The following is a 62,098-nucleotide window of genomic DNA, read 5'->3' as shown; positions in this document are numbered from 1 at the left end:
CATCACAAATCAGAGCACTCGTTCGAACCAAATTATTCAGAAAACCACAGAAAATCAACTGAATGTTCAAAGTTCATGTTTTTTGGGTGCAATTGAGCTCAGACAAACAATAAAAGAATGTCACCAGACCTTTAAGTAATCTTTCATGTTTAGTTCATGTAAAACATTACATTTTGTACAAAGTGTAAGCAACGTGGGTCTCCTACACTGTAAAAAATAACGTCCATGTCATGTAAAAATAAATACAGCCAATTTATAACTATATATTATCTATTTATAAATAAACAATTTGATGAAATACCGTATACATTATTGCAGAAGGCCTAATAATGTCTAGAATTCGATTCAGTGTAGCCAAAGTGGAATATAGTACAGTATAGCTACATACATTACATTCATTACGTAATCCTGCAAAGTACCACATCTAGGGCAAAATACACTAGCTTTTTAAGTACATACTGCGTGTGTGTGTTATTTATTTGGTACATAAAGTCTAGAAACAACCAGGAGCTGCTGTGTGTAATCGATAATGCACGACAAGGTGTCCTGATATTGCAGTGGTTTTCAATCAGTGGTCCGGGGACCATGCACCAGTGGGCCTTGAGGGGGTTGAAGGTGGTCCCCATGCAGCTAAATGATGGAGAGTTGGTAACCAAATGGACCCTTATTAGATCTCTAACTCTTGAGTGTGAAATGAAACCAAATAGACTTTTACGGCTCATTTGGTAAATTTAAAGCTACAATTCCCTGCTTTCATATGGCATGAAAAAAACGGAAATTCAAAAAAATCCAATGGCAGTCCCTCAGTCACATTTTGTCACAAATGGTGGTCCGTGGTTTAAATGTAGCATAATGAATGGACCTTGACATGAAAAGTATTGAAAACCACTGGTGTAGGTTTTTTTATTTGGTACACAAAGTCTAGAAACAACCAGGCGCTGCTGTGTGTAAGCGATAATGCACAACAAGGTGTCCTCTGATATAGGAATGTAAAGCACGAGGCAGAGGTGAAGATCTCCTCGATAGAGTCTAGTTCCGTCGCGCATTATTATTAGTATTATTTTCATACATTGGATTCAGAACGCTTATACAGTAGAGTGGCCCCGTTACGAATGGGGGAAAGTTTGTGTTTACACAAAAGCATGTATACATTATTTGGTAGACATTTTACGACGCATAAATAAACCATTGTTAGTGCCAGAGTTGATGTGGGGGATGTTAAGGATAAGGATTACCATATTATTGCAAACAGCAGCAATAGCTTTAAAAGTTAAATGAAATAAATTACAATAATTAAAAAGCTACAAAGTGCCTTTAAAACTGGGGGGAAAAAGTGGAACTCGAGGTCTAAGGATGATGCTATAGGTGAAAGGCCATGGGTCACCAAAATCAATAGTACTGCCTTTTAGATTATAAGATGTGGTTGTAGATGGATGGATGGATAATTGAGGATATACGATTGAGGGTGGCTTTGGGTAGGCTAAAGGTCACGAGGTCCCATGAGGCTGCATGCATTTTGACTGTAATATTTGATAAGCGTTGATTTAATGATTAAACAGTTGACCGGTCTGGAACCATGTCTGAGGTGTCGCGACTTCCGCTACATGATTTAGCGGACAGTGTATTTTGCCTTGGTATAATAACGATGAATAGATAGATGTGTGTGTATTCCTGCAGAATGTTAAGCGCCAAAGTCAAGCGCCAAGAAGTGATTGTCAAAAACACATAAAGAAACAGATTCACACTATGGTCCCGGATGATGCGCACTCTGGACCACTTGGTCACACCATTAGTGTGAATGCTGCGTATACCGTTCCCTGGGAGCGCATCACCCAACCGTTCCAGGGACTTACTATTATTTTTTCTTGCTCTTACTGTAAAGCACTTTGAACTGCACTCGCTGCCTGAAAAATGTGCTATATAAATAAAGATTGATTGATTGATTGATTGATACGGATCGATTGCAGTGTGAAAGCATTGAATACAGTTGTAATGAAGTGTACTCGGATACGGATCGATTGCAGTGTGAAAGCATTGAATACAGTTGTAATGAAGTGTACTCGGATACGGATCGATTGCAGTGTGAAAGCATTGAATACAGTTACTCGGATAGGGATCGCTGCAATGTGAAAGCATTGAATACAATTGAGTGAAGTGTACTCGGGAGCAGTAGAATCGATGCCAATGTGAATCATGCCCAGCGTGGGACCAGGCAATCGTATTCGGGAACCGTTTTGAATCAAACGGACTCAGTGCGAATCTGTCCTAAAAGATAGCTCCACTATTACCAGATGGTAGGTCCAGTTACATGAAGGTCTTTCAGATGGTGTTACTACTGTCAGAGGGTGCTCTCATAGGTTATGGGAGTCTCATTGTCGCCTTCTGCTCCTGCCGCGCTGCCTGCGTTTCAGGAAAGGTGGGAGAGAAAGACAAAACATTGCGTCAGTAACATAACGTCAGCTCCAGCCCCCATTAGGCCTAACTAACTCATCTAAAGCACAGTAAGCACTCTATTCTATAAGGGGCTGTCGCAATCACCACTAAACTGCAGTCAGGTGTGTCATGAAAAATGCAGGGAAATGGATGGAAAACATGTGGGAAACTGTTTTGTCAATATTATTTTGTTATATAGGCCAGTTAACAGTTTATACATGGTCCACGTAATTGTGAAAAGAAATATAAATGTGGCCCAGGCCGTAGCGTAACGGTCTGGGCACCGGACTGGTGATCCAGTCGCGGTGTGCCGCAGGTTCGACTCCCGGACCCGACACGGCCTTTACCGCATGTCATCCCCCCATCTCTCTCCCGTTTCCTGTCAGCCTACTTTCTATCCCTTAAAAAATCAATAAAGGCGTAAGCCGCAAAAAAAATATCTTAAAAAAGAAATATAAATGTCTCAAAATATAGGAATTTAAAAAATCCAAAAAGGTAGCACATTCAAAAATTAAATAAAGGCTGCATAGCCGAAACGCATAAGCGTACTTTGTCCGCCATTTATTACATTTTTGGATGTGCTACCTTTTTGGAATTGTTTTTAAATTCCTTTACCTTTTTTTTTATGTATACTGGATTTGGGTTTGGCACCTCTTTTTCTCATTTAAATATAAATGTCTGTATGTAGGCCTTGTATTCCTTGTAACCAATTGTGTGTTGTAATAAAAGCAATTGAGTAGGCTTACTATCACACATGTAAAATCAGTGTAACAACCTTTCTGCTAAGGACAGAGATGGATGGTCTACTCTACAGACAGACAACATCTCAGTTATTCCTTATTAAATGGAACATCAGTTAATATTATGTTCCGATTCACTCCATGTTTCCTTCAAAACTGAAATGAAAACAACCTCGCCAGAGCAGGGAGTGCAGACGTGATGACTATTAATATTATGTTATACTTTAGCTATTGAAAAATAGCATATCTACAAACTTGTAGATCTTCTATTTATTGAAAAATTGTCAATATGTGGTGCAAATTTTTAACTAAAATCTTTGAATATATATTCTTTCAGTGCTAACATGTTTAACTCAAATGCTATGCTTCTGGGAGGGTCCCTGGAAGAACATATTTTCAGATGGGGGTCGGCGGCCAATTAAATACATTTTTGGGGGTCCTTGACATGAAATTGTTTGAGAACGACTGACATAGAAACATGAGGTTTTTCAGAAAACTGATTTAGAAGGCATTTGTAGAATCGTCCTCAGGTTTAAATGGGTTAATTCAACGTGTTTTTAAAGGAAGGTAGTAAGGTCAAAACAAAAGGCATTTAAAACATGAGGTTCTACCACAAGCCGCGGTCATGAATGATCCACGTACACTTTTGCAAGTGAAAAAGAGTGGTGATCTGACAGCTCATATATATCTGAACAATGAACAATAGCACAGGTGTGTACAGGCACACGCAGTACCGCAAACTAAACAACGGCAATGCAAATTGTCATAGTGCTATCCCTGCAATGCAGAGCAACACTGCTTTTCATAATAGGATATTGCTCTATCGCTGATAGAGACAAATCTGAGGCTTCGTACACACATAAAGAACAACTGTGCTGTGCTCTGCCTGTGTTTCATGGCCGCCCCAATGCTTTTCCAATGGAAGTCATTTGGTTTGACCAAGCACTTGTGTTTGATTGCTCCCCTCCCCCCATCACACACAACTGTTTGGTCGAAACACGGACAGCACAGAGCATGTTCGTCTGATATGTGTGTGTGTACAAAGACTAAGGGTGGGCAAGATAATTACTAATTAATTATTAATTTACAATGTAGGCATTTATCAGACGCTCTTAATCCAGAGTGATTTACAGTAAGCAAGAACAAAAAACATGGTAATACATACAAATGCATAATAAATAGTCATCATGAATCATACATAAGCTAAGAACAGAGGGATATAATGAAACTATGTCTATATACTATAGAGTGCTATGTCTACATAAAACGCTATTTAAGTTACATAAGTTGAGGCTAGGGCAAGTGCTACGGGCTAAGATGGAGCCTGAAGGGGTGGGTTTTCACTTCAGACTACGGCGGAAGATTGGGAGAGAGTCTGAAGTTCTGGTAGCAAAGGGGGAGCGCATCCCATAGTTTTGGAATGCACTTCAGGAGAAAGGGTAGAGTGAGTGGGTGGGGTGGGGGGGTCATCATATGTATGGGGCTGTGTTGTATACCTTACCTAAGAAAAAGGCTGATAAATTGTGTTTGACTGTGACTGGCTCACCCCAGGAGGACGGGCCCTTTGGTTTCTGCAGGAGGTACGGCCCAGAGAGGCCGATGAGGAGGGCTCCTACGGGGGCCGTGAGGAGGATGGACAGGACGGCAACGGTCAGGACGTCCATGCCGTACTTCTGGGCTATCTCGTCGTTGTTCGACCTGGCCATGTCCAGCGCTGTGGAGCCGATAGCCGCCTGAGAGGGTGGGAAAAAAGCAGTGTTGATTTGGTCGACTAAAACTAAAGACGAAAAATGTTCGTCGACTACCTTTTTTTCACTGACGGAAACTAAATGAAAACTAAGCTATGGTGACTAAAACCTAAATATATTAACACTTTCGTCAACAAATGAAAACTAGACTAAAATGTTAGGAAGGGACTAGTGGACAAGAGATCCAGTACAAGTTAGTGGACAAGAGATCCAGTACAAGTTAGTGGACAAGAGATCCAGTACAAGTTACACTCACTCAAGTTACACTCACAAGTTACGCGTTGTGAGCTTGTAGTGTAAAAACACTCATTTCGACGGCATCAAGGCCCACCAAAATGCATTTTAGTCGAGTAAATTAACCGTAGATTTAGTCGACTAAAATCCTATGACATTTAGTCGACTAAAACTAAACTAACACTAAGACATTCCAGGTGACTAAAATGTGACTAAAACTAAATGAAAACTATTCTACTAAACTATGACTAAAACTAAAATCTAAATGTGCTGCCAAAAATAACACTGGCCGGCAAGCCGGCAAACATCCAAACCAACCTGCACGGTGGCCTTGGGCAACCATGCCAGGGAGATGAATATCTTCTCCTTGAAGTTGAAGCCCGCACACATCACACAGAGGAAGGTGAAGAGAACTCGAACCGTCAGCGCAATGAGCAGAGAAGCTATGCCCAGACCTAACCCATGGGGAGAAGACCAGTGCAGTTAGAGGAGCAGAGAAGCTATGCCCAGACCTAACCCATGGGGAGAAGACCAGTGCAGTTAGAGGAGCAGAGAAGCTATGCCCAGACCTACCCCATGGGGAGAAGACCAGTGCAGTTAGGAGTCCAGTTATATATTTCCCCAAACAGATGGACAGTACAGTGAATGAATCGATAACACTCATGTGCCAACAACAACAACAACACATAATAATCCTCAATGCAAGAATATAATGCAAAAAACAGTAATAGAGGTATTTGTATTGTTTGTGAAAACTGTGTTTGCATTACATATTCCTTTTTTCATGTGAGAATAAGGTTGTACGGTAGCCCAGTGCTTCCCAAAGTGGGGTCCGGGGACCCACAGGGGTCCTTGAGGGAGTTCCAGGGGGTACCCAGCTAAATGATAGTTTGGAGCCAAATGGAGCCTTATGGGTCTGTCATTTGAGCGAGAAATAGACGAAGCAGTACCCGGAAATGGATTCTATTTGATCAACTCACTTCCTTGTTTTCCGACAGTGCTCCATCCCTGCAGCTGGCCAGACGCAGGCACTAAACTCACCCCACACAGCTACTGCTATTGTCCTGGAACGTCCCCTTATCATTCAATAAACTCACCCCGCACAGCTACTGCTGTTGCCCTGCATGTCCCCTTAGCATTCACTAAACTCACCGCACACAGGCATAGCTACTGCTGTTGCCCTGCAACGTCCCCTTAGCATTCACTAAACTCACCCCACACAGCTACTGCTGTTGCCCTGCAACGCCCCCGTATCATTCACTAAACTCACCCCACACAGCTACTGCTGTTGCCCTGCAACGTCCCCTTAGCATTCACTAAACTCACCCCACACAGCTACTGCTGTTGCCCTGCAACGCCCCCGTATCATTCACTAAACTCACCCCACACAGCTACTGCTGTTGCCCTGCAACGCCCCGTATCATTCACTAAACTCACCCCACACAGCTACTGCTGTTGCCCTGCAACGCCCCGTATCATTCACTAAACTCACCCCACACAGCTACTGCTGTTGCCCTGCAACGCCCCCTTAGCATTCACTAAACTCACCCCACACAGCTACTGCTGTTGCCCTGCAACGCCCCCTTAGCATTCACTAAACTCACCCCACACAGCTACTGCTGTTGCCCTGCAACGCCCCCGTATCATTCACTAAACTCACCCCACACAGCTACTGCTGTTGCCCTGCAACGCCCCGTATCATTCACTAAACTCACCCCACACAGCTACTGCTGTTGCCCTGCAACGCCACCGTATCATTCACTAAACTCACCGCACACAGAGCCGGTTGACAGTGCACTACTGAATAATTCACATCGTAGGTTTTTACTCTCGAGTCTCGAACTGGCGCCATTTCTTTTCAACAGTGAGATTAGAAGCATGGACAGAGTGGCGCTGATGACTTATCAGCAACAACGTGGCTACGTTAACAGTTGACGTTATGAAATAAGAGTCTGCTGCCTGCTGGCCAGACTAGCCAGAGTAGCCTAGTGACAAAACAAATCCACAGAACACTAGCGAATCAGGCTGGAACCCTGCAGGAGTAAAAGAGATTTGCATACATACATACACAAATGTGCGTATCTCTCACAACAATGGTAACACACAGACATGATAAGATAACTAGTAACGTATTTGTTTGCCTAAGCTGTGTGATCTTACCAACTGTGTTTCCCTCCAGCTGTGAGATTGTGATCTCGGCTCCGATCAGACCAAACAGGAGAGGCTGGAACACCTCCCAGGCCATCCCCACAACCTCCTCCACCGGTTCCTACACACAGCACAGCATGATACAAACATACACACAGTTGGATCTTTGCAAAATAACAAATAAAGACATGAACCCCTGCAGTTAAAGTAGGATCAGCAGCACAAGCTGACAAAACAACATTTATTTTTGCACCACCATCCATGCCTGTCAGGGATTACAAAGTAAGTAATAGACCAGTGGTTTTCAACCCTTTTCACATCAAGGCTCATCATTTATTCAGCATCTGAGCCACGGAACCACCACTAAACTCTCTGACCCAAAACTAAATCATATTTTGTTGTCGTTGGACAATATTTTGTCCACAATGAGAGACAACAAACGCTGACCAAAAAGATTATAATAAATCAACATTCTCTAATTGTGTAGACTTCTTGTAAATTAAGTAATGCAGTTGTTTAACAATAAGTTAACTCTTGAGAGCGTAAAATGAAACCAAATGGACCCATAAGGGTCCATTTGGTTTAATTTGAAGGGTCCATTTAGTTACCAAGTCTGCATAATTTAGCTTGGGAGCAGCTGGAACCACCTCAAGGACCGCTGGTTGAAAACCACTGGAATAGACCAATTCAATCCCAGCTGGACTCAATAGACATGGTCATGCACGAGTAGGAAGAGGGTTGTTTGAGGTGAAATGTACATCCTTTAATCGCTACATGTGGATGTCGTAACACAAACAGCAGTTTAAATTAATCGCACAAATTAAATGTGGGTAAGGACCGTCCTTTAGCATATCTAATTTGGTACGGTTGTCGTTTCTCAGGAGAAAATACAGCAGCATGCCATTTGCCGGAGATAATAAAATATGCACAACTGCTAATGAAATGTTCCTTTCATGAAATTCGCACAACCTGTTCTTGCAGAATTTCAATAGATTTCCGAAGAAAGTTTAAGAAGAACTGACAACGTATACAGTATGAACTAGGAACGAGACAGGAAGCTATAAGAGGAAGAAGGGAAATTCTGTGCTGGTGTCATGATTCATGTGGCTTTTCCTTTTCAACCCATTTAGGACGGAACGCATCTGTGACGCTATAGCGTTTAACCACTTTATTAAATGCGTCATGCATGGTGAAGTGTGTTGTTGTTGTTGCTGATCTTTGTCTTTGTCCCAGCTCAGGCCAGCCAGGAAGGCCAACACTAAGGTACAGACAGGGCCGGCCGCTATATATAGGCCACATAGGCAATGGCCTAGGGTGGCAGATTCCCTAGGGCGGCAGATTACCTAGGGCAATAATCTATATGGTATGGACATCATTCCTGGTTCGTTTTGTGAAAAGAAGGGCTGCCGCTGGGTACAGACACCTCCAGAACACTGACCTTGTCTTTGTCCCAGCCCAGGCCAGCCAGGAAGGCTAACACTAAGGTACACAGGCCTCCAGAACCAGGAAACCCTGCTTGGTTACTTCCAAACACTGCAAACACAGACAGGCCCAGCACCAGGAAGGAGCGCTTCATCACCAGGTGTTTCTATAGCAAGAAGTAAAAACAGGGAAAAACATTACAAATAAATACAACAATCATTCCACTATAGAGGGTATGTGCGTGACATCATCATACCTGGAAGTTATGCGGGAATGTAAGTGACAAAACAACAACTTTCCCGACCATTCTGGTCGGGAACCCCTTTTGGTGTGTTAAGCATTATCTTATACTTTAGCTATTGGAAAATAACAGATCTACAAGCTCACTCTATGAGCTTGTAGGTCTGCTATTTTTTTTTTAATCATGAAAATGTGTCGCAAATCTTTGAGCTTCTGGGGGGGTTCCTGGAATGACATATCTTCAGATGGGGGTCGACGGCATATTACATATCATTTTTGGGGTCCTTGACATGAAATATGGAGCACCACTGATCATAGGTATTTCACTAAACTGTCAGGATTTAGAAGATGTTTTTTTTTCTTTTCTACAATTTACAATTTACAATTTAGGCATTTAGCAGACGCTCTTAATCCAGAGCGACTTACAATAATCAAGAACAAAAGCATGGGAATACATCACAAAAGCATTTATCATAAAACATGCGTAAGCTAAGAAAGTAACAGTGGAATATCTATATTATGTACTATGGCGTGCTATGACTATATACAATGCAATTAAAGTGCCGTCTACATAACATGCTATAAGTCTGTATCAGATGCTATCTAAGTCTACAGAAATGCTATCTAAGGGGGTAGGGTAAGTGCTATGGGCCATGATGGAGTCTAAAAAGGTGGGTTTTCAGACTACGGCGGAAGATTGGGAGTGATGCTGCAGTTCTGACTGCAATGGGAGGTGCATTCCACAGTTTTGGAGCCAGAAGGGAGAAGAGTTTGGGACGTGTGGAGCGTTGTCCCGGCGTTTTTAGTGAGGGTACTTCCAGCTTCCCTGCGTTGACTGATCTGAGTGCGTGGGAGGGTTTGTAGGGTTCAATCATACTTGCAAGATATGGGGGAGCCATACCTTTGGTTGCCTTGAATGCCAGCATCAGAGTTTTGTATTCTGTGCGGGCAGCGACCGGGAGCCAGTGGAGGGAGCGGAGCAGGGGGGAGACATGTGAGAATTTTGGCTGGTTGAAGACCAAAATTCTCACATGTCTCCCCCCTGCTCCGCTCCCTCCCTCGACGTCAGGCATGGGTTAACTGTCTTGAGTTGCTCCAGTGCCTTCCTTCCTCCTGCAACCTGTCCTAACCTCTGAGATGCACCAGATTAGCCTGCCATAGGCTTGAGGCACGGTTGGAACTCCTTTCTGACTACAGTTCAACTGAATTTTGTATTAATATCTTCTTTTTCTAAATAAAATCGGAAAGGTGTTTTTAAACTAAATTTAAAACAGAATATAGATACAAAACAGCTATGGATAGACTTGGTCTTTGGACACGGTCTGGACAAATATATAACACTCAAAGTGGCTAATGTAGTCGGATAATACAGCTGACACATTACCTGGTCCCGACTAGGGAAGTACTGGATGAGAAAGCCCAGGAGAAGCCCAGCGACCAGACCCCCCGCCACCTCCAGGACGCCCCGCAGAAGGTTGTACCATGTGCTTCCTGGAGGGGTCAAAGGGAACAGCGTGAATGATGCATCATTACAACCGAAGCTCAGTTTCTGTCTGGTGTGTGCAAGCCAAAGGGATACCGGAGAACTCGCCCAGTTTACCAACTCGCCGCGGCGAAAATTCTTCATCAATGTCTTCATCGTTATGCTAACATGCTGTCTTCATCAGTGTAGTATGTCAAACTCAGATGTTATACTTCATAAAGTAGGCCTAACATTTCAGGATATTGTTTGCTAATGAATTACATTGTTGTTTACTTTGGTGTTTAAACTTTTAGCATTCCTACTTTCTCTAGTGTCAACTGTAAACAACTATGAAGGTGAAGTAAAACTAAAATGCACTAAAATGTGGCAAGTTGGAAAGCTGGCGAGTTCTCTGGATACCTGTGCAAGGCCGTGGGAATTAACTCATTTTGAAGTGAACGTTTTTAACTAAAATCTTTGCTTCTGGTGGGGGTCCCTGGAACAACATATTTTCAGATGGGGGTCGGTGGCGAAATAAAGATAATTTGGGGGTCCTTGACATTAAATAGTTTGAGCACCACTGATATAGAAACATAGATATTTCAGAAAACTGTCAGGATTTTGAAGGCATTTGCAGAATCGAGCTCAGGTCTAAATGGCTTAAGGCTTAAGCAGTTGTTTCACCCTGTGTTAAAATGTTACGTGCCTATCCTAAGTTTATCGTCTGTAGCTCGGTTCTGATGCCTTTACTTTTTAGAAACGATACTGCGAAAAAGGGCTTTTCCGCCACCGTTTGTGGACGACACAACCCCCGTTCTACCAATGAAACCACGGAACCTCTTCTTGTCGGAGCTAAAGCACAGATATGAGGTTCCAAACGGAGCTATAACAGGCCACTTCATGTTTGGCATGTAACTCCTGAACTCCTGAACCATAGCAGGTCACACAGTCCAATTCTCCTCCTGGATTCCTTTCACTTTGTGCTACGTACTCCAAAACTCACACACATAATTGGTACACATTATCTCGTGAGTCAAGATGTATCAGTCACAAAATGTGCAGACCCTGCCCTGAAGGATTAACAAAGGCCTCCCGTACTGTGTGTGTGAGTGTGTGTGTGTGTGTGTGTGTGTGTGTGTGTGTGTGTGTGTGTGTGTGTGTGTGCGTGCGTGCGTCGTGCCGGAGAGCAATGCACAGAGGCAAAGCATCCCTTGTATGTGGTTGATTACACTCGGCCAATAAACTGATTCTGAACTCTTCTTTCTTTCTGTGTGCACTGCAGCCCTCATGAAAAAATAAACCTGGTAAAGTCCACCGTGCGTCAAGCTGCTTCAGGCCAATGACACCATTTAGCTCACAGTAGTGGTCTGAGCCACTGACTCCCCCTGCTGTGCTCCTGACAAAGTTCAAACCAGTGTTTTTGGCAGTGTGTCAACAAAAAGTTGATTTTGTCGACTAAAACTGAGACGAAAAATGTTCGACTACCTTTTATCACTGACGAAAACTAAACGGAAACCATTTTCAGCATGCAACCAAGTGTAAAATGACTTACGGTACACTGGATCTCTCGTCCACTAGTCCCTTCTTAACATTTTTGTCTAGTTTATAAAAGTGTCAATATATTTAGTCTTAGTTTTAGTCATCATAGCTTAGTTTTCAATTAATTTTTGGTAGTCGACGGACATTTTCCATCATAGTTTTAAGTGGACAAAATGAACACGGGTTCTCAGATTGTGAGAAACGCTGACTCTGCATTGCTGAGGCCTGCTCTGCAGGATGCCGCTCCGCCAAAGAGATAAACCGATGTTGGATTTTCAGCCTAGAACCAAACAAACACAACTCCTGCTGCTGCTCACCAGTGGTGGAAAAAGTACTCAATTGTTTTGCTTAAGTAAAAGTACCAATGCTGCAATTTAGAAATACTCTGTTACAAGTAAAAGTACGGAATTGAAAATGTACTTGAGTAAAAGTACAAAAGTATTGGCATCAAAATGTACTTATAGTACTAAAAGTACTATTGCAGAATGTCCCATTTCACAAGTTCAAAATGTGTACGTCTATTCAAAGGCTATTTTCAAATAGCCAAAAAAGGATAGGGTTGAAGTGGTTAATGTATGTCTTCTAATCACAAAATCGCCAAACTAACTAGTAACTAAAGTTTTCAATTGATTGCAGTGAAGTAAAAGTAATGGAAAATTGGAAATACTCAAGTAAAGTACAAATACCTCAAAATTGTACTTAAGTACAGTACTTAAGTAAAAGTACTGGGGTGCATACTTAGTTTAGACTAGTCATTGGACATGGGTTAAGATTAGCGATTAGGTTTAGGTGTGCTGCCCCGTGGGAGGTTAGGTTTAGGGTGAGGTTTTGAGATAGGTTGTAGTTGTAGGACTAATGACTGGTCTAACCAATGACTAGTCTAAACCAAAAACTGTCTAAACTAAGTACTACTTTCCACCACCGCTGCTGCTCACCTGTGGCGAAGGCCATGCCCATGCACGTGGTGAAGCCGGTGATGGCCAGGATGTCGTCGAAGCTTCCCGCCGCCATCAGGAGCGTGGGGATGCCTTGCTCCAGACCGTAGCCGTCCTTCTGAAGCATCAGCATGGATGGAACCACCACGGCCGGAGACACGGCGCCCAGCACGAAACTATACAACAACACAACTTCATTAGTTCATTTAAAGGACCTATAATATAAAATTCAACTTTTTTTCAAATTTTGAACAATCAGGCTTTCATATCATATAGGTGCTTTAATGGAAATTGCTCTCAGGAACAGCTCAACTGATTTTGGTCTCATCGTGATGTCATCAATGTCACCCTACTTTGTATATTTCCTCCTTCTTCAGTCTTCAGTTTCAAATTTGCATTTCCACTTTGTTTACAATGTCCGCCATTGTTGATTTTCCAAGCTGGCATGGAATGGAAACGAGCCTGGTTTTATCTAGCATCAGTATTATAATGACTCAAATATTAAATAATCTGCATATCAGCACCCCCACCACCTCAGGACATTGTGGTACTGCAGCTAAAACTGCTTTCAGTCCAGAAAGAAATGACAAGGCCTGGTTATATCAGAGTGGTGATTGAGGCTCAAACCACTAGAAAGAACTGCATGTTATTTGCGCTTTAAACACTTTAAACACCCATTAAGACCTGAGGACGATTCTACAAAATGTCTTCTAAATCCTGAGAGTTTTCTGAAAAACCTCATGTTTCTATGTCAGTCGTTCAGGACGGGATGTTATACTTTAGCTATTGAAAAATAGCAGATCTACAAGCACAAGAGTGCCACGCTACGAGCTTGTAGATCTGCTATTTATTTTTAATCGTGAAAATGTGGAGCAAATCTTTGTATATATTCTTTCAGAGGGAACGTTTTTAACTTGTATCTTTGCTTCTGGGGGGGGGGGGGTCCCTGGAACAACATATTTTCAGATGGAGGTCAGCTGCCAATTACATATCATTTTTGGGGTCCTTGACATGAAGCACTTTGACACTGACATTTTCAGAAAACTGTCATGATTTAAAAGCCTTTTGTAGAATCTGTTCTCAGGTCAAAATGGGCTAAACACTTTAATAAGCACTACCGGTATATAGTTATTTGTATGATGATTATTTTGATTTTGAAAAAATAGTTCTATAATAGTGAATGTCAGTTCTATAAATACTTATATAAACTATAAGGACACAGGCCCAAAATAGGGACACCAGGATTAATGTGCTTAACTGAATATTTACCCTACTAGTACCCACTACCCAGTAGTGGGAATAGAAGTCTACTAGTCTTGCGTTGCCAGACTGTTGCCTCTCGCAAGCTCCAAATGCTTCCGTCATACAGTCTGGAGCAGCTGAAGCTCTGATCATGAGTAAAATATAAATGCTTCCGTTATACAGTCTGGAGCAGCGAAACTCTGATCATGAGTAAAATATAAATGCTTCCGTCATACGGTCTGGAGCAATGGAAGCTCTGATCATGAGTAAAATATAAATGCTTCCGTCATGCTTCCGTTTTGTCTTTCCAGTCGCGCAAATTTATCCTAATATAAATAGAAATCATCTGAGCATATATATTAGCAGAACATGAAATAACAAAAGACAGGTAAAGGTACATTTCCGTGAACGGAAATGACAGCTTCTTTACTCAGATTTCAGGGGAGGACTGAAAGCTGAGGACTCTGAAGCTGCTGTGCAGAGTAAGTTACAAAGCTGAGGACTCTGAACCTAACCTGACGTTGCCAGATCCAAGAAGCTTGCTACACAAATTTGTTTCACAGCTTATTGGGATCTGGGATCTCGGAAGCAAATTCGATGACGGGGCTGTTCCTTTTTTTCAAGATACTTGGTAGATGATTGGATGGGACCGTCTGTCTATCACCGTGTGGGCGTGCAAACACAACCAATCATATTGACGTGTCTATATAGCTTCACATCCGGTTTCGCACATATCCCGCCATTAGCTCACGCTGATTGGTTAGACCACGGAGCGGTTCGGTGTTAGCTGAACTCCCTGAGAGATCCCAGATGGTTGCTGTGTTGGGGAACATGGTTACCCAATACCGCCCCCATCTGGCAAAGTCGGGTTACTCTGAACCTGCTGTGCAGAGTAAGTTACAAAAGCACATCATGGCAACACCAGAGTGTGTCATGCACTAGAAAGGAGAAGGCAGAAAGGAGTGTCAGTGTAGTGTTAGTTTTTAACAGTAATATTGCATTTACCCCAGGGGGCAGAAATGTGGTATTTAACCCAGGGGGCAGTAATATTGTATTTACCCCAGGGGGCAGTGATATTGTATTTACCCCAGGGGGCAGTAATGTTATATTTACCCCAGGGGGCAGTAATGTGGCATTTAACACAGGGGGCAGTAATATTGTATTTACCCCAGGGGGCAGTGATATTGTATTTACCCCAGGGGGCAGTAATGTTGTATTTACCCCAGGGGGCAGTAATGTGGCATTTAACACAGGGGGCAGTAATATTGTATTTACCCCAGGGGGCAGTAATGTGATATTTAACCCAGGGGGCAGTAATGTGGCATTTACCCCAGGGCAGGGCAGTAGTGTGGTATTTACCCTCGGATGAAGCCCCACAGGGGGCAGTAATGTGGTATTTACCCTCGGATGAAGCCCCACAGGGGGCAGTAATGTGGTATTTACCCTCGGATGAAGCCCCACAGGGGGCAGTAGTGTGGTATTTACCCTCGGATGAAGCCCCACAGGGGGCAGTAATGTGGTATTTACCCTCGGATGAAGCCCCACAGGGGGCAGTAATGTGGTATTTACCCCAGGATGAACCCCCACACCCAGGGGGCAGTAATGTGGTATTTACCCCAGGATAAAGCCCCACACCCAGGGGGCAGTAATGTGGTATTTACCCCAGGATGAAGCCCCACACCCAGGGGGCAGTAATGTGGTATTTACCCCAGGATGAAGCCCCACACCCAGGGGGCAGTAATGTGGTATTTACCCCAGGATGAAGCCCCACACCCAGGGGGCAGTAATGTGGTATTTACCCCAGGATGAACCCCCACACCCAGGGGGCAATAATGTGGTATTTACCCCAGGATGAAGCCCCACACCCAGGGGAGGCCCATGAGGAAGTGTGAGACCACCGCTACAGTGGATGCCTCCACCAGGCAGGGACCCATCGCCACACGCACGCACACACCCTTCAGTTTCTTCAGAGCCTGAGAGAGAAGAGAGAGCACACACAAATTACCATTTGATTGATTGAATAGCTGCATTAGACAGAATGTATAAACTGTCAAACACTGATTGATTGATTGATTGATTGATTGATTGAAATATGTATTACATTGCAGAATTACAGTACATTTCAAGCACACCTCAATACAAAGACTGTTAACTGTGAGTGGACAACCCAATAATGCATTACACTTGTTTACAAGAGGGTCCACCTTGTTCAATTCATCAAAACATTTAGAGACGTACAAATAGACACTTCTATATATAGCCAAAGAACAGAACAGGAATTCATCATAAAGGAGGATAAAAAGGGAAAATAAACATATACAGTGAGTCACATATACACTCAGTTCCAAAGGGACAGCTTAAAAGAAATCCTTGTTTCAGCAGCACACAAGATTCAAGATCTAAATTTCTGTCTCATCTCATGTACTAAATAGCACATAAGAGTAGTATACTTTCGTTTTTTTGTGTTGGTTCCTCAACACAGATTTGTAGCAGCAACACAGAAAATCTTCATTTTAGTCATCACAGCTTAGTTTTCATTTCGTTTCCATGTAGTTTTCGTCAGTGAAAAAAGGTAGTCGACGAACATCTTTCATCTTAGTTTTAGTCGACAAAATCAACACTGGCTGGAACTCAAGGCTAATGAAAGCAAACATTTCCACTGCTATAAATGTTGAGTGACATCATACCGAGGGATCCAATCCCAGGCCGGCTCTGGCCAGAATGACGGCCAGGGCGATGTTTCTCAAGGAGGCGGACCATCGGAAGTCGATGTACACGGCCTCCGTTACCACGGGGATGTTTCTCAGCAGGAACCCCATCAGCAGCATTCCTGTGGCGAGTCAAGGAGAGTGAGAGGACAGGTGATACCTTAGCAACAACACAGGCCTTTGTTCTTCAGGCTCTCTATCTCTCTATCTCTCTCACACGCACACAGCCGGAGAGCTGGTGTGACTTTCATTACAGTTGTCTGGTTGCTGCTCAAAATGAACAGCCATGTTGAGGAGGACAACATACTCAATCAAGACTCCAGTGCCTGTTAAAAGTGTTAAAAACCCTTGGGTTCAGTATTTAGATATTTGATGTTTATTTTAGTTTGACCAGATGAAGAGCCTTGGCTCTATACGGAAACGTCGTAAATAAATTATATTGGAGCAGATGAGTGTGCGAGTTTACAGTTGGTACAGAGGATAAAATAAGACATTACTGTAGCGTAGTTAGGCCCGCAGTCACCTGGCAATGGTTGTGACGGTTGGCATTATCTACAAACGTTTGGCTAAACCAACAATCGAACGAGGAGCACTTCTTGTATTTATTTTCCGATATCATTCATATTCGTTACTCTGCATATTGAGTAAACATAACTCTTAGCAGCATACAGACTCATGTTATTATATTGTGCGTGACGTTTTAGAGGCCCACTGTCTCATTGAAAACAGCTGCAGTCTAGGCAGTCTTTGCCAAAAAACTACAGCAGAGAGAAGTTCAAGTTTGTAAGGGTCTAGGTAGCACACCTTTGAGTCGTTCTTATTATTTATTATTATTTAACTTGGGCATGGCTAGGGCATGAATTCTTTGTATGTATAATTTGTATTTTGTCATCCACGTGTCGTTTCCACGTTTGGTGATAAGTTATTCAAAAAATAAAAATGTTGGTCTAAAAAAGAACTTACTTGACCAATTTAGAGGGACAACATTATCTTTTAGGCTAATAAAATAACATCAATCTATACATTGGGTTAATAAAATATTGAAGGTGTGACTAATCAGCGAGTACTTTTCTCCCACCTTTGTTAGCATACTAACATATCACACCCTTTTGATATCAGGGCTTTCTTCTGTAGTATGATGAGTCAGTAGACAGTTAGCGGCCTGTAAAAAGAGTTCTCAATGCTAACTTTGACCATATTGTGAAGATATGCTGTTTTGAGTTTAACTAGAGGTCCGGGCGGCCCTCCTCACACCTATGTCTTAACCCATTTAGACCTGAGGACGATTCTAAATCCTGACAGTTTTCATGGAAACATGGGTTTTTCAAAAATAATTCAAAAATAGCAGACCTACAAAGTTCGAACTTGTAGGTCCATAGAGTTTTGTGCCCATACAGTATGTACTGATACTAATTTGTTTGCACCTGATGCCATGAGGACACTCTGCACATATCTTGCTTTGGGAACTCCTTATATGGATATGGCTGAGTCCAGGGCTTAAAGCCCCAAAAAATCCCAAGACTGAAAAAGATTTTTTGCAAATCTGCATGCAGTGATCTCATTAAATGACCCCTATGAAATCCTCAGGACTGAAATCAGTCCCCAGGACTGAGAACTTTAAGCCCTGTGAGTCATAGTGACATGAGTGCGATGACGTGTTCCGCCTGCCCCGGCCGCCAGACCTCCCATTAGCCAATTTGAATACAGGAAGGATAGGAAGGATGCTTATCTTACAAATTACATTTCTGCTTTACTGCTGGGCAGGCTGGACTGATACAGTAAACTATCTCTTCTGACAGCTGTCATTCCTCTCACTGCTGTTGTGAAACGTACAGTGGAATCTGTGGAGAAATAGCTCAGACTTCCATTCCAAGTAGTTGTGGGAGTTGGAGAGCTAGTCTATTCCCAGGCGTGGTTAACTTTGACGATGGAGAGGGCCACTATAGTTCCACACTCACTCCAGAGGACCACATTGCATATTACTGTCGTAGAAAAGATTTGCTGAGCTACAAGCTCTAAACGTGTCGCACTGTGACACTATATTTAAATTGAAATCCTGAATATTCTTTTGCTATTTTTGAAATGGAATCGTGAAAAGTATATATTTTTTGAAATGTTCAAATGCCTTTCAAATTCCTTTAATTGTAGTTATGGTAATTGTATGAACTACGGTAAATACAAATACATTCTGATATTAACCTGAGGGCCACATTATAAGTGAAGGTGGGGGCCGCATGTTGCTCATGCAGCCTGTTGTCTATATATTGTCTATTCTGCCTTAATGATCATGTGTACAGGTATACCAGGCACTAAACAATGACCAGTGTTATAACCCACATTAAAATTCAATAAAGATAAGCAGACAATAATGTCATCTTCACATAAACACCGTTTGCCAGTCATCTCAAGCTTACCGAGAAGAGGGGGGAAGGGTGGAAGTTTAGGCAGACGTATGAGGCCCACCAGTTTGCCTCCGGTGACCGCACAGATGAAAACCGTCGTGACGCCAAACAGGTTGCCTCCTGGGAGACACTCCTTCCCTGTGATAGACCACACCACTCCAAACAGCGTAGCGGCCACGAGAACTGCAGAGTGAAAGATACGGGAGAGTGTTAATGCATTTGGCAGTGTAACACAGCAGGGTTCCACACATTATTTTACAAATTAATTTCCTAAACTTTTCCAAAACTTAATCCGGGCGGCAGTGGCTCAGGGGTAGAGAGACCAGTTCGAACCCAGGCTCCCCCAAAGTTAGTTTTAATCTCTCCCGTTGTGCAGGTTGGTGCCTTGCATGGTTTCCTCCGCCACCGGTGTGTGAATGTGTGTGTGAAGGTAACAGCTACGCTCGCCCCTTTTCCATCTCGCCCCACTACTCTACCTAGCTGTAAACTAGAACTGCACTCTGTCGAGTGCATACTTGCTTGTTGCACACTAGTAGGCCATAAATGGCCAACTAGTGCGCAAGCAGAGCGCGCATGTAATGTTTTCGCCCGCTGTAAACTGTCAAATCTCAATATCTCTGTGAATATCTCCGGTAATTTTCTTAACTCTGGTTTTTCATTTTCATCCGGTAAACTACAGCTTATGATTTCATCTATAAATCTCTTCACTTTTTCCTCGTCATCTACGTCTAGTTTCGGAGCATCTTTACTATATACGTATATCTATATACTCTATACTCTATACTGTATAAAGTGTGTAGTTGTAAGTTGATTAGCGGTATTCTGTGGTTACTTTGGTCCAAAAACCGTGACAGCTGTTCCGCCATTTCAGGACCCCCCCAGAAAAACATCAAATCTGTGCCCGTATTGCTGGACCAATGATGACGAAATGACCATATTTCTTACGTCATCATACTATATACATAATCAGTAAAAATAAAATACCAAATTGTGCCTGATCTGCTGGGACCAGAGTACGTGGTGTGTATGTGTATGACTAGCTCTAAATGATGACATAAGAAATATATATAGTATATAGGCATACTATATATGTATACATATATACTCCATACTCTATACTGTATAAAGTGTGTAGTTGTAAGTTGATTAGCGGTATTCTCTGGTCACTTTGGTCCAAAAACCGTGACAGCTGTTCTGCCATTTGAGGCTTACGCAGAAAAACATCAAATCTGTGCCCGTATTGCTGGATCAATGATGACGAAATGACCATATTTCTTACGTCATCATTTAGAGCTAGTCATACCATAGACGAGTCATACACGTATTTCTTACGTCATCATTTAGAGCTAGTCATACATCAAATCTGTACCCATATTGCTGGACCAATGATGACGAAATGACCATATTTCTTACATACACACCATGTACTCTAGTCCCAGCAGATCAGGCACAATTTGGTAAATTATTTTTTTATTGATTATGTATATAGTATACGTATGACTAGCTCTAAATGATGACGTAAGAAATATATATAGTATATATATAGTATACTGTATAAAGTGTGTAGTTGTAAGTTGATTAGCGGTATTCTGTGGTCACTTTGGTCCAAAAACCGTGACAGCCGTTCCGCCATTTCAGGACCCCCCCAGAAAAACATCAAATCTGTGCCCGTATTGCTGGACCAATGATGACGAAATGACCATATTTCTTACGTCATCATTTAGAGCTAGTCATACACGTATTTCTTACGTCATCATTTAGAGCTAGTCATACACATACACACACATTTGAGGCTTACGCAGAAAAACATCAAATCTGTGTCCGTATTGCTGGATCAATGATGACGAAATGACCATATTTCTTACGTCATCATTTAGAGCTAGTCATACACGTATTTCTTACGTCATCATTTAGAGCTAGTCATACATCAAATCTGTGCCCGTATTGCTGGACCAATGATGACGAAATGACCATATTTCTTACATACACACCACGTACTCTGGTCCCAGCAGATCAGGCACAATTTGGTAAATTATTTTTTATTGATTATGTATATAGTATACGTATGACTAGCTCTAAATGATGACGTAAGAAATATATATAGTATATATATAGTATACTGTATAAAGTGTGTAGTTGTAAGTTGATTAGCGGTATTCTGTGGTCACTTTGGTCCAAAAACCGTGACAGCCGTTCCGCCATTTCAGGACCCCCCCAGAAAAACATCAAATCTGTGCCCGTATTGCTGGACCAATGATGACGAAATGACCATATTTCTTACGTCATCATTTAGAGCTAGTCATACACGTATTTCTTACGTCATCATTTAGAGCTAGTCATACACATACACACACATTTGAGGCTTACGCAGAAAAACATCAAATCTGTGTCCGTATTGCTGGATCAATGATGACGAAATGACCATATTTCTTACGTCATCATTTAGAGCTAGTCATACACGTATTTCTTACGTCATCATTTAGAGCTAGTCATACATCAAATCTGTGCCCGTATTGCTGGACCAATGATGACGAAATGACCATATTTCTTACATACACACCACGTACTCTGGTCCCAGCAGATCAGGCACAATTTGGTAAATTATTTTTTATTGATTATGTATATAGTATACGTATGACTAGCTCTAAATGATGACGTAAGAAATATATATAGTATATATATAGTATATAGGCATATACTATATATGTATACATATATACTCTATACTCTATACTGTATAAAGTGTGTAGTTGTAAGTTGATTAGCGGTATTCTGTGGTCACTTTGGTCCAAATACCGTGACAGCCGTTCCGCCATTTCAGGACCCCCCCAGAAAAACATCAAATCTGTGCCCGTATTGCTGGACCAATGATGACGAAATGACCATATTTCTTACGTCATCATTTAGAGCTAGTCATACACATACGTGTATGACTAGCTCTAAATGATGACGTAAGAAATACGTGTATGACTAGCTCTAAATGATGACGTAAGAAATATGGTCATTTCGTCATCATTGGTCCAGCAATACGGGCACAGATTTGATGTTTTTCTGGGGGGGTCCTGAGATGGCGGAACGGCTGTCACGACAAATGGACCAGGCCGATCACATTACTTGCGCGCTCTGCTTGCGCAAGTAATAACAAAATGGGTTTTTTTTTAAACATATTTCCAGGAAGGGGAGAATGTTTAGGCCTGTCACAAAGATGCAAAATGATATTATACTCTATATCTGATTGACATTTATACCACTTAAATGGTGTAAAAGATTGGTTTCTCCAGATAAATTGCCGCTCACAGATCGGTGGCCGATTAAAGGAGCATCTAGTTATAACATTAAAGTGCTTCTACAGTACGACTCCAAACTCCCAAGATCCAAAGCTTGTAGAAAGGTGGGAACAAAATGTCAGGAGTGCTAAATGTCACACGGTGATGACCTGACAACGTACGTAAATCACTTGGTATGAGAATTCCAGGCCTTTATCCCATAGTAACCAGCTCAGCTCAGACAAGGAGGTCGGGGGTCAATTAATCCCAGAGCTGAGTCATCATACACCAAAGTGTAAAAGTGGGACCCAATGCCTCCCTACTTGGCTCTCAGCAATCCATCAAAGGTTGGATTGTGACATACTAGCATGATTGTCTAGGGGGGGTTTACTGTACATCAAGCTGCCTCCAGCTCTGAAACAAGTTTAAACTAGTTGGCAGGACATCCTATTTTTAGATACAATATTGTATAGCAGTAGTTTTCAAGGTTGGTCCTTGAGGAGGTTCCAGGTGGTCCTTTGCCTTTTTTTTTCTATTTTGAAAAACATTTTTGAATAGTTCAACTAGCCAATCTACATTGACACGTTGTGAGCTTGTAGACTGGCCATTTTAACTATTCAAAAATGTTTTGCAAAATAGTAAAAAGAAAAAAAAAAGGTAAAGAAGTTTAGGGATAAGGGGTTCAGCGGTGACAAAGATGGAGCCCTAGGTCTTCCTCTACTCTGTGCCTAGTACCTTTGGTGACGAGCGAGGCGAAGAGACCTCGTGGCGGACATGGGCAGACCTTGCGTATCAGCGGGCAGCAGATCACGGGCGGCTCCGTGTTGGTGCCGGCGTCCGCCACCGCGGCATTGCGAGGAAGGAAGTAGGTGGTCTCCTCCGTGACGTTTGGAGTGGAGCAGCGACGCACCACCACCTGGATCTGGTTCACGTTCAGGTGCTGGTGGAGTACAGGAGAATGGATGGTTTGTCAGTTACTACCATTAGGCAAGCACAACACATGGTAATACATCAGATGCATATAGTCATCAAGAATCATACGTAAGCTTAAGAACCGAACAGTAGAATATCTATATAATGAAACTATGTGTATACTATACTTCTACATAAAATTATATCTAATTTACATAAGTTGAGCCTTTGCATACGCTTGTACAGTCGTCAAGGCTAGGGCAAGTGCTTACAGGTTAAGATGGAGTCTGAAGAGGTGGGTTTTCAGACTATAATGGCGGAAGATTGGGAGTGAGTCTGCAGTTCTTATTGCAATGTTGAAGTGCATTCCATAGTTTAGGAGCCAGAACGTAAGGGAGAACTTAGAGTTTGGGAGAGGTGGAGCATTGTCCCGGGCGTTTTTAGTGAAAGATGGAGTGCCGTGATTCTTTTAGACCCTAAAACATGATCATTGTTATATAAGGAGGTATATTCTTTTTCAAAAAAGGGTACAGTATTTGTTCAAATGTTGTTCATTAAGTATGCCTGGTTCGCCTGGTGGGTGGTGATGGGTGGTGATCCACCTGAACTGAAGCCACACACACAGCTGTAGTTGTATGATAAAGGGGGAGGGGCTGATAGTGTGATGTCACTATATTACTGTTTATTTCATTGCCCCGTTTGACTGTGAAGGGTTCAGCCTCCAGGAAGAAACCCTAAATACAAAGTTAATACACCATTGCACATAAAAACGACTCCAGTGTGTCTAATGAAGTACTGTCACCTCATAGACGCACGAAAAACTGGAAAAATACAAAGATTGTGGCACTCCCTCTTGAAGGTACTTCTGGAGAATGGATGTTTTGTCAATTACTAACATTAGTTGTCCCCTCCAGACACATTTGCCCCCGCTTACACCACTTTTAAATGCACATTGCGTTGATAAATAATACTAAATGTCTTCATGGTGACTTACATTATAAATAAAACAACGGATACCACAATTCTATTAAAATGCACGCAGTCATTATCATCACTCGACTATAATAGCCTAGTAGTTGCCGGAGCAGCCTCGTGAAATCATAGCATAAATAATGCATCGTCATGACAAATCCACGGAATCTAAAATGTCACAATAACAAAACAATGCTTTGCTTGTGGAAAAACATCAGAACAAATGATAAGAGTGGTTCCTTAGGAAGCTTTCCACACCCGCATCGAGTGACTTACCCTGTTGACATAAGGTTAGAGCACAGACTACTACTGTTTGTCACTAGATTACACAGTTCAGACATACAGTATCAACTTGACCGAATGAAGATATGAACTAATCAAGGTTCTTTATTACGTGCTGAACATTCTCTTTGGCCTTGGTAAAGAGAATGGCTAGGATCTAGAATTAAGATATAGGGCTCCATTTTCGTCACCGCTAAACAATCCCTTTTTACTTTTTTGAAAAACTTTTTTGAATAGTTCAACTAGCCAATCTACATTGACACGTGAGCTTGAAGACTGGCCATTTTAACTATTCCAAAATGTTTTGCGAAATAGTAAAAAAAAGGGCAAATAGTAAAAAAAAAAAAGGGCAAAGAAGTTTAGGGATACGGGGTTTAGCGGTGACGAAAAAGGAGCCCATACCCTATGAACTGGGAACATCCCATCCCATGGTCAAAACAATGTCTCAAAGTCTAGAATCTCCCCATATCTGTGGTATGTTTTGACACTATGAACGAATTCCGTGTCCGACTGCCTTTCACACTCCATCCCTTACGGGATTACAATTTAAAGTACATTGTATTTCCTGTGCCAACAGAACATGCCTTTGACATGATTGAAGCACACCACTTGTCAAAGTCCAGCCTTTGATCTAGTATCTCAACACTTTGATTGGTCGTGCAGGATAAGAAATAAATGGTACTCACATCGACATGGTTAGTCGCGGTAGCTCGATCTTCCCCTGCCTGAGAAGGAGCGGGACTGGGAGGCAGCACTGGACTGTGGGGCAGCGCTGGACTGTGGGGCAGTGGACTGGTGGGCACCGGACTGGGGGGCACTGGACTCGGCACAGGACTCGCCTCGGGTGTAGCTGCTTTGGTCTGGGTGGTGTCCTCCATGGCATTTGGCTCTCTAGTTATGTCTGGTCCTCCTGTTGCTTCTAACACAGCGAACCCACTGAAGGGGTGTGGTTCACGGCCATCTATGGGGCTAGTCCTTCACTGGTGGACAAAAAGGTCCTTCTGACTGGGCCGCAAGGCACGCACCTATTGATGTATCACCTGTTTATCAGTGGAGGGAAATATAATTAAACCATTTAGACCCGAGGACGATTCTACAAATGCCTCTACAGTTTTCTGACAAAACCCATGTTTCTATGTCAGTCGTTCTCAAACATTTTCATGTCAAGGACCCCCAAGATTATATGTAATAGGCCGCCGACTCCCATCTGAAAATATGTTGTTCCAGGGACCCCCACAGAAGCGTTAAAAGAGTTAAAAACTTTGGCTCCGAAAGAATGTACAGTATATTCAAAGATTCGCGCCACATTTTCACGATTTTTCAAAAATAGCAAACCTACAAGCTCGTAGCGTGGCACTCGGTGCCACGCTACGAGCTTGTACATCTGCTATTTTTCAATAGCTAAAGTATAACATAATGCTTAAAACACCAAAAGGTGTTCCCGCCCAAAATGAATTAAGAATAACACTGCAGGTGTGCAGCACTGTGCAGCAGGTGCCAGGTGATAACACTTGGCATCTGGCAAACATGGCATTGAGTGATGACCTAGTAGTAACATATAGGACTATGCCCCAAAGGCAAACATTTCAGTCAAGGTTATTCTCAATTTGGTAACTGGATAACTCACCCCTTTTTCCAACTTTTTTCAAAAGTACGGACATCTCACCCCGAAAGTCTGGATAACTCACCGGTCAAAATGTCGCCCACGGTGAGATGCCTCTACTTTCAGGGGTGCATGCCCCGCCCAGTTATTATGTCTGTGTCCCGTTTACGCCCATGTATGGAGTTTATTGTCAGGCATGCCCAAATATGGAGTCTATGCAGCTGTCAGAACATCATTGTGATGTCAGAACAGGCCAGTTCTATATATGGAGATATAGGGGTGATCAGGTCCAGAGTCCGGGCAGAGGCTTTTGTGCTGGTTCTGGACAACCGGCTATCCGACGGACTCGACACCGCGGGCACTGCACTCCCTGTGGTGGTGTGGAACACGTGTCGAAATTGAAGTCGGTGGGGCGAACGGTTTTCGAGTTACGTGGATTAAAGTCACGTATGTACACACAGAGACTTGGTGCATTTATATCAGGATGTCTTGTAGTCATTTATACTCTCATATCTGGTCGGTAGGTTAAATCATAATGTGAGCTGTCCGCGTCTCTTGGGCGAACTGTCCGTCTCTTGGGAATACTGGATAACTCAACCCTTTACCAACTCACCCTAGAGACATAACTCACACCGACATGTCAGAAAAGTGAGGACATGTATTATCCAGTATTCTTAAGTATACGGTTATTGACCAGCCGGGAGAGAAGGTGCAAAGCAGGCTGTGAATGTTGAAAAGGGTATCTTTGAAAGACAAAGAAGAGATACTGTCTGACAGACACTTGCCAAAAAATGTTGCTCTTTAATTAGGTCGACATTTCGGTCGCTTAGACCTTCATCAGGGCAGACAATACTGTGAATGTTAAAATGTGTTTTAAATAAACTAGTTGTCCTTAATAGCCAATTAGCCATAGTGCTGGCCGTAAATACGATGCAATTTATAGCTTCCACTTGTCACTATCAACAAATAGGGTCATTCAAAGCAAGGTTAATCCAATTCAAGTGTGGTCTCTTTATTCACGTGTGGTCTAGCTGTGGTGGGCATGGTGCCCAGTCCCCACAATGACCAGTGTGGGCTCAGACGGCACATGCCATTCTCTCTGTGGCATGGTGCCCAGTCGCCCCACAGTGCCCACCATGAACAGTCCAGTGCACACAGAGGGCACACGTGTGTCAACACAGCCCAGGGGGTACACACAGTCACACACAGTGCACACACTCGGGCAGCCATAAAACACTGGTGGCTAGCCTGATGTATAGACTCTCGTAGGTGTATTTAATCGATTCTGACATTTAAATTGTCAGAATCGATTAAATAACACGGAGTCTAAATCTCAAGGCTGGTGCCAGCAGTCAACGCATAGCCGAGGTAATGGTTTGACAGCAGTTAGTAGCTAAAGCAACAGACGCTGTTGTTAATCCAATTTGGAGGGAGAGGGGACCACACCATCTAATCATCGACCAAGGGACCATATGTCTTCTAGCCTTAGATTTAGACACATATATCTCAGGCCATGCCAGTCAGTGTCAGTATAGCCTGGCAGCTGGCTCCTTGAGCATGGCTAACTTAGCTGAAGCTAGCAGGAGGGCAGGCAGCAGCCATGCATGCTGACATGTTAGCATTACCATTATTAATCAATGAAGTGAACTTCCTTATAGTTATTAAACCTACTGTATCATGAAATAAAGGATCGTCTTGTCTTCCTGGTTCCATTCATCATGTACAAAAGAAAATAGGTACTATATAGTCCACTTGTATAGAATGCTAACAATACACACATTATCCATTAATGCCCATGGGCAGTGCCAGTTACGTAAAACCAACATGAACCTCACATGGTTGTTGTAATTGGGTTTAAATTTTAACTCACCCCGTCGTACATCGATGTCATCACGCGTTAACGGTCATATACCCCCGAGCAGCGGATTCAGCCTTCAGTATCCAGGCCGTTTAAACTGAGTGGTTGAATGGAGTGAGTGGGATGGGATTAGAGAGGCGATTCAAAGCTGTCCCGTGTCTGGGAAATGGGAATCTGGCGACGCCGCGCATCCTTCAAAAGACTGGACTACACATAGGCGGGTCCTTCAGTGGGCGGGGTTTTTCTGGACCCACTGAAAAAACGGCTTCCCATATTAGAGATTTACAACAAATATTTCTATATATTATTCTAAGCTACAATCAAGGATCCCGGTGAGTCATGACCATAAAACCTTTGGTTTTGTGAAGAGGGAAAAAAAGAATAATTTAATGTTATGGAAAATAAATAAAAAGGTTTGAAAAATTAAAGGTATATTCAGTGATTTCACTCAAAAAACCTTAGGTTTCGTTTTTGGCTGTGGGACCCAGCCTTTCGTCCAATCAGGATAGAGAGTCAAAAACGAAACCTACGGTTTTTTGACCCCCAGGGGTTAACTGGGGACAGGGAGGAACTCCTTATATGGCCAGCACACTCTATAGTAGGGAGGATTATCACAACAAAACAAAAAAATAAGTGATATTTGAATTAAAGGTATATTCAGTGATTTCACTCAAAAAACCTTAGGTTTCGTTTTTGGCTGTGGGACCCAGCCTTTCGTCCAATCAGGATAGAGAGTCAAAAACGAAACCTAAGGTTTTTTGACCCCCAGGGGTTAACTGGGGACAGGGAGGAACTCCTTATATGGCCAGCACACTCTATAGTAGGGAGGATTATCACAACAAAACAAAAAAATAAGTGATATTTGAATTAAGTGAAATCACTGAATATACCTTTAAGTGAAATCACTGAATATACCTTTAACTAGAAAAAGTGGATCGGGGCACAGGTCTCCACCGGTCAGGTTGTGGCCTCCTGGTGGCGCTATAATAGGCCAAGGGTGACAGCTGATTTGAGGCATTTTGTTCCAAAAATGTGTTTTGCAAAAGTCCACCTGTTGGTGGCGCTATAACAGGCCAATGTGATATGTGGATATATTCTTCAGCCTAGTAGGAAAGTCTGTGCAAAGATTTTACTTAAATTGCACACTGTGTTCATGATTTAAGGCTTTTTGTTTGAAACGGGCCAATATCTTAATGGTCATGATTCACCAGGGTCCTGGATGGTTTCATTCTTGGCTTAAAATAATTGATATAAATATTTTTTGGAAATCTCTAGGGGAATGCTGTATAGTGAAGACAGTGTACGCCGTACCCTTTTTTCCCTCCTAAATCTCTATGGGAGAAATTAATGGCCGATTTTTCAGTGGGTCCAGAAGAAACCACAGCTATGCTCTCTCTATTGACCGCGATGTGTGGGACTTCTGAAACAAGAGTGTGTCTGTGTGCAAGCGTTCATGCATGCACTGACTGACAGCAGCCAGCATGGGCCCACATATAGCTGTGACGTGCACACATAGACATCAAAGGGGGGCTTCAGCCGCTGCCCTTTTACCCGTCTGCAAAACCATAGATATTAACAAAATAGATGCCTCATTGGCCACTGCAGTTCGTTGGTGCGATGTGTGTTGAAGGAGGGGCGGAACAATTTACACTGGGGGGAGGAAGTACGCCGGAAAAGTGTGGAAGGCACGTTACGTTACGCTGCCACTCAAGTGATTACTGGACAATCACAGCACATCTTTTCCGGGACTTATACATATATACCATATATACATATAATACCCGAACATGCGCTCTGTGACGCACGCTCATTCTTCTGTGGTGCTTCGCAACTAAGGAATCTCGGGAAAGTTTTTCCCTCCCTTGAGCACATACGCTCCAACACTGATGCCTGCCAGTCACGATAATGTGGGACAGGGTCTCAGTTTGTGGAACGCCTGAAAAGTCTTGTAAATGAGGGATTGTCCCACGCTGGTCAACAACCCTGTGTGATGGATGATGGGAACTAAAGTGCATAAAACACCAGTTTTGCATGTCAAGAAACTTTTAATGCCATGAAATACCATACATACAGTATTTCACCAATAATCACAAAATGGGGATATGTATAACGATGAATGATGGTGATGGCACAACAACATTATCTGAGTGGCACATGTTCAAACAAATTTGAAAGCAGACGATTTCCTATACACAATCCTATCAGCAGTTTCAGTGTGTGTACTGTGTGTGTGTGTGTGTGTGTGTGTGTGTGTGTGTGTGTGTGTGTGTGTGTGTGTGTGAGACAGCTGTTGCCTGGCAGCATTGCTTCATCGGGGGTAGCAACAGGCCAACAGGGCCCTTGAGAGTGTCCTTCCTCCTTGATCATGACGACAGCACATCACATGTTGGATCACATATAATCCGCAATTTGCAACACTAGATTTCTTTTAAAATAATGGGATGAATCTAGAGTTGCAATAGCCTCCATTGACACTTGACAGTCAGTACATTGATCCAAATTGCATTTCCAATCTGCTTGTATTAAACAACTCACCAATATTGCAGCTGTAGGGTAAACTTGAATTATCCTCTTTCAATCTGCAAAGCGTTTGTTTCATAAAAATCCACCGTAGACATGTTATGAGCTACTTTCAGTCAAGAAATTCTGTGCAGGTGATTATTTTTCTAAGTGTTGGAGTTTGGAAGCGCTTGTCGAAGTCACTGAACAGCCCTGCGTACCACCTGTTTAGAATTTGCACATAAAGCAGGAGGCAGCAAGCACGACCTGTTAATAAAAAACAAGTAGTTCCAAACTCCAACACTTAGAAAAAGATATCACGTCATGTAATGTCTTGACAGAAAGTAGTTCATAACATGTCTACGGTGGATTTTTATGAAACAAACGCTTTGCAGATTGAAAGAGTGTAATTCAAGCCTGCCCTACAGCTGCAAGGTTGGTGAGTTTCACATTGCTTAATACAAGCAGATCGGAAATTCAATTTGGAACAATGGGCTGTCAATGGAGAGTATTGCAACTCGAGTTTTATCCCATTATATTAAAAAAGAATTGTGGCCAATGTTGGATCACAGATAATCTTGTTTACAATACATTGAAGATAATAATAGACATTGTCCAACCACCACACATTCGACAGTAGACCACAATGATCCTAATCATATCAAAAGCAGTTGTGCGTGATTCCTTCATTTATTTCTGTATGTTTCGTACATGCAGTCTTATAAAATGACGTGTGTTGCCCAGCAGCAGCATTGTCTCATGAGGTTGCCAACAGGTTCCTCTTCACAGTCTCCATCCTCCGTCAATGATGTGCTCCGTTCCGGTCACGTATGCTGACTGGGGAGGTGGGGGAAAAAAAACTCATCATGCATCTCACGTAAATACTGTCCGGCCAAATTGTAATTAAGTAAGTTCTGTAATCAGAAAACTATTCATCTGAGCATTGGGCATTATTAGTCTACAGACAGTGTGCCTAACATCTTCGGCTATTCCCTTCAGGGGTCGCCACAGCGAATCATCTGCTTGGCTCCATCTCACCTTGACTGATGTCGCCACAGCGAATCATCTGCCTCCATCTCATCCTGTCCTCTGCCTCCACAGCTAATCATCTGCCTCCATCTCACCCTGTCCTCTGCCTCCTCTTGTCTCACACCAACTAACTTCATGTCCTCTTTCACTACATCCGTAAATCTACTCTTTACTTGGTCTTCCTCTAGGCCTCCTGCCTGGCAGTTCCAACCTCAAAACCTCAACCGATATACTCACTATCCCTCCTCTGTACGCGTCCACACCATCTCAGTCTGGCCTCTATGGCTTTATCTCCGAAACATCCGACATGCGCTGTCCCTCTGACGTACTCGTTCCTGATCCTATCCATCCTTGTTACTCCCAGAGAGAACCTCAACATTTTAGCCTCTGCTACCTCCAGCTCTGCTTCCTGTCTTTTGCTCAGTGCGACTGTCTCCACACAGCGTACCTAACATACAGTATATTATTGCGTCACCCATGTAACACATACCTCGTCTGAAGCGAGGTAGACACACAGGTAAGCCACCTCCTCCGCTGTGCACATTCGACCAGTCTTCTGTCTTGCCATGAAGTCCTTAAAGGCCTGCGGAGCATAGTTATGTTCACAGTGTGCAAAACACAACACAGGGGGATAATCAAAGGGTTGGTTGATCAAGACCTGCCAAATCCTGGACAATTACAGCTGCAACTGGTGAGCTGTTTATTGTAATTAGCCATAGAAGCCATGTTCAGTAAAAGTGGCTGGTAAATATTTACAACCAATACAGATAAATAACTAGATAAAGTGCCCCTTGGGGCACAGGTCTCCACCAGTGCAGGTCAGGTTGTGGCCTCCTGGTGGCACTATAATAGGCCAATGTGAAAAGGGTGACATTTGTTCTTACAGTATGTCTTGGATGGCAATTGAATGATTTGAGGGTTTTGCTAAAATCCACCTGTTGGTGGCGCTATAACAGGCCAATGTGAAAAGGGGTGGATACATTCCTCAGCCTAGTAGGAAAGTCTGTGAAGGATTTCACGTAAATTGCACGCTGCGTTCATGATTTGAGGCTTTTTGTTAAAAACGGGCCAATCCTGCAAACTTTGAAAGCCAATGTTAGCAAATCGTAATATGAAATATCGGACAGATCCGTCTTGAACACATGACTATAGAGATAGTGTGTAACAATTTGCGGGAGTTTTTCAAAAGTCAGCCTCCTGGTGGCGCTATAACAGGCCGTTCTTGAAAATGTGGGGCAGAGGTTCATCATTGGCATCCAGGGAGCGTGTGTGCAAAATTTGGCATCCACCGGATTAACGGTGCCGGAGATTAGCTGGTAACAGACAGACAGACTCACACACACACACCGACAAACTTTGAAAGCCAATGTTAGCCAATTAGGATGGAATATGAAATATCGGACAGATCCGTCTTGAACACATGACTATAGAGATAGTGTGTAACAACTTGCGGGATCTTTGGACAGAAACTGGAGGAGTAATATCAAAAATGTGTTTTTCAAAAGTTGACCTACTGGTGGCACTATAACAGGCCGTTCTGGAAAAGTTGGGGCAAACTCTCTCAAAACTTACTCTCTCCCCATGCCTTCGGTCTGGTGTGCACAATTTGGCATCGACCGGGTTACCGGTGTCAGAGATTAGCTGGTAACAGACGGACGAACGGACTCACACACGGACGGAGTGCAAAACATACTCTCTCCCCATGCCTTCGGCCTGGTGGAGACAATTATGTGCACATGGAAATAAGCGCCCAAATGTTTAATTTAGTTATTCACGTAGACCTTAATCCATCTATATGACTAACGTGACCGAAACATGAATAAGCTCTTTATATATATACACAGTATATTTATATACATGTTAATTCAATATTGAGAGCATATTTTTCCAGGGTGTATTTAGTAATTTTCCTGTGCAGCACTGTGTAAATGAAAACCTTGAGCTGTAAAATGTACTAAATAAATAAAGAGGATTGGTACAAATATTGGTTCATTTATATAGTTTTGTTTATCCTGAAACCAACACGCACGCACACACGTACGTACGTACGCACACACACAATGATCTGCTATATAAAAATTTAAAAAAGTGAAGTGAGGGGTGCTCTTATCATCAAATCATACATCACTTTCCGTGCTCAGCTAATCAGATCGTCACATTCCGTGGTACACACACACACAAAGCTGGGCATAGCCGCCCCTCAAAAAAGATTTGAAAATCCAATTAAAAAGCTCAGTACCTGCTCAGGGTCGGGTTGGGCCTGGATCCTGGCTCTCAGTGACGGTGTATCAACAGTCCCTGATGACCAAACATAGAACATCCTTTACATTCAGTCTAAACAATTATACTAGACTAAAGGCTATCCTTTATACTTTGTCGTACGTACAACCACGCTGCTTGTAAAAAAGATGTTGCATATTTTGTCGTTGTCGAAGTTATCACGATGGATCATGGATAATACTGTACACTATACTGTACATTATATACACACACATCACTTAATCATATCTACTGCAAGTAGTGGTCGACCGGTTCGGGTTTTTCAATGATCAATGCCGATACAGAGAGCACGATTTATAATGCTGATATCATGCTGCTGCCGTTTTGCATCAAATAAAACACACAAATGATACAAAAACTGCTTAAGTTAAATGGTAATTTATTTTATTTAACACTAAAGTTGACTGCTTTTTTGTAAAGTGGATGTTTAACCACTTAAAGATGGAGTGCCACGATCTTTTTACACCCTAAAACATGATCATCAGGTATTATTATAAGGAGGAAGAACTTTTTCCAAAAAGTGTACAGTATTTGTTAAAATCATGCTTTTATGTGGACACTCCCACCAGTTCATCAAGTATGCCTGGTTTGCCTGGTGGGTGGTGATGGGTGGTGATCCACCTGAACTGAAGCCACATCCACAGCTGTAGGTATATGATAAAGGGGGAGGGGCTGATAATGTGATGTCACTATATTACTGTTTATTTAATTGGCCCGTTTGACTGTCAAGGGTTCAGCCTCCAGGAAGAAATTCAGATTTCAGATGGGGGGTCGGCGGCCAATTACATATAGTTTTTGGGGGTCCTTGACATGAAATATTGAGCACCACTGACATGGGAACATGGGTATTATTTCAGAAAACTATCAGGATTTAGAAAATATTTTTTAAATTTCGACGTCAGGCCTAAATGGGATAATAATGCACGCATGGCTTCTTTCTGACCCTGAGTTCCAAACCAAGGAAAATAACTCGGTTTTCTTCACAAAACCAATAACATCCTTACCAGGGCAGATGCAATTACAGCGAATGCCTTGCTCGATGAAATCTGCAGCTATGGATTTTGTGAGGCCGATGACCGCAGCCTTGGAGGTGCTGTAGACGCATCTATTCACAACTCCTGTGGAAGGGAAAACATGTGTGTGTGCACGCACGCACGCACACACAAACAAAACAATTGTCAGTTAAGAGGATTACACTGAACATGGGGCATACCTTGTTCATAGCTATCCTTTTTTTCCCCGGCACAAAACTAGTTTATTTGCGAAGTCTAAAATAGTACTTTTCAATGTAGTTAAGATCCTTTACCTTTGATACTCGATGCAACAGATGACATGTTAATGATGTTTCCCGACTTCTTTGCCAACATCTAGAATGAGAATGCATTGAAGGTGTCAAGATTCACAGAATCTTCCCAAAAACAATACAGGAATATGAATGATCATGTGACAATCGTATGTAAATAACTAAATTAATGAGCTACGGCACAAGGCAATTATTCATCTTTAAGAGACTTTGATTAGTTTGAGGCTAAAGCTGGATTAGCAGATGGGAAGTTAGTGACCATCATGTCACAGGCTCAAAGTAATACAACTAATCCCAGCAGAGCAACAAAGCAAGGGAACAAAAACATATGTCGCTCAATGTACTGCCCTCTTGTTCTCTCAGTAGGATCAGCAAAGAGGACATATGTTTTCTCCAACTTAAACCCTATATAGTACTTAGTTGACTACGGTCACCCAGGGGGGCTCTCTCTCTCCACTCCCCCCCCCCCCCCCCCCCCCTCTCCTCAACACAAAATCTCTTCACCGAAAATAGCCGATCTACAAGTTTCACAACAAGGTGACACGTACGCGCTGTGAGTGCGTAGTTAGATCTGTTGTTTCTTGCCTATAAGCTTCATCCCTAGAAAAGGGACGCTCATGTAGTTAACTTCCCTATTTCACCAGGCAGTGTTTCTCAACCAGTGGTCCTTGAGGGGGTTCCAAAGCAAAGTTACCATGTTTACCCAGGGTAACTGGACTAAGCTCAAGAACTTGTTTACAGCCAGGCCCTGCTCATAGAACATTTCATGGTAGGGGTTCAATGCCTTGCTCAAGGGCACTTCAACGGTGGTAATTTTAACGTGCCAGTCCGGGGATACGAACTAGCGACCTTCCGATATCAAGACCGCTCCGCAAACCGTTCGGCCACCGCTGCCCAAGTGGTCCCCAGCTAAATGATGGAGAGTTGGTAACCAAACAGACCCTTATTAGATCTTGAACTCTTGAGTACGCTCTCAAGAGTTATTTAATTCACAATAAGTCTACACAATTACAGAATGTAGAAGAAGTTTGCCTGTTATCTCTCCTAATGGTACCAACATCAACACAGCATGGAATTGTGGACTAAATCTTATCCTATGTAAACAAAGTATTCTTTAGTTTTGGGTCTGAGAGGCTAAGGGCTCCATTTTCGTCACCGCTAAACCCCTCATCCCTAAACTTCTTTGCCTTTTTTTTACTATTTTGAATAATATTTTTGAATAGCCATACATTGACACGTTGTGAGCCATTTTAACTATTCAAAAATGTTTTGCAAAATAGTAAAAAAATAAAAGGCAAAGAAGTTTAGGGATAAGGGGTTTATAGCAGTGACGAAAATGCAGCCCCATATGTCATCAAATGGTGGTCTGTGGTTTAAATGCAGAGTAAATGATGGGCCTGAATATGAAAATGGTTGAAAACCCACTGGTAGTGGGAGGGCAAAGGTCATCCATCACCTTTGGCAGGAAAGCCTTGCTCATGAGGTACATGCTGCGGACGTTGACGTTCATGGTGAAGTCCCAGTCGGCCTCGTCACAGTCCAGGATGCTGCCATGATGGACAAACCTGGAAGCATTCAAAGATGTTGCTTAGAAACAGAGGTCTCAGCGGAGTGTTGCATGCAGTACACATGGGGCTCCATTTTCGTCACCGCTAAACCCCATATCTCTAAACTTCTTTGCCTTTTTTTTTTTTTTCGAAAAACATTTTTGAATAGTTCAACTAGCCAATCTACATTGACACGTTGTGAGCTTATAGACTGGGCATTTTAACTATTCAAAAGTTTTACAAAATAGTAAAAAAGGCGAAGAAGCTTAGGGATAAGGGGTTTAGCGGTGACAAAAATGGAGCCAATGATGTCCAAAAAATACTAAAGATGTACAGTAGCACATCCTAAAACTTCAAGTCAATTGAGGACAAACTACTGATGTTCATTTTGTTGTTTGGGATGAGCTACCTCTTGGAATCTATTGTTGAAATATTGTGTTCATCATTTGGCAAAAGACAAAAACTACATAACATAACATAACATAGCAAAAAGAGCACACAAAGTAATACTGGATACGCCGACTATATATCAACTTGTTTGGTGAAATACTGAATAAAAATATGTAAACTGAGCCACAGAATGGGGATCTTAAACGAATCGAGTGTCGACAAATATGAACTAAGGTGTCAATTCGGAGGCCCCTCTCCTCGGCGTTAAGGTGATTGGTGACATCAGGTCAAGTGGGGGTTAAGTCTTAAAGTAGAAGGATTTTGGAAATGTAGTTAAGTATAGTAGAGGATGGTACTAGACAACATGTGATCAACATGGAGACATATGATTTGGTAATAGGAGCAATAGGGGTGATTTAATTATACATGTGAAATCATAGCAGCATTGCATGAAGTATAGGGTTGTGTGCGTGTGTGTGTGTGTGTGTGTGTGTGTGTGTGTGTGTGTGTGTGTGCGTGCGTGCGTGCGTGCAGTGTTGGGGGAGGGGAAGTACTGTACCCAGCAATGTTGAACAGCACATCCACATGGTCGTGTTCCTTGGCCAGGACATCCACTTGATCCTTGCTGGTTACGTCCACCACTTTGGTCTTGATTCCTAGTGTAGTTCATCTCACATTAAAGTCATTTCTACTAGTGATGGGAGATTAAACGGCAAACACATCGGTATCGGCCGATATTGGCTATTGAAAAACATTGCCAGATCTACAAGCTCATAGGCGCGCTACGAGCTTGTAGGTCTGCTATTTTTGAAAAATCGAAGAACGACTGACATAGAAACATAGCTTTTTCAGAAAACTGTCAGGATGGAGAAGACATTTTTAGAATCTGATCTCAGGTCAAAATGGGTTAAACCAATTAATCGGTAATCTGTATAATAATATATCGGATTTAGCAGATATTTAGTTTTATTATAATTATGTTGAAAAATTCATTAAAAAAAGCCTTTTGTGATGATGAAGGCTGCAAATTATCAGTGTTCTCTGGGGAAGCTTTCGAAAGAGTCAATAGTTGGAACATTTAAAAAATAAATACTACATTCAAGCTGTTTATGTTGGGATGTGAGACAACATTTCAATAACGGTGCATCACTAGTTTTGAAATATTCTGCTTTTTTTCTAAATAATTATATATTTTAAATACAGAATGAGATCATATCGACATCGGTTATATCGGTTATCAACCATAATGGCAATTAATTATATCGGATATCGATATCGGCCAAATTGTCTCATCGGCACATCCCTAATGTCTACATAAAGGTCAGTACGGGGTATCAGTACTGATACCCAAATGACAAGATTCATTAAAGGAAAACTTCAGGGTTTTTTCAACCAAAGTTCGTGTTTTAGGTTGTTATTGGAGAAAGTAAAAGGTGAGTGTTTTTCATTTGCTGCTTTCTTTGGTTTTAATGATTTTAGCTATTTTTGAATATGGGTTGGTGACAAATTGTCATATTGAGCCTACAACACACAGTATGATATCCACCCCCCCCCCCCCTTCACATTCAGTAGATCCTGTGATCTTGTGTGGCCATATGTAATTTCCTGGGGTCTAGTAGGACTATAGTAAATAACAACTGCTGCGTTCTTAGCTTACGCATGTTGCATGAAAACTACTTGTTATGTATGTGATGTATTGCCATGCTTTTTGTTCTTGCTTAATGTAAATCGCTCTGGATTAAGATAGTCTGCTAAATGTCTAAATTGTAACAAGAAATTGCTGTAAAATGAAAAAAAAAAAATACATATTTAGCCCCATATTCGAATGCCCCCACCCCCATGTCAAAAATGGCTAAAACCGCTAAAATGAAAGAAAGCAGCAAATGAACTTTCTCTAATAACAACCTAAAACATGAACCTTGATGAAAAAAACCCGAAGTTGTCCTTTAAGCTAAAACATGTATTTTACGGCGGTTTTAAGAAAGTAATAATAGCAGTATTACAAGTGAGGCCTCTCATGTGAAGCAATTTGAAGCATCGACCATCTCACCATGCAGATGGAGCAGCCTACAGCATGTGCACTTTACAGGACACAGCAGTGCGTTTGAAGTGCAGTCAAGTACGAATGAATGATGAAGTCATGAACGAGAACGATATCTATTAGTGCGGTGTCTAGACTACCTGACATACTGAGCAGAGTGCTGTACGGTCCAGTGGCCATTGTAGTATTCACTGGTTTAACCCATTTAGACCTGAGGACGACTCCACAAATGCCTCCACAAACATTTTCATGTCAAGGACCCCCAAATATATATGTATTTGGCCGCCGACCCCCGTCTGAAAATGTTCCAGGGACCCCCCAGAAGCAAAGATATGAGTTAAAAATGTTCGCTCTGAAGGAACATATTATATATTCAAAGGTTTGTGCCACATTTTCACAAATTTTCAAAAATAGCAGACCTACAAGCATGTAGTGTGGCACTCGGTGCCGCGCTACGAGCTTGTAGATCTGCTATTTTGCAATAGCTAAAGTGTAACATGATGCCTAAAACACCAAAAGGGTTTCCCGCCCAGACTGGCTTAAAGTAGAGTTCAAAAACAGTATCAGACAGTGATCAGTGAGCATGACATTTAATAATAATGCAGGCCAGTTGAGGCATTTAATATAGACCATCCCCACTTGGCAGAGCTGCAGCATCTAGAATAGTTTTTCTCATGGTCGGCAGACACCGAACCGATACCTCTTCTTGTGCGTAAGGGGAGAATTTTAATATTTCCAACATTATTACATGTAAAGAAAAACCCCCACAAAACTGTTCATGTAAGTGTGTGGGGAGGAAGTGAAGAATGTTTAGGCCTGTCACAAATATGAAAAATGATAGGCTATTATACTATACAGTATTATCTGAATGACTTTTATACTTATATTTTTTTTTTTTTAAATAAAAGATGAGTTTCTCCAGATCGGGTAAATTGCAGATCACCGATCGATCCGATTTATGATGAATTGAACATTCAACATGGTGGGCCCTATTGTAAACAAGTGTATGGTGTCGTCCACAGTTAACAGTTTTGTATTGAGTTGTGCTTGAAATGTACTGAAATTCTCCAATATGTTAATAAATAAATCAATCAATCAATCAATCAATTGGTGGCCGCTCGATTGGAGCACCTCTAACAGCATCCTGAGAAGAATTCCAACATTATGCAATAGTGGGTGATCTCGAACAATACAATACAATATATACAGAGGTGTATATATATATATATATAGCATAATAACAACATAATAGATAGTCAAGGAAAACGGTGATGAAAATCAATACTCATTCTGCCTGCAACGTGTGTGTTGTCCAGTAGATGGCAGTATAGGTGAGCAGCAGTATACCTGGAATGCCGTCCAACTCCTTGAGCTTCTCTCCGTTGATATCCGTAGCCGTGACCAGGGCTCCCTCTTTAGCCAACTCCTGCGATGTGGGAACAGGGGGAAAAAAATCAGGTTTCAAAAAAGAATACACACTCATTGCCACACATGACCAATATCTATCTGATCAGGAAAATAAATGAATTATGTATATCAAAAAGATACCATGAATCAAATTGGATATATATATATACCGGTATATCAAAAAAGAGAAAAACCTTCCAAGGAAGGGACTGCACACTCCAGTACAGGGAACAGAGACGGACAACTTACTGCATCAAACTTATTTATTAGCATGACACGTTTCGCCGCTCACCTGACGAAGCTCACCTGAAGAAGCTCACGGCGAAACGTGTCATGCTAATAAATAAGTTTGATGCAGTAAGTTGTCCGTCTCTGTTCCCTGGAGTGTGCAGTCCCTTCCTTGGAAGGTTTTTCTCTTTTTTGATGTCTATGGCTGCCTGCTAACTAGACTTGCACCTCCTCTTTTTTGTCTCATATATATATATATATATATATATATATATATATATATATATATATATATATATATATATATATGAGACAAAAAAGGGATTCCTGCACATCCAAAAAGACCCGTTCGGTGTTCAGTGTTTTCTTCCCGACAGCAGAGATATATACATTTGAGATGAGTCTATCTAGTATCTTGATATATTAAACACTGACACAGTATTTGTGTATATACAGTAACAATGCCTATACCAGTTCATAACATTTCCATGTGGTCTGTGGACAAAGAATCGTTGTTTAACCCATTTAGACCTGAGGATGATTCTTCAAATGCCTTCTAAGACAGTTTTCAAAAAAAAAAACATGTTTCTATATCAGTCGTTCTCAAACATTTTCATGTCAAAGACCCCCAAAAAAGTTATGTAATTGTCCTCCAACCCCCATCTGAAAATATGTTGTTCCAGGGCAGGGACCTTCCAGAAGCAAAGATTTGAGTTAAAAATGTTTGCTCTGAAAGAATATATATTCGAAATTTGCACCACATTTTCAAAAAATAGCAGATCTACAAGCTTGTAGCGCGGCACTTGGTGCCACGCTATGAGCTTGTAGATCTATTTTTTAATAGCTAAAGTATAACATAATGCTTAAAACACCAAAATAGGTTAAAACAGTGATTTTCAACCAGTGGTCGTTGAGGCCTAGTTTTGTGTCTGAGAGGCTAAATCTCATCAAAATGGTGGCCCAAATAAATAAATAAATGATGGGACTTGACATGAAAAACCCACTGGTTTAAAAGCAACTGCTTATATTAAACTGTAGTGTATTGTATCACACGATAAGGGAAACATCTCTATTGATGTGATTGTACTGCATCTCGACGACGACGACACTGCAAACGTGGCCAGGTAGCCTGAATGTCTTTCGAGAATAAATAAAAAGGTCTGAAGTAGTAGAATTGTCCCCGTCTAGTGTGTAATACGGTCCCACAGTCAGATGCCAGCTCATGCAGTGAGTGGCTACATCGTTAAGCCATTTAGGCCCGAGGACGCACCTGTGTCACCTCATAGCTTTCAACAACTTTAAGCATTATTCTAAACCGTTTAGCCGACGGAAAATAACAGGTCAAGCTCATAGCGCGTCTACGAGTGCCGCGCTATGAGCCTGTAGATCCGATAGTTTTTTGGAAGAATCGTGAAAATGTGTGCAAATCTTCACAGCGAACGTTTTTAACTCGTATCTTTGCTTCTGAGGGGGGTGGGTCCCTGGAACAACATATTTTCAGACCGGGGGTCGGCGGCCAATTACATATAATGTGTGTGGTCCTTGACATTAAATAGTTTGAGAACCACCAACATAGAAACATGATTTAGAAGACATTTTGTAGAATCTGGTGTCACTCTCAGGTCTAAACGGCTTAACCACATAATGGAGTAGTAGACCTTTTCAGCAGAAGTACCCTCTGAAGTGTAAACACCACAGCACAGCAAGCTCTTCGCAGCACAGCTCTCCAACAGACAATGTAATTGGTCTTGTCTATTGATCTCAGACGGTAGTAGCAGTATGCATTTTGGTTAGCCCCGACAAAAAAAAGAAAAACAAAATTAAACTCACTGAGACCAGGTTGTACAAAATGTCTTCTAAATCCTGACAGTTTTCCGTGTCAGTGATTCTCAAACTATTTCATGTCAAGGACCCCACATTTTTTCTGTATTTGGCCTATATCTAAAAATACTGTATGTTGGTTCAGGGACCCGCAAGAACCAAAGATTTGAGTTAAAAACTTTCGCTGTGAAAGAATATATATATATATATATATATATATATATATATATATATATAGAAATGTGAAGTAAAGCTGCAAACAGCACAACACTATTCATTCCAAAGTAATTTGTATACATATTATATTCTAAAGTGTGTGTTTCCTAATACAAATAACGGTCTGCAATAGTGCTCGGTGGTTAGTGGCTGAGGAGAATTCACAGCATGCCTATTGGGGACGGGTGCGCACACACTAGTCTGTATGATTGTGTCATCATTTGCTATGGGAAATACTATGTTGATGTTGTTTGGTGTCATTCATTTAGCCATTTATTTTGTGTTGCGTGTATGTGGACTATAGCCCATTGGTTCCCAAAGTGGGGTCCGGGGACCCCCCAGGGGTTCTTGAGGGACCTGAAGACTCCACTCTTCATTTCATTGTCAAAGTATTTGTATACTGTGTGCAGTGACAATACATTGAATCTAATCTAATCTAATCTAAGGGGTCCTTGAGGGAGTTGCAGGGGGTCCCCAGCTAAAGGATAGTTAGGAGCCAAATGGACCCTTATGGGTCTGTAACTCTGAGTGTACAAATGGAACCAAGCAAGGTTCCATTTGTACACTCTGAGTTAAATCAACATTCATTTTACAATATAAATCTGGTCCCAGATAGAAATCCCATTAAATTGAGGTCCGTCCGTAGCCCAATGCATGTCAAACTGAGGGTCCTTGAAGAGAAAATGGTTGAAAATCACTGATGAAACCGTGTATATCTTCTCTTATGGGGGTCAACCGTGGCTTATCATTTCAAATGTGGGTCCCCCCAAATAAGTGTTCATTTGGGGGGGGGGGGGGGTCTTTGATACGAAAAAGTTTGAGAACCACTGCTATAGCCCACCCTAATAGGACAGGGGGCCTCCGCCTCCCTTCGGTTTGGTATATTTGGTATGCTGCACTGTGAAGGAAAATCAAGGAATACGTCCTCATCTGGACAGCACCTCAGGTGCTGTCCAGACAGGGACGTATTCTGCGTTACCCGCTTAACCCCTTTTGGTGTTTTAAGCATTATGTATAAAAAAATTGAACAATCGTGAAAATGTGGCCCAAATGTTTAATATATATTCTTTCACAGCGAACGTTTTTAACTCAAATATTTGGGGTGGGGTTGCGGAGGGGTTCCTGAAACAACATATTTTCAGATGGGGGTCGGCGGCCAATTACATATAAGTTTGGGAGTACTTGACATGCAATTGTAGAACGACTGGCATAGAAACATAGGGTTTTTCAGAAAACTGTCAGGATTTAGAAGACATTTGTAGAATATATGAATTAATTAATTGTCTTTCATGTCATGTTGTGTGAAATGCATATTTTACAATATAGGCTACATCAACATACAGGTCTATTCTAATATAGCCTACACTAATACAGCTTTCTCCGGAGTGCTACCGCTCTCGTCTGGACGACATGCATAATTAGCTAACTAATTCTAGCTAACTATTTCCGTAGACAACGCCCTGGTAACGTCTGTCCCAATAGCCAGGAATCTTGGTGTTGTCCTGGACAGTCAGCTCTCATTCAAAACCCACATCACAGCTGTCACTCGATCCTGTAGGTTCACACTCTATAACATACGACGAATTAGACCGTTCCTCACCCAGGAATCAGCCCAGCTCCTAATCCAGACAACAGTCTCGTCAAAACTCGACTATTGTAACTCCCTCCTTACTGGCCTACCAGCATGTGCACTTAAGCCTCTCCAGCTGATCCAAAATGCCGCAGCTCGCTTGGTCTTCAACCAGCCAAAATTCTCACATGTCTCCCCCCTGCTCCGCTCCCTCCACTGGCTCCCGGTCGCTGCCCGCACAGAATACAAAACTCTGATGCTGGCATTCAAAGCAACCAAAGGTATAGCTCCCCCATATCTTGCAAGTATGATCAAACCCTACAAACCCTCCCGCACACTCAGATCAGCCAACGCAGGGAAGCTGGAAGTACCCTCACCACTCACCTTTTCAGACTCCATCATGGCCCATAGCACTTACCCCACCCCCTTAGATAGCATTTCTGTAGACTTAGATAGCATTTGATACAGACTTATAGCATGTTATGTAGACAGCACTATAATTGCATTGTATAGCACGTCATAGTACATGTATAGTCATGTATAGCATAGTAGTATAGAAAGATGTATAGTTTATATGTATAGCTTCATTATATAGATATTCCACGGTTACTTTCTTAGCTTACGCATGTTTCTTGATAAATGTTTGTATGTGATGTATTCCCATGCTTTTTTGTTCTTGCTTAATGTAAGTCGCTCTGGATTAAGAGCGTCTGCTAAATCCCTAAATTGTAAATTGTAATTGTAATTAACATAACCGCAATGTGGACGCTCGAAACTTTGATGTCAGCTACAATTTCTTTTTTTTAATATAATTTTTATCCCACGATTTTGTAACCCATTTTTCACCCCTGTGTCAATCATCTAATGTGATCCTGGGCTCTATACACCCTCCGCCAACCTAGTTCCCATATATGGGGGACATGGGGAGAGCAACGGACTTGAACTCATGCTTCCTTCATGCCTGAGTGTCCAAGTTGCTCCTTTACACCTGACAGGGGGGAGTTTCCCTGGTTGGACGTAGCACGTGGAAGGAACACGTTATTCCAACCAGTTCCTTTCCCCTCCATCAGGTGCCCCGGCTGGCCAGTGGGAGGCAGTTTAGAGACCAGGATATTGCATGTTTTTTGTGAGGGTACCTACCCTAGGGGACACGGGGAGAACATGCAAACTCCACAAAGAAAGGCCCTTTCGCCAACCCCGCCTCGTGCCTCGGGTATGGGCACTGATGACGCCTAGGAGGAAACACGCCGCCAGCGTCCACAGCGTCCCGAGTGGGAATCGAACCCAGGACCTTCTAGCTGTGAGGCGACAGCACTAGTAACAGCTACAAAAGTACAAATGTATGCGGGTAACAGCCGAGCCGTTCATGTGGAAAGGGTCTAAAAGTTTTCCTAAAGAAATCGTTGTCGTGACAACTACTCCTTGGGTCTGACATCATTTTGGCTTTAAAGGATAAAGGATGAAAGGAAAAGGATAAGATGCGTCAAGCCAACGACACCACCATCTCTCTACTCCTGACACAGACACTTTCCCAGTCAGGGTCTAGATTCTAGACAGCTCTCTACACAGCACTGGTTTTCAACCCTTTTCATATAATCAAGGTCAATTATGTCTTTGGTATTTGATGCCCTGATACAATGCCCTGATGCAATTCCCTGATGCAATGCCCTGCCACACTCAAATATTCTAAAAGGGATAAAATACTTCTTATTCACTTTCAGAGATTCAACAATATAACAGCCGCATGCCATGTGGATGAAACCTGAATCCCAATTGAAATCCAATACTCTCTGACGGGGAGTCTGTGGTTGCACAAAATTCTAATTGTACCTCCCCAACTACACCAATAGTGCCCAGAAATGTCCTGAACTAAATAAAATAATAAAGGTTATGTTATAATTATGCATCCTTAAAATAGAGTGGCTACTACAACGTGTGAACGATGTGAACATATACCTCATAGGCTCTATGATGAAGATGAAGATGAAGATCCCGTCACTGAAGCAAATAACGCACACAAAGCAAACAACATTCTATCTAGAAATAACCGTTCCCAGTTCCCAGTTTAATGTAGCCCGTCTACAAACTCACAATCGTGTCACATTTGGGAGTTGGGACATGTTGTGAGCTTGTTGTACATTTTAAATAGCTGATGTTTAAATAGCTGATGATGTACACTGTATAGTGTATACACGGTTAAAAACTTTGTCAGGAAATATTTTCCCCACGACATTTTGTCGGGGTGAAACTCTGAGAACCGCTGGGTTAACACTTTGACTTCTATTCACGAGTTGCTCGAGTTAATTAATTGTAGAACACTTTCCCTGCGATTTGCGAGTTATGTTTTTATTGTTTATTTTTATTTTTATAAAGTATATTTATTGGTTTTTTAAAGACAAACAAACATTACACAACAAGAACATAATAACAAACAAAAGAAAAGAAAAACAGCTCAGGCACAACACTATTATAAATAAAAAGATTGAATATACAAAGACATGACAAGGACAATGAACCATAATGACAAGTGACTTTCGAATTTTCATAGACTCCCAATCAGGGAATACATCCATACAGTACATTAATACATATATTAAAAAGGCAGACAACAGTTATCATAGGCACCAAATCATTACAACAAGAGCAGACCCATGCATGCTCCACTCAAAGGCGGCAACCGCCACCCCTCCAGGCGGCAGGGCCACCGCCCCAAGAAGCGGCCCCTACGCAACGCATCGAGACCTCTGCCCGGGCGACCACCCCCCCATACCCAAAGGGCAGACAAGCCCCCGCCCCAAAGCAGAGCACCCACTAGGGAAGAATGTTGGCATATAAGATATCTAAGGTTGGTACGGAAAACCTATCGTGGCAGACAGTGTGGTTCCAATATGATTCAAATAAGGGTCCCAAATTTTGTAGAAAGTGTCCAATTTAGAATGCAACATGCATGTAATGTATTCACAAGGAATACAGCCCATTATAATGTTATGCCATGATTTCTTTGATGGAGCAACATCCTTGATCCAAAACAAAAGAATATTTTTCCTAGCAGCAAATGTTAATAAGTTGAACAACCTCTTATGTTTGACATCAATGACATGAACATCCGGGAGACCAAGTAAAAGACACAACGGATCTAAATCGATCGAGACACCAAAAATAACAGAGAGTTCTGACACAATGTCATACCAATAGTTCTGAAGCTTCACACAGGACCAAAGACAGTGAACGTAATTACCAATCTCTGTCTTGCACTTAAAGCAAAATGGGGACGCACTGACATCCATTTTGTTCTTGAGAGCAGGAGTTATATGTATACGATGTAATATTCTGAACTGGATGGATTAAGTTCGGTTACAAACTGAAATCTGTTTCGCATAGGCCCACATATCTGCCCAGCCCTCATCATGAATAGAGACGTCCAGATCTTTTTCCCAGGACTGCTTAGTAATCTGAGAGGATATAGATGAGTAGGAATTCAATACGTCACAGAAAATTGAAATTTGTTTCTTAGATAATTGCAAAGAGAGGGCTCGTTCTACCTGTGAAGCGGAACTATTGGCTAAAAGTGAAGTGTCCTCAGTAATAAAATGTCTAATTTGTAAATACCTGAAGAAGTCAGATTTTGGCAACCCATGACGCTGCTGCAATTGTGTGAAAGACCTCAAGGTATGGCCATCAAAAAGGTCTCCAAGTTTGGTAATGCCCTTCTCATGCCAGGTCCTAAAGCCTGCATACACTGACACGAAACAAGACAGGAACGCCCAAAAACGTCACAGCCGGTTTTTTAACAAGACAGGAACGCCCAAAAACATCACATCCGGTGTTTTACCCCGGGCAGAATTTTCTATGGCTGCCAATGCAACTTTTTCCAATCCTTAATCACATACGGCAAACACCTATGCCGATAATATCTAACTTGCGGAGGTAACGTGCCTTGTCCGCGGGCAACAGATCTTTCAACGTATGGCATTGCAAATACGTTAGATAATCGCTACTCTGCGCAATATTGTTTTGAAAATGCCGCAAATTGCATTGCAGTGAACGAGAGCAAATCACAAATCACAAATCTTACCCCGGGGGGTGGGCGGAGCCGCGGAGTCGCAGCTGACGCCCCTCCCTCCGCTCTGATGACGCGTTGTTATGTCAATGTATCTGAGTGTCCCGGCCTAAAGTCAGGGTTGCCTACCACTGGAGTAAGGGAAGATGTCAATTTAGCACGGCCTTCAATATTACGCACAGAACTCCAGGCTTTGACTGAACATACTGTAGAGTGATGGGGTTAGAACAAAATTTCCTAATAGACTTAAGGTCCTTTATGAATAATAGATTCCAAAGAGGGCATTTGGACTGTGAAGATTCAATATCAAGCCAAATCGAGGAAGGATCCGATTTAAGCCAATTCGTAAGCACCCTGAAGTGCGTGGCCAGTTGGTAATGCCTTATATTGGGCAGGTCTAAACCACCATCTGCGCTATCCATTTGAAGTTTGGCCAATTTCAGCCGAGGCTACCTCCCACTCCAAATGAAAGTACTTAACCAGCCTTCTAGTACCTTGATAACCTTGTTTGTCAACAATACAGGAATCAATTGCAATGGATAAAGTATTCTGGGGAGAATATTGATTTTGATAAGAGCTATCCTACCTAGCCAAGAGAGGGGTAAGGGGGCCCAACGATCTAAATCTGCCTTTATAATATCTAAAAGAGGAGGGAAGTTGGCCTTGAACAGTGTATCATAAGCAGGTGTTATAGTCACTCCCAAATAAACGAAACCAGCAGGTGACCATTTAAAAGGGAAGGGTTCGGACAGGTCTGGGATAGATGTGTGAGAACCAAGTGGCATGGCTTCAGACTTAGTGAAATTAATGTTTTAATTGTTTAATCCACGTTTTTAATCAGTTTTAAGTCATTCGGCCATCCACCGGACAGAATGGGATATGAGACGTGTTTTGATGATGTCATCGCAAAAAGGTCTGTCGCTCCGGTTTGCAAAGGGTTACGGGAATTTGAGTCCCCATTGTTGTCTTGCCTTAGCAGCTCGGCACTTTGGAATATTTTTCAACACTACAACAAGCGATTACACCGTTTTAAAGTGGATTTTCATGACAAGCAACTCAGCAGTTGGTGCACTGGCTGTTCAAAAGTCACTTTAAACATAGGCAGTAGGCATAGGCATAGTCTGGCCTCAGTAGCCTGGAAGATGGTCTTACATTACAGGCATTCAAGTTCAACCTGTTAAGAAAGAACAGTATGAACCGGTTTTCTTACTATTGCTGCTGCTCGTCCGATCCCTTGTGCAGCTGCAGACAACACGATGACCTTCCCATCCAGACGGCCCATGGCGTACACCTTTTACAGCTCCTGGGATCCAAAAACAAATAAGATACAAATAAATAATATATGGGATATCATGATCTTCTGAGATGTACTTTTTAGATTTTCAGTCTCAACAATATGTGATATGATAAAACGATATATCTGATTCAGTTTAACCATTTGTGTTTCATAGGCTACATCTATTTATAAATGTGTGACGACCTCGATATAATCACGTCAAAATCGAATTAGAGAATATGACGATTTCTGAAATCCCAAAACCTTCTTTCAGTGAAGTTGAAAGGACCACTTCACCTAGCCTTGGATCAAGACTAGCTGACTAGCATAGATGTATTTTATAGATTTTTACATTTGCATATCATAGTTATGCAAATGTCGATTAGGCGGCCTATATCCTATAGTCTTGATCCAAAGCTACACTTCACCTGTTTTCAACATATCTTGGTCCTCACTAAATCCTCATTATGTAGCCGCAATTTGCAATGCTAGATTTTCTTTATAATGGGATGAATCTAGCCCTCCAAGCAGAACCCAATGGTACTGAAGTTTCTGACATTTTTGACGACACAGACCATGGGGTCCTGTTCCAGCAGTATCCTGCCACCTGGTACGCGGACATAATAAAACATAAACACCGTGTTTACAGCCTGTCTGCGCTCTTTGACGACATTTTTTCGTGTGAGGGCTTCTGAATATGTGAAGTATAAGTACCTATACATGCCACTGCGAATATCTCCTGTGGCGCGGAAGCCGTTAAGTATTTTTGTTTGACCGATTTGGTCGCTTTGATTCTTCTCTTCCTTCCTTGTTTATTGACACCTCATTGTACCGCCTATCTGGCTAGCTAGTGGCGCTATAGCTATGACAGAGCAGATCAGAGGCAGGGACGTAGCCGGCACAAGCCAACCGCACACCGGGAGGCGGTACAATAAACGGTAAACAAACAAGAAGAAATAAAGCGACCAAATCGGTCAAACAAAAATACTTACGACTTCCGTGCCACAGCAGATATTCGCAGCGGTTTGTATAGGTACTTATAGTTCACAAATTCAGAATAACTTAAACTAAAAAAGGCAGTCAAACGCCGGCGATACGATGTTAGTGAGCATATTTATGTCCGCGTTCCAAAATTCCCATACGAAAATATAGTTATGAACAGGGACCCTACAATAAAGCGACATCAACATTTCAGAAAAGCTTTATGGAGGTTTCCGAGAGGGGCTAGAGTTGCAATACCCTCCATTGACTCCCCACTCATCCAATTTGGTTTGCGATCTGCTTGTCTTAAACTACGTTAAACTCACCAACATTGCAGCTGTAGTCCAAGCTTGAATTATCCTCTTTCAATCTGCCGAGCTTGTTTTTCATAAAAATCCACCGTAGAGATGTTATGAGCTACTTTCTGTCAAGAAAGTCTGTGCAGGTGATTTTTTCCTAAGTGCTGGAGTTTGGAACTTGGAAGCACTCGTCGTATGTCACTGAACGGTCCTGCGTACCACCTGTTTCGAATTTGCACATAATGCAGGAGGCAGCAGCGCGACCCGTTAATAAAAATGAGTGCTTCCAAACTGCAACACCTGCATCCACCTGCAGAGGATGTCTTGACAGAAAGTAGCTCATAACATCTCTACGGTGGATTTTTATGAAAAACAAACTCGGCAGATTGAAAGAGGATAATTCAAGCTTGGACTACAGCTGCAATGTTGGTGAGTTTAACGTCGTTTAAGACAAGCAGATCGCAAACCAAATTGGATGAGTGGGGAGTCAATGGAGGGTATTGCAATTGCAACTCTAGATTCATCCCATTATAAAAAAATCTAGAGTTGCAAATTGCGGCTACTCATTATGGTACCTTTGTTTTTCTACTTGGTCTGTGACACAAAAGTAGAGTTTGTTTTTTTAAACATTTAACATATTATAATTAGCATTTAATAGTGAGAGGGCCAATTATATGAACACATGCAGGTTGATAATGTGGTTCTTTACCTAATGCATGAATGAATGAATGCAGACTGTATCATAATTGAATTCCATGTTCACATTAGCAAATCAACTAGTCATGCATTTAGTTATACGAGTAGGCTACACTGCAGGGGTCATCGCCATGAATATGATGACTTGCGGTGGACATTGTTTTGTCAAAATTCCTTTCCATTTGTACACTCTCAGAGTTAAGGGGTCCTTGCAAATAAAACATTTGAGAACCACTAGCACTATGTTGGGCTCCTAAAGTGCCACAGTTAACAGTTTTGTATTGAGTTGTGCTTGAAATGTAGGCCTACGTACTGTAATTACCCAATATGTTAATAAATGAATCAATCACAATAAGAACATTATAATGGTGTTGTTTAAAAAAATTTAATTAAACATTTGCCACGGACACATGTGCTGACCCCCGGTGTAGCCCTAGAATGGCTCTTGTTGTTACATACAGTATGTATATAATGAAATGATCACAGGCATTCTAGGTCTAACCCCCGGTGCTGCTACCCTGCATTGTGTTGTAAACGATCTTGGACTTTCATCAGATGGTGTGCTGTGAATGATTATGCGTGATTGAATGACCACTACACTGTCCACTGACTGCTGTGTAGCCTGGATGGTAACAAGAAGACTCACCCCGGTGCGTGCCCGTCTTTCCTCCCGGAATTTTCCCCAGTGAGGGGGATAACTTTGTAATATGCTATTGGCTGTTTGTATTCTTTTTGGAAAAATATAAAAAGATACTCCTGTGGAAAGGCTATATTATATTACTTATATTGACCCTATAAACAATGTAGTATTATTTAGTGTAAGGTTTTGCCCCCTCAAATGGTACCTCGTCAGATAATCCCCACATATCCTACAACAACTTCTGTGAACAGACTTCACTGTAGTAGCTTTTCATAAATTATATTTGTACTTAGGATGTTTGCTGTCATGAAAGTTTATAGTTAGAGAAATTCAAAATCCAGCCGTCTGCTGTCCAGCCTCTCCCACCCCTCACTGGGGAAAATTCTGGGAGGAAAACAGAAACGGGGTGAGTCTTCTTGTATTCGCCTGGATGTAACACCCTAAAGCACATGCAGCTTGTTTGATCTGATGGGCTACCAAACAAAATAAGGAATGTTTTCAGAGCACATATTCCTGCCCTGGACTCTGCTTATAAATGATTAAAGTTGTTTCTTATTCTTCAGTGACATTTTTGTGAAAGCTTTGAACTCGTCGTGGTGGATAGCATGCTTTAGCCTTCCACTGTTCCACATGGAAACGTATTCTATTCTCAGCTGACACGTATATTTGTCATCACTCATGCAATAATAAGATACTAAGATTAAAACAAAATAAATCATTATTGATTTGCAAAAAGCAAATGCCTACTCATATTACTGACTCGTAGTTTTCATAATAGTTCCTACTACTTACCTTAGTGGTTGACTGAATGACTGACTGTTGAAAGTCTAAAAGAAAAGAAAAGTGTAGTTATTGTCACATGCTTGCTTTCGATAATGCTATTGGTTCCTCACCAGGAAGTGTATCTCCCATAGGTTTACACATTGAACCTGCAATATAGCTTCTGCCGCTAGGTGTCGCTGGTTTGTGCTGTGGTGGAGCTCAGATGAATTCAGACGTCAATATGTTATTGGTTCTCAGCCAGCGGTCCAGGGACCACCACTCCACCAGTGGTCCTTGAGGGGGTTCCGTTCCAGGTGGTCCCTATAGCTAAATGATGGAGAAGAGTTGGTAACCAAATGGACCCGTATTAGATCCATAACTCTTGAGAGTAGAGTAGGGTTTGGTTTCATTTTATGCTCTCAAGAGTAAAATTATTGTTAAACATCTGCATTACTTAATTTACAAGAAGTCTACACAATTAGAGAATGTAGAAGAAGAATTGTTATTGTGATGAACGTTTGCCTGTTATCTCTCCTAAATGGTAGTCTACCAACAGTAGAGAGGCTAAATCTCATCAAAATAATGGGCCTTGATATGAAAAAGGTTGAAAACCACTGGAATAAACTATCACAACAGATACACATGTCATTTGTCATCGTTTGATGGTCGTCTGGACTTTGGCCCATATAAAATAACTGACATTTATCATTATCTAAATTGATAGCTTTTGTGGTCTGAGATTAATATAACAAAATAAATAAAAAAGTCAACATTTCCAACTAAGTGGATGTAGTGGATGTACATTCACCCATTCACACACACACTGATGGCGACGGAAACCATGCAAGGCACCAACCTGCACATCCTACTATAAATGTGCAACGTCTCTGCGTGCGTGCCGTGTGTGTGCATGCTGTAATGCACGTAACTCGAGAACCGTTTAACCCACCGACTTCACATTCGACACACACGTTCCACACCCCCACAGGGAGTGCAGTGCCAGGTATCGAGTCGGTCGAACCACCACAAAAGGCTCTGGTCAGGCTCTGCCAGTGGGCCTATTGAGGCCAACTACTTTCACCTGTGCAATTTCCAGCCTCTGCCTCAGCCAATTGAGGCTCAACCAATCAGGCTCTGCCAGTGGGCCGAATTGATTGCCAAGTAGGCCTACACTTTTCAGTTTGCAGTCTTCACACACAGGTACATACATGAACACAGATCTCCATTTGGGACACCGGCTGACAGTTAAAATGGGTGCTATGACAACGCAGTCGTATATCATTAGGTTCCCAAGTTGCATCGTTCCCAAGTAGGCCGGTATATGGCCGACAGTGACGGGCACGTACAGGTCTAGTCAGGAGCAATTATGGGGTTCAGTGTCTTGCTCAAGGACACTTCGACACTAACTCTGGGAGAGCCCAGGTTAGAACTGGCAACCTTGCGGTTACCATCCAGCCACTCTACCCCTATACCACCGCCGGCATGTATTAGATTTAAGGAGTATTAAGGACACCACTGAGTGAGGACAAATTATGGTCATGCAAGTGGCACATTTCCAGATGGCCTATAAGTGGACGATAAGGATGAATTGAATTGAATTTGTGTTGTACAATCCTTAATTACCAAGAAAGTCGATAATTCTCTCAGGACAGGGGTACGTTTCTCCATGCTTGGTGTTACACAAGCACACAGCATGGGGTTATTCAAGATGATGATGAGTCATATGTTGAAGTATGTGGATCATACTCTTTGCATTAGAGACCATCATCATTAATTAACTAGACTGAGACAACATCTATCACACACACACACACGCACACGCACGCGCACACACGCACGCGCACGCACCCAAGATGCAACATTTAAATCAAAGAGTCATGATGTGGCTATACTGTGATTTATTGTCGTCCAATTGAGCCATGGTATAAGCTTCTGCTATTGGCCCTTCCTTGCATGGATAACACACTACATCATTCTTTCTTCTAAACTCTGTGTAAGTAAGACAGTGTTGATTTTGTCGACTAAAACTAAGACGAAAAATGTTCGCCGACTACCTTTTTTCACTGACGACAACTAAATGAAAACTATAAAGCTATGATGACTAAAACTAAGACTAAATATACCTGACAATTCCGTCAACAACTAAAAACTAGACTAAAATAAAAATAGCCGATCTACAAGCTCACAACGCGCCGTGCAGTATAAAACCAGCAAGTGTAAAACCAGCCAATACGATGCCATCAAGGCCCGCCAAAATACATTTTAATCGACTAAATCAACTGTAGATTTAGTCGACTGAAATTGCATTTAGTGGACTAACACTAGACTAACACTAAAACAATCCAGGTGACAAAAATGTGATAAAAACTAAATTAAGTTTCATTATAGAGCCTATAGGGCTCCATTTTCGTCACCGCTAAACCCCTTATCCCTAAACTTCTTTGCCTTTATTTTTACTATTTTGAAAAACATTTTTGAATAGTTCAACTAGCCAATCTACATTGACACGTTGTGAGCTTGTAGACTGGTCATTTTAACTATTCAAAAATGTTTAGCAAAATAGTAAAAAAAAAAAAGGCAAAGAAGTTTAGGGATAAGGGGTTTAGCGGTGACGAAAATGGAGCCCATATATCCTGTTCTGGTGGCTTGATGTATAGTACGAGCACACCTCCTGGTCCTGGACATGACGATGCTATGTTTAGGCCAGTCATTAGTCAATCTAAGCTAAAAAGTGGCGTGACCAAAAATAAATTGCAATCGTTCAAGTTTGTTTTATGATCCTGTCATTCAAATAACATATTAAAAATTGTGAATTATAATATTAGTGGATAATGGTAAATTAAGGCATTGAAAATTGAGAAAATTAGAACATTTTCAAAAGTAGCATAAGTGTAAAACTAGGGGGTTTTCATGATTCTGAACCAATAGTTTATGTAGTTATGTAGGATAATCCAGTTTAGTGAACGTTTCGTGAAGATTCTTGTAAACCATGTTTTTGTCTGTTCTATGGACCCTATGGGACACACAAAAAATTGTTTACATTTTCTATTTTCACCCTGACAATATTTATTAACATCCTATACAGGGGTGTTCAACCTTTTTATACCAAGTACCACCACAGAAAATATCTGGCACTCCAGGTACCACCATAATAACTGATCATAATAAAATCTACGCAATCTATCTATTATTAACACAGTAAGAAAATGTAATTTATTCTTTGAATTGTTTTGTTTTTGTTCCATTCCTAAGCCAATTTTTCTGCTGCTCTGACCCACAACTGATAATCTTCTATGGCTAGTTGTGCTGTCATGCTCATTTCAGAAGAAAATGCAATTTATTATTTGAATTGTTTTGTTTTTGTTCCATTCCTAAGCCAATTTTACTGCTGCTCTGACTGTTTTATTTTTACATTCTGTTTACACACAAGAAGAAGAAAAAAACAATCAGTAGGCCTATACAGAGATAACAGAGATCCAACGTGAATGTGAGGGAGGGTATATGTTTCTTTTCCAGTGGATCAGATAAGGCGTCTTGCCAGAAGAGTCATAAAAGTGACAAGGTCTGATTGATATTTAGGCAGGGAGATGGTTTCAGGAAGAACACCAAATAAGGAAAAAATAAGGGATGGACCTATGGGCAACTGTATTACCAACTGATAATATTTCTAATGTGATTAATAATAATAATAATAATAAAACTTTATTTGTATAGCACCTTTCATGACATGAAATGCAGCTCAAAGTGCTTTACAGAACAATGGAGAATAAAAGAAAAGCAAGGCAATGACAGTAATGCAATACAGTGAGGACATGAATAACAAAAACTAAAATAAAAACAACTAAAAGATCAATTAAAAGCAATGTTGTAGAAGTGGTTCTTGAGCTGAGCTTTAAAAATGTCTACAGAGGCTGCCTGACGAAGGTACAGAGGGAGCTTGTTCCATGCCGACGGCCCGTAGAAGCAAAAAGCTGCTTCCCCGTATTTTTTTGTTGCCATTTATTTAGGCAAAGCGAGCAGGCCAGCAGTGGAAGACCTTAGCGGGCGGTTTGGGACATATTTAGGCAGGCAGTCATGTAGGTAGGAAGGTGCGAGACCATTGAGAGCTTTATAGACAAGTAAAATAATTTTAAAATCAATCCTAAAAACAACCGGAAGCCAGTGCAGTGATGCCAAAACTGGAGTAATATGTTCTCTCATCTTAGTTCTAAAACTCTGTTCTGAAATCTTCTATGAATGGCTAGGTGTGCCGTCATGCTAATTTCAGCACGGCTGGAGAGCCTATTTCAACCAATTGCTTGGTCAGAACTACCTGTATTAATATAAATAAAATAAATATTTCATTACACTTTTGTCTTTTTCCTCCTTTCTTTGGGCGACTCCTCTGAGTACCACCAGACGGGGGCTCAAGTACCACTATGGTACTAGTACCAGTGGTTGGGAACCCCTGCAGCACCGAAGTCTGATGTCACTTTCAGTAGAGGGCGCCAGACCGCCAGTACACAGGTTCATGTATTTTTGCATTGAAATCCCCATTGGGGGATTTTAGGTCGCTTTATATAAGAACTGTGTTTGAAAAATAAACCGATCATCCCGGCCTTTCTGTCAGGGGGGTCGTTTATGATGTCCATTCATATTTTATACAGCCAGTTTCTGGAGAAAATTTAATTAATTTGTCCGCAAAAGCCTTGAAACATATGAAAGCATGCAATGTCGCTATATTCAGTACGTCACACCCAGCTGTCAACACATTGCGTTCCTGAGATTCCTCGTTGACCTAAGCTCAGCTGGCGGTGACTTGACTCGTACTAACCACGAAACATTAAATATCAATAAAATAAATAAATAATTAATTAACATGTCAGTTTATGTTGTGCGACAGGCAGCTGCAGCCACCCCGCCTACCCGGAAATGTAGTCTCTGGGTTGTTTGACTCGATTCTAGCGGTTATTGTGTTACTCTTTGGATATATTTGTACATTTCCACCTTCAGTCGATGCTTCATATCCATAATGAGTGAAAAGGCCGGGATGATCGGTTTATCTTTCAAACACAGTTCTTATATGAAGAGATCTAAAATGGGGATTTCAATGCAAATAAAAAGTACACATACCTGTGTACTGCACCCTCTACTGAAGGGCAGTCCATAGGCCTACTGTCTCCGACCATCAAACTTTTTGTCAGAAAGCTCCGGTACAACTACAACATGACGTCACTCGCAACTTCTGAAACGCATTCCTCCGATTTTTTGTTCTGAAAGCTGCACTCCCAGATGTTGTGAAATTAAAGTCTGATCTTTCCGACGAAAAGTTCGGTGGTCGGAGACAGTATGGACTGCCCTTAATAGTGACGTCAGGACTTCGGTGCTAGGCAAACAATTCTAAATGTCATCATTCTTTAAGTAACATGTGACATATGAAACTAGTGGGTTTTCATGATTCTGAATCCATTTCAAGCATTCGTTTTGCTCCAGCACTGTGTATTCAGGGTTAATAGAAATAAACTAAAGTAATTGTGCCCGTCTTCACACAAATTTCAAGTGATACTTTTATATTTAGCATTTGACATTTTCCTTTATAGCCTTGGGCACTCTTAATATGCATGGTCTACAGTATATAGGTCTTGGTTGTTAACATACATTTGAATCCAGAACCCATAACTCTGGGCTGCAGCCATATGGACTATATGGATATGCCAGACAGAAATCACTAATAAAATGGTCTGTGTTGAGTCAATAATTCCCTTATTATAAATAAAAATAGGAAAAATACTTTGTAGTTACAGTTAATTCGTGCCAACAAACAACGGACCAAACATATTTCATTTATTTCACCTGCTAGACAGAGAAACATTATTCACAATGCATTAGGCACTATAGTTCTGCGTTTGAAGTGAGTGAGTTGTCTTCTCATGCATGGATGGAGCAAGACTTTAATGACTTATTGACTGAGTCAGAAGAAATCACTCTGCCTTAAGGCCATGTTTCATTCGATTCAAAACAACATGTCACAAGCTCTAACAGATCTGTTTCAATTGTTCTCACTGTACATATTAAAGCAAATACATTTGCCATTAAACTTTAAACACATGTTTTCTCAGACTATTAGACGTCTAAATGGCTACAAATATAAATGGTCTAAAAGATTATTATTTTTGCCGTCTAGGCTTAAACAACGTCTTATTTATTAGATGTTTTCTTTTTCAGTAAGAATTGAGGCTCGAATACATGCACGTATAGTGGAGTAAGCAATAGGTCTATTAAAGTTAATTAATTTTAACCGTATATAGCTGCAGTGTTGGGTCAGCTGCATGTACATGTAACAATGAATCATGGCTAATAGGCCTATCAATTAACTTTAATAGACCATATTGATCTTCACGTCTAAGCTAAGCCTATAGACTGCAATTTTATTTTAGACCAGTTATAACCAATTTGTTAGTGGTGCAACCACTCCTATGGACAGCTATGTGTGTGGCTGTGTGTGTCGCTGTGTCCCTGTGTCCGAGCACGAAAATAGCATTACAGCGTTTGTTCACCACCAAGTGTCACTGTTGCACAGCCTAACACACAGTACAGTACAGTACAGTACAGTACAGTACAGTACAGTACAGTACAGTACAGTACAGTACAGTACAGTACAGTACAGTACAGTACAGTACAGTACAGTACAGCACCACTCACTTCAGACAGGTCTGATTTTTAGATGTCTAATAGCCGGCTATTGTTCAGTGGGAATAAGGGGTTGAGTGAATCCTGAAGCCTAACTGAGAGAAAATGAATGAATGAATGAATGAATGAATGAATATATATATATATATATTGTTTTTACATTAACATCTTAAAAATGTCACCATCCCAACCTGTATTTCATTTTCTTCCTAATGAGAGGTGGGATGTGGAAGATGGTGTTGCTATGGGCCCCTGATGTCATGCTCATGCATGCTAAAAGAGGAATATGTTTCTGTCAGGGGTGATTTATTCGCTGGCTGTAGGCATGAGAACAGATAAACCTGCAATTAATTAAGCTGATTGGATTTGGTGGATGGATGGTGGCCTAAAGCCATGTCTTATGGCTGGGCAGTCGCCGCTTGGATTTGATCCTCTAAAAGAAATGGAATGACAAGAAAATGTAATAATTTAAAAAAAAGTCTTTGTATAACATGATTTCCTTTTCAAACTAGCTTATTTTTGCCTAATGGCATACTAATTTCTGGAGTAAAATAATCCAGTAGTAATAGGCTAGACTGAATTCAACAAGTTTACTAATTATAATTTTACGAATGCAGCTAATTTAGAGATGACAAGGGACGGATGGCTGTACCACAGCTCAGAAAGGCAGCCTTTGATCAATTAGCTTTGGGAGGGAACCCCTTTTGGTGTTTTAAACATTAGGTTATAATTTAGCTATTGAAAAAAGATTTGCGCCACATTTTTACGATTTAAAAAAAATAGCAGACCTACAAGCCTGTAGCGCGACACTCGGTGGCGTGCTATGAGCTTGTAGATCTGCTATTTTTTTTTAATCGTAAAAATGTGGCGCAAATCTTTGAATATATATTCTTTCAAAGTGAATGTTTTTAACTCATGCACCAAACGTTTGCTTTATGTATTTGATTATTTCATCTCACATTGGACCCATGTTTTCTGTTTCTGTATTTTCTCTTTTTTAGTTGACTTAGTTAGTCTCCCTGCACATGCAGTACGTGCCAACTATACTGTAACTCTGGTGCAATTATTATTATTTTTAAATCATGCTAATAATACAACAATTAATGAAATGAAACAAAACAAACCATTAAACTATAGCTCAACTTCATAATACAGAACATATGATCAACATTTTTTGAAAGTACAGTGGTTTGCATTGGAGTTACTTTGTTTGTGTTGAATGCCTTAATTTACAATTAGGCATTTAGCAGACTCTTAATCCAGAGTGATTTACAGTAAGCAAGAACAAAAACACATCGTAATACACCAAATACATAAAAATAGTCATCATGAGTCATACGTAAGCTAAAAACCGAACAGTGGAATATCTATTCTACAGGTATATAATGAAATATGCGTGTATATATATATACTATAGAGTGCTATGTTAAAAGGCTATATCTAAGTTACTTATGTTTCGCCTTTGCATACGCCTGTAAGGTCGTCGAGGCTAGGGTAAGTGCTACGGCCCCGGACTATTAAGTCTGAAGAGGTGGGTTTTCAGACTGCGACGGAAGATTGGAAGTGAATCTGCATGTGCATAAATGCATTCCATAGTTTTGGAGCCAGAAGGGAGAAGACGTTTGGGACGTGTGGAGCGAATTGTCCCGGTGTTTTTAGCGAAGGTACTTCCAGCCTCCCTGTGTCGGCTGATCTGAGCACGCGGGAGGGTTTGTAACAACACTTATAAAGGAGTGTGAATCTCTAGCCTGGTTCGCTGTGTTCCGTGATTTGTTTTGACACTAACAAGTGACAAAACAAACACAGCGAATATAAGGCTGGAAACCATCCAGGAATCCCTATTCTCCTTCAAAATCACTCTAAAAGAAACCATCCAGGAATCCCTATTCTCCTTCAAAATCACTCTAAAAGAAACCATCCAGGAATCCCTATTCTCCTTCAAAATCACTTATAGGGTGGCTTCAATTCAAAATTGGCCCCAGTAAAAAGTCAAAGCCTGTTTATTGTATATACCCGATTGTGCTGAATATAAGACTATGTTTTTTTCCAATGGAAATATCCCCCAAAAACGGGGTCATATTATAATCGGGAACTAGACTATTTTACATTATTAGTTTTTCCACACCCACCCCTTTTTCCCCTCACTGTATAGCCTATGTTTCTTTTCCCTTTTTACCTCCTTTATGATGAATTCCTGTTCTGTTCTTTAATTGGCTTTATAGAAGTGTATATTTGTAC

General features: G+C 41.6%; 2 protein-coding genes across 2 annotated transcripts; both read right to left on the bottom strand.

Moving 5' to 3' along the window:
• Window positions 1-1,968: 1,968 nt before the first annotated feature.
• LOC310858768 (sodium/hydrogen exchanger 9B2) lies at window positions 1,969-28,306 on the bottom strand. The gene is made up of 13 exons (XM_083765023.1): window positions 28,159-28,306; window positions 25,372-25,725; window positions 23,255-23,459; window positions 19,266-19,436; window positions 16,831-16,973; window positions 15,989-16,116; window positions 12,902-13,077; window positions 10,350-10,456; window positions 8,742-8,891; window positions 7,316-7,424; window positions 5,474-5,610; window positions 4,720-4,906; window positions 1,969-2,400 (listed from the first exon to the last, which is right to left on the bottom strand). Exons 2-13 carry the CDS (start codon window positions 25,561-25,563, stop codon window positions 2,339-2,341), a joined length of 1,767 nt encoding a protein of 588 aa, XP_083621149.1. The 5' UTR covers window positions 25,564-25,725; window positions 28,159-28,306; the 3' UTR covers window positions 1,969-2,338.
• Window positions 28,307-31,294: 2,988 nt separating this feature from the next.
• bdh2 (3-hydroxybutyrate dehydrogenase, type 2) lies at window positions 31,295-53,254 on the bottom strand. Its single transcript, XM_083765360.1, has 10 exons — window positions 53,222-53,254; window positions 49,748-49,840; window positions 40,583-40,661; window positions 37,754-37,850; window positions 36,714-36,822; window positions 35,261-35,321; window positions 34,959-35,072; window positions 33,914-33,972; window positions 32,165-32,257; window positions 31,295-31,482 (listed from the first exon to the last, which is right to left on the bottom strand). Exons 2-10 carry the CDS (start codon window positions 49,817-49,819, stop codon window positions 31,429-31,431), a joined length of 738 nt encoding a protein of 245 aa, XP_083621486.1. The 5' UTR covers window positions 49,820-49,840; window positions 53,222-53,254; the 3' UTR covers window positions 31,295-31,428.
• Between the last annotated feature and the right edge of the window lie 8,844 nt (window positions 53,255-62,098).

Source organism: Protomyctophum parallelum (genome assembly GCF_964188405.1).
Source record: "Protomyctophum parallelum genome assembly, chromosome: 5".
NCBI lineage: Eukaryota > Metazoa > Chordata > Actinopteri > Myctophiformes > Myctophidae > Protomyctophum > Protomyctophum parallelum.
The sequence above is the reverse complement of the archived record's forward strand: the minus strand, read 5'-3'. Positions and strand labels throughout refer to the sequence as shown.

Excerpts from the sequence above, each read along its gene's own strand:
- LOC310858768 (XM_083765023.1), bottom strand. The coding sequence starts at position 25,563 with ATGGAGGACACCACCCAGACCAAAGCAGCTACACCCGAGGCGAGTCCT. Across the intron at positions 19,437-23,254 it reads CGCCTCGCTCGTCACCAAAG|TTCTCGTGGCCGCTACGCTG; the intron begins GTACTAGGCACA and ends TTCACTCTGCAG. Across the intron at positions 16,117-16,830 it reads GCCTGGGATTGGATCCCTCG|GCTCTGAAGAAACTGAAGGG; the intron begins GTATGATGTCAC and ends CTTCTCTCTCAG.
- bdh2 (XM_083765360.1), bottom strand. The coding sequence starts at position 49,819 with ATGGGCCGTCTGGATGGGAAGGTCATCGTGTTGTCTGCAGCTGCACAA. Across the intron at positions 36,823-37,753 it reads GTGCTGTTCAACATTGCTGG|GTTTGTCCATCATGGCAGCA; the intron begins GTACAGTACTTC and ends GAATGCTTCCAG. Across the intron at positions 35,322-36,713 it reads GCAAGGCTTTCCTGCCAAAG|ATGTTGGCAAAGAAGTCGGG; the intron begins GTGATGGATGAC and ends TTCTCATTCTAG.